Source organism: Myotis myotis, unplaced genomic scaffold (genome assembly GCF_014108235.1).
Source record: "Myotis myotis isolate mMyoMyo1 unplaced genomic scaffold, mMyoMyo1.p scaffold_m19_p_12, whole genome shotgun sequence".
Lineage (NCBI taxonomy): Eukaryota > Metazoa > Chordata > Mammalia > Chiroptera > Vespertilionidae > Myotis > Myotis myotis.
In genome coordinates, this window is record NW_023416316.1 from 14,853,901 (window position 1) to 14,913,794 (window position 59,894).

Consider the following 59,894-nt stretch of genomic DNA (forward strand, 5'->3'; position numbering starts at 1 on the left):
TATGGTACATCTACAGGTGTTTACTTTTTCTCCTCATCATGGGGTTCCAAAGACATAATTGCTTCAGTCATGTATACAATAGTTACCCCCATGCTGAACCCCTTCATCTACAGCCTGAGGAACAGAGATATCAAACAGGCCTTAGAGATGTGTGTCAATAGGGTTAAGTTCTTTAAGATGCAATCACTAAATCCTCCTGTTGAAATCAGGAGCACAGTGAGATATATCTCATAAAATTATCGTATTTTTGACACCTCTATATCACTTTCTTTCTTTTTTTTTTTTTAACAGAGAGGAAAGGAGAGGGATAGAGACTTAGAAACATCGATGTGATAGAAACATCGATCAGCTGCCTCCTGCACCCCACCCCCTGCGGATGTGCCCACAACCAAGGTACATGCCCTTGACTGGAATCAAACTTGGGACCATTCAGTCCGCAGGCCGATGCTCTATCCACTGTGCCAAATCGGTTAGGGCTACTTTCATAGTATATCGATCATCTTGTCATGTGTAAGTTGTTACATGGCCATGTTTGCTTCTAGGATTGTTAATAATTTTTTATTCATAATTGATAGTTTTTGGTTGTCCATACTCACTTATAATATATATGAAAAATCCCATGCAAACCTATTACACAATCATAATTGTGGTTTGTCTCGTTCTGTTTTGAGATATCTGATTTTTTGCTTATGCAGTTTTAAAAATTTTACGCTATTGAAGACTCACTTATTTAGCCTCATGATCTGCTCCTGGTGATCTTTCTTTCTTGTTTTTTTTTTCCCAACTGATTTTTCTATGCTGGCTTAAAGCTGATTGTGCACATCTCTTTCTAATTCACAATCAATGACAGCATGTTGTCTGACTGCAACAGCCATGGTAAGAATAATTACACTATAAAATTATGTGCTGCAAAGCCTAGTTGTTAGAAAAGAAGAGGAATGGAGTTTTTAAAAATGCATTTAAGATCAAACCACGTTGTTTATAATTAGGAAAAGTCTCTAGTAGTGGGTCCTACCTTAACACCTCATCTTCTTCTGTTAACTGTATAGATATTTATATCCATAGCTATAGACGCAGATATATAGATACAGATAGAGATATAGATACCAGTATAGTGTAGCTGGTCAAGATTCAACTTTCTTATGGTTAGTGTTTAAATGGTATTTCTTTTTCGTCACTTTAAACTTTTCTTTGTCCTTATGTCTGTCAGGTGCGCATTGTTAAAAATGTAACGCTGGTTTTTGCTCATTTTATGTACGGCAACAATTACTATATTTCTGGAGAATATTGTATATAAACATCTAATCATAATATATTTGAATTTATATTTTCCGTACTATTCTGTTTTTTATTTGATACATCTGTTTCACAGATATCCTCTCTCATATTCCTCCATTTTAATTAAATACATACTTTAAAACTCAATTTTCCCTCAATTAACTTATTAATCATACATTATTTTTTTATTGTTTTATTATTAGTTTCTGTGCTGTATGCAGATATCACTTCCTACTTTCTTTTTAGCCATTTGAGGTATACAATTCAGTGGCATTTAGGGCACTCATCAACAATATCTCATTTTATGACCACTAAAGAACACTCTAGAGAACATCAATTGAGTATTTTGCAACTGTGAATCAAATAAAAGTACAAGTATCTATGAAGCAATGTGGAGAAATATGCAGATATATTGCTAAATGAAAAACAGCCATGTGTAAAAGAGCACGATAGCATGTTCCTCTTTACTTAACAATGATGGGGAATAAAATACACATGCGTCTGCCCAGTTGAGCAGAAAGAAGCACGGGAAGAATAAATCAGAAACTGAGATTGTTTACCCACAGGAGGTGGGCAGAAGGGATGGCAAGATGAGTCGGGTTTTTTATGTAGTTTTGAATATGCTGTATTTTTCCACTAAAAAAGAAGTAGGAGAGGTGGTGAATAAAGCAAAATAGATTAAAACAATACAAATGAACTGAAATTATATTTCAAATTAGCTCCAAAATTAGATTAGAGGGGAAAATAACATAAATAACCTAAGCAATTCTTAAACCCCAAATTTTGTCTGTATATTCCCACAATTAAAAATAGTCTAAACAATGTTATAAGCTGTTGAGCATCATTAACAGTGGTGTGAGTTCAAGATTCTGAAACAAGTCACCATATATCCAAAGACTCAGCAACTAAATGAACACGGAGGAAAAGGGTTTCACTCTCACTCTTGGGAAAAGGAGCTCTGTACATGGAAAAGGAGAGGCTGGAAAGAACTCTATGGTGTCAAACCAGAATTGGAGCTATCAATCAGAAATCATGGGTTTTAAAATGTATAAATAGATTGCAATTTATAGGTTTATATGAACATCTATACTGTCCCCTTTCCCCATTCTTTCTGTGCCACTCCTGACCCATCTCCCGTGGTAAAAATTTACTTTAGTTTCTTAACTTCTGATTTTTTCTTCTGGTGTCTCTTTTATACATATTTAGAATCTTTGTAAGTAATGAAGACAACGAAAGTTTCAAAATAAATAACACTGGTAATGTATTATAAGTCAGAGAATAATAATCCATGTATCCATAATGGTATAAATGAATAAATAAAGAAATGACTGCAGAATAAGGATAAGTTCATTCTTATAAAGGAATATCAACTTACACCTGCCAGAATGGTTCCTATCAATAAATCAACAGACAACAACTGCTGGCAAGGGTGTGGAGACAAGGACACCCTAGGGCACTGTTGCTGGGAATGCAAACTGGTGCAGCCACGGTGGAGAACAGCATGGAGTTTCCTCAAAAAATTAAAAATGGAACTGCCTTTCAACCCAGTAATCGTTCTTTTGGAAATATATCCTAAGAATCCCAAAATACCAATCAGAAAGAATATATGCACCTCTTTGTTCATAGCAACACTATTCACATTTGTTAAGATCTGAAAACAGCCCATGTGCCCATCAGCAGTTGAGTGGATAAAAAATCTGTGGTGCATTTACACAATGGAATACTACACGGCTGTATAAAAGAAGGAACTCTTACCCTTTGCAACAGCATAGATGGACCTGGAGAGTATTATGCTAACAAAATAAGCAAGTCAGAGAAAGACAAATACCATACATGGTGTCTAATGAACAAATTAACGGATGAACAAGATGGAATCAGAAGCATGGATACATAGAACAGAAAGGCAGAAACCAGAGGGGAGAAGGCTTGGGGTGACCAGATAAAGAAGCTGAAAGTATTAGCTGAAGAACATATTTGCGTACCTCATAGACATAAACAATAGTGTAAGGAAGGCAAAAAAGAGGGAGGAGAGGGTAGTGGATGTGACAAGGGGAAAATCTGCAATAATGTCAACATTAATTTTTTTTTCCATAAAAAGAAAAGAATACAACTAAAAAGGAAGAAGAAATGATAGAATTAGAAAACTCGCCGTTAGACCACCTTATTTGCCATGTAGGCATCAGCAATGGATGTGAAACATAGTGGGTGAGATTTTAATAAGAAAAATGTTAATGTTATAGAATCAAAATAACTACCCAAATGATACCTATTAATTACAAATTTAAAGGAGTAACATTTAATAAATGTTAACATTATAGTATAGACACCACCTTAACCAATTGATCAAGGATAAAAACACAAGTATTTGGAAAAATTAAAATCAGAAGCTTAATTATATGCACTGCGGTATATGCTGAAAACAAAGCCTGAAACATGTATGTATAAATGCACACATACATAGAACGTAAACATCATAAAATGTTAACCATTAGGGAATCTGGCTGAAGCCTGTCCAGGAATTCTTGATACCATTTTCACAACTTTTCTATATCTTTGAAATCATTTCAAAATAAAAAGTTGAAAAAACTTTGTCCCAGCTGGAGCAATGCCCAAGAACAAAGCAGTCCAGGGCATGACTGGAATCGGGGACACTGTCTCCCAGGACTAAAGTCACTCATCAGAAATCAGCAGTCAGAAATCAGCCACAAGTTTGGGGACTTGTTTGCAAGTCTCATTAGCAGTTAAGTGTCATCTGTGGACTCATTTCTCTGGAGCTGGTTAAGGACAATGAAAGTCAGTAGAAGTGCCAAGGCCCCAGATATTGCTTCTGTGTGTCTGGACATTAGGTCTCCTGAAGAAAAGCTGAGGAGATGGGCGATAATCTGGAGCAGAAGGTGTCTGAACTCACCAATGATGACCCCAAGTGAGAGGAGCTGGAAATCTGCCCTTGGCTATGGACCTGCCTGTGTGCTAGTGGGTTCATGTATGAGACTCTGTGTCCATGACCCTGTGTGTGTGCACGTATTGTATATGCCTGTATATGTGCTGTTTGATAGTTGTGTGTGTTTGTGCTATGAATCTGACACACAGTCTTGTTTTAGCATATGTAGACCAAGTTCTCAGCCTCCTGGTGTGTGCATGGGTTCAGGTCTGATTCATGTCTGTGACTGTAAACACTGGCATCACAGCTGAGCATCAGGAGTGAGACTGGTTTCTGCTGTTGGACAAGAAGATGCCGACCTCATAAGGAACCAAGGTCAGCTCAGAGGGAGCTCAGACCTCTGCTCAGCAGTGTGTGGTGCACATGTGAGCTGTGCCCGTGGGTGGCACCTCGTGTATGAGAGCAGGAAGTTATGTTATTGGATTTTATCTGTGTGTATGTGACCATGTTTGTGTGACCATATGCATGGGTGTTGGTGATGGTTTAATGAATGTGCCTGTGACTGAATAGGCTTAACCGCCTAATGCTGACTGCCGTCCCCCAGCAAGGGGAAGGTCAGAAGTACGGAAGCTCGTTAATACACTCGCATTAATAGGAGAGTGGCCCTAACTGGTTTGGCTCAGTGGATAGAGCGTCGGCCTGTGGACTGAAGGGTCGCGGGTTTGATTCCGGTCAAGGGCATATACCTTGGTTGTGGGCACATCCCCAGTAGGGAGTGTGCAGGAGGCAGCTGAATTGATGTTTCTCTCTCATCAATGTTTCTAACTCTCTATCCCTCTCCCTTTCTCTCTGTAAATAATCAATAAAATATATAGTAAAAATATAGGAGAGTGTACACTGTTTGTTGTAGCGAGTGCGGCTGGGTGTGCATATGTGTTGGGTATGTCTTGTAAGATTTTTGAATTGTTTGTGGTCTTGTGTGTTTTTGGTGAAGTGTGTGTAGTGTTTGAGGTATGTATATGTGGTGAGTTGAGTGTTCACCAGGTGCATCATGAAGCAGGTGTGTTGATGTGCACTGTGAGTATGTTTTGGGATGAGAGATGTATTATTATACTAGAGGCCTGATGCACGAAAATTTGTGCAAAAGTAGGCCTTCCTTCCCCTGGCTGCCGGTACTGAATTCCCTCAGGCAAATGGGACCCAGGCTTCCCTTTGGCCACTAGCAGGCATCAGGACCCAGACTGCTTTCCTCCGGCTGCTGGCAGGCACCTGGGACTCGGGCTGCCTCCGTCCTGCCCTGGCTTCATCCAAAAATGATGCCTGGAAGGACGTCGGTCTAATTAACATATTACCCTTCTATTATTATAGATGTTGTGTATGTCCAACTTTGTGTTAATTATGACTTGTATGTATACATATGAGTGTTTATGAGATGAACCACATATTGCCTATTCTTCCTTCAAGATGAAAATTTGGTCAGGGGTGACTTACATTCCCAAATCAGCAGAGTGTGTGTTGTGTGTGTGTGTGTGTGTGTGTGTGTGTGTGTGTGTGCGCGCGCACGTGTGATCTGTATCCATGACTCCAGTATTTCCTAAAGTGTCCTCCTTCTGGGGCACCATTACCTACGATACTCAAATTCTAAGCAACACCCTGTTTCTTGAAATGGATCTGCTATCATTTTTATGTACCTGAGTGTGACTGAGGTGCTCAGAATTTTCCAACCTTTTCTTTATTTTTAATAAACATCCCAGGGAAACAAACAAACAAACAAACAAACCATAAACTCCAGGCATCATGATGTGTGAAAGTATTGGGCAGAATTACCATTAAATAGTGATGAGAACTTGGGGAAGTTATATAAAATATGGTCTTACTCTCACGTCTATAAAATGGAAAGAATGACACAAGTTTTATGAATCTTGCAGACACTCTTAGTAAGTAGTTATTGCATAAATATACCTAATGTATTTGAGAATTTTTTTCTGTTGGAAAGTAAATAAATATGAAGGACTATAATTATCTAGTAAAGGGAATAAATTTTTTTTGATAACTCTGGGTCTTCACAGCTCTAAAATAATATATTGTGCTTGGCTCCTAAGCAAGAAAAGTGAAGTTTCCCTGTGTAACAGTTACGAGCATGGGTTATGATCACACAGACATAATTAGACTGAGCCCCATGAAGTAGCTAACAGTGGCGATTTTTAATTTATAGAAAACGGTAATACATATGTGTCAAGTTATAAACAGTACATATCACATATATAATAGATACTAATATATACACGCATATTTGTGCACCATTCTGTCCCTGCTGTACTGCTGTGTGCCCACAGAATTTGTGTCATTTGTGTTTCTATTTCTTAAAAACTAAAATAGGTCAAAGAATACAAATCCTTAGAGCAGCTGTGAAGAGGTTTTAAAATCTGGGAATGTAAGGCTGATGTGTGAATGAAATTGGGAAATGTAGGTAAAGTCCTTAGCCTGGTACCCAAATATTCATCTAAGTGTTCAGCATTATTATGAAAGACCAGAGGGTTAGTGCAAAAATTTGTGCACATTGAAAGGAAATTAATTAGAAAAATATTTTAATATCACTATTCGCCCTTTCTCTATAACAGAAGTGCCACGATAGGCAATGACAGATGGAAACACACGCATGTGATAGGCGCCAGCGAGAACTTTATATATATAGATAAACTTGCTTAATTAGACATGCTTTCTGATTTAGCTAAACTTTTTCCAGCCCCGTGAAGCACCCCAACTTCTCTTTCAGGTAATTGTCAGCAACACAGCAGTAAATATTAACACAAAGGAGATTATTATTATAGATCACACAAGGAGAACAAAGGGTAAAATATATTTTTTTAAAAATTTTTTTTTAAATATATTTTTTTATTGATTAAGATATTACATATGTGTCCTTGTCCCCACGTTACCCTCTAACCCCCCCTCCCCCCGCTCATGCCCTCACCCCCCCGTTGTCCATGTCCATTGATTAGGCCTATATGCTTGCATATAAGTCCTTTGGTTGATCTTTCCCCCTTACCCCCACCCTCCCCTACCTTCCCTCCAAGTCCCGACAGTCATCAGCTTATGTTGTTCATTATATTCCACAAATGAGTGAGATCATGTGGTATTTACCTGCTCTCCAGTTCCATCCATGCTGTGGCAAATGGTCAGAGTTCCTTTTTCTTCTTCCTCTTCTTAAAGAATACCTTTCAGCATTTCATATAATGCTGGTTTGGTGGTGATGAACTCCTTTAGCTTTTTCTTATCCGTGAAGCTCTTTATCTGACCTTCTATTCTGAATGATAGCTTTGCTGGATAAAGTAATCTTGGTTGCAGGTTCTTGCTATTCATCACTTTGAATATTTCTTGCCACTCTCTTCTGGCCTGCATGGTTTCTGTTGAGAAATCAGCTGACAGTCGTATGGGTACGCCCTTGTAGGTAACTGACTGTCTTTCTCTTGCTGCTTTTAAGATTCTCTCTTTATCTTTTGCTCTTGGCATTTTAATTATGATGTGTCTTGGTGTGGTCCTCTTTGGATTCCTTTTGTTTGGGGTTCTCTGCGCTTCCTGGACTTGTAAGTTCATTTCTTTCACCAGGTATGGGAAGTTTTCTGTCATTATTTCTTCAAAAAGGTTTTCAATATCTTGCCCTCTCTCTCCTTCTGGTACCCCTATAATTCTGATGTTGGTACCCTTGAAGTTGTCCCAGAGGTTCCTTACACTATCTTCATATTTTTGGAATCTCTTTTCTTTTTTCTTTTTCGGTTGGGTATTTTTTGTTTCTTTGAATTTCAAATCTTTGACTTGATTCTTGGGATCCTCTTGTCTGCTGCTGGATCTCTGTAAATTATTCTTTATTTCAGTCAGTGTATGCTTAATTTCTAGTTGGTCCTTTTTCATGTCCTCCATGGTCTCACTATACTTATTGAGGGATTCATTAAATTTATCGGCGGTTTCCATAAAATTCTTGAAAAACCTTATAAACGTGGCCTTGAACTCTATATCCAATCGTTTGCTTTCCTCCATTTCTGCCATTTGTGACCTGTTTCTTTGTCTCCGCATTTTGGCAGCTTCCCTGTGTTGATAGAGTGGCCCTGCGCGCCAGGTGTCCTGTAGGGCCCAGTAGCTCAGCCTCCCCAGTTACCTGGGGTGGACACTCTTGGTGCACTCTTGGTGCCTTGGTTGTTGTAGAATCACTGGGAGGAATTGACCTCCAGGCCAATTGGCTGTGAGAATCAGCTGTGTCTAAAGAGGGAGAACTTCTGTACTGAAGACACCCTTCTGGGGCAAGACTTGCTTCAGTGGGGCTTTGGTGCTCACTGAGTCTGCTCCCTGAGTGTGTCCCTTATGGATCTGAGGAGTTGCAATCTGGATGGTCCCCCTCTGACCACTGGGTACAGTGGCTCCTGGATCTAAGGAGGTGCTAATTCAGCCTCTGCCTGAGGCCACACAGCAGGAGCCACGAAGAGGCTCAGCTGTGAAGCAATGCAAGCCGCTGCGGGGCCTTGGGCCTTCTCTTAGAAGTTCCGGGTCTGCCTGGCTGGGCTGCAGTTAGGTACATTCACATGCAAAAGCCTCTGCAGCCTGGGTGGGGCGGGGTCTCAGGGAATCAAAGGGCGGATCAGGGAGCTATGGCTGATTCTCCGCCCGGAGTCGCGCGTCTCAGTGTCCCGGTAACGGCTGCAAGCACCTCTGAGGGAAAGCCGCCTTCAAGTTCGCCCGCTGCCGGACAGACCAGCTTCTCCCCGTATGAGACCTGGGTCCCCAGAGACTTCCTGGAACCGGAGTTCAGAGCAGTCGGGAGTTTGTGATTTAAAAAGACAGCCGCGTCCTCAGGTGCCACCCCCTTTCCTAGCGCGCGCGAGCCGCCGTACCTCTGCACTTCACCTCCGCAGCGCCTCTGGCTCTCAGCGTGCTTCTCTTTCCTTCTAGTTGTAGAATTTACACTCAGCCAGCCTTTCTGTTGTTCTGGATGATGTTTGCTCAGTCCTTTGCGATAATTTTCAATTGTTGTAGGAGGCGACAATTTCCCGGTGTTTACCTATGCCGCCATCTTAGTTTCTCCAAAGGGTAAAATATTTAACTGCCTCAGTGTTTGACTATATTCTAAGCAGCGAGAAAACCTAAAGTCACTTTCAAGTTCCACCATTTCTTCTTTTCAGTCAGGTCTAGTTTAGAAAGTTTCTAAACTTTCTAAATCTCCATTTTCTGGCTAATGAAAAGAATATAGGATTCTACTGAGTCTCCTATCTACCTACTCCAAGACTACTGTGCAGATCAAATGAGATGAGGTATGTGAAAATGCTTCACAGACATTTGGTTAAAGTGTAAAATGTATTCACCTGGCTATAAAGCAAGTCGTGTTCCTGGGCTGAAGAAACTCCAAGGAGGCTAGTCGATGGGGAGAGGAAGCTGGGCGGTGCTAAGTGACATAATTACCCTGTGCCACAGCCACTGTTTCTGGGTTGGGCTGGGCTCTGGGCCACATTTTGCACCATGGGGTTTCAGCAGCATTGGCTGTAATTTGGTGGGCTGTCACCCTGGAATGGTGGCAGAGCCCAATTCCCTCTTGGGGGAAGCTGAGTGTTGCTTTGTCAGCGCCAGGTCCACGGTGCCGTTTCTTTGTAAATGGCCAGTGCACATCACAGTAGTTCCTCTGTTGAGCATCTTCCCTCTGGTGGTCAGTGCGCATCAAAGTGATCAGTCGGATCAAAGCGACGAGTCAGATGGTCAGAAGGACACTTAGCATATTAGCCTTTTACATATATAGATACTTTGTGAACTATTCTGGTTTTGGAGATATTCTGGCATCCAGTGGCTATCAATGGCCACCCATTCCCAGAATGTTCCTGAGTTTACAGCTGAGGATCAATGGGAGCCGGCAGGTTCACAGGAGGTCTGACAATGCTCCAACAACACCCGCTCAGCATTGGAGTCTCACATTACTTTCAGGCAGAAACAACCAACACCACTTTGCAGGGACTCACCTTCCATTCCTGCCACAGTGGATCATTATGGTTAGGCTCTGGCCTGGTGTAGAAATGATCCCTCCATGCTTATCAAGATATAAACTCACAGAGGTGGGCACCTGGCTTTTCTTGCTCACTGCTGCAGTGCAGTCCTCAGTAGAGGTCCCGACTCAGTCGTGATGTTAAAAGTAATATTTGAATCAACAGTGAATCCTCTTATTTCTATGTGATGAGGTCTGTGACTACGTTGGAGGTTCAATGTTTTCCTTGAGCCAGACTGGGAGAGAGGAAAGAGGCATACATCCACAGGTGTGAGAAATTAATATGAAACTATTTAAAATTTAATGGTTTTCCCAATAATAACAGTATGAGATGAAATGTCCTGTTCATCCTTTCTAGGTTCCTGAGACTCCCAACCCTTCTTCATCCCCAGCAGACAGAAGAGCAGCATGAGGCCCAAGAACCAGAGCAGTGTGTCCCAGTTCCTCCTCCTGGGACTCCTTGTCCCGCCAGGGCAGCAGGGCATGTTCTGCTCCCTGTTCCTGGGATGTACCTGACCACGGTGCTGGGAAACCTGCTCATCATCCTGCTCATCCGGCTGAAAGCAGGTATCTGGGGTTTATTTACCTTCTATAATTGTAACTTTGTTGCCTTCAGTGTTGCTCAGAGCCGGCCGGGAAGCTTGGCTTCCTCCATCACTGGAGCAACCAAGCCTCCTTCTCACTTCAACTCCATGGCTTCCAGCTGCCATCTTGGTTGGGTTAATTTGCATATAGTCGCTCTGATGGGCTGGTGAGTGTGGCTTAAGGCATCATGAAGGTATGGTCAATTTGCATGTTTGTCTTTTATTAGTGTAGATTAATATTTTTATATGTCCATCATCTCATATAATAGATATGCATAATCTTATGCAAAACATGTCTCACAATTATAACTGTGGTTTTGTATCTTTCTGTTTTGAGATATGTTATTTTTTGGTTATGTATTTTAAAAAATTTTATGTTATCAAATATCCACTTACTAAGCATCATGATCTGCTCCTGGTAATCTTCCCTTTTTATTACCTGATTTTTTATGCTGCTTTTTGTTGGTTTCTGGCTGATTGTGCACAGCTCTTCCTAATGTTAGCTGATTGCCATCAGGCATTATAAGAATAATTACATAATAAAGAATTGGTATGTGTTACAAAACAAGGATGTTGTAGAAAGAGACTTTTTAGGAATGCATTTAAGAGCACACCACTAGTTTCATAATTAGGAAGAGTTTCTAGTAATGGGTCCTACCTTAATACCTCATCTACTTCTGCTATTAATATGAATACATTATATCTATATAGATGTAGATACATATACAGATAGAGATACAGCTAGATATATAAATACTACTATAGCATAGTATAGTAAAGTATGGAATGGTATGGCATGTTACAGTATGGTATGGTATGGTATGGTATATTATAGTATGGTAGGATATGTTATAGCATGGCATGGCATGTCCTGGCATGGCACAGCATAGTATAGTATAGTATAGCATGGTATGGTATGGTATGGTAGCGTATGGTATGGTATGGTATGGCATGGCATGGCATGGCGCGGTATGGTATGGTATGGTATAATATAACATAGCATAGCATAGCATGGCATAGCATAGCACAGCATAGCGTAGTGTAGTGTAGTATAGTAAATAATGCTATAGTATAGTCAGGATGCAGCTTTCTCCTGGTTGGTGTTTAAATGGTATTTCTTTTCCATCAATTTAAACGTTTCTTTATTCTTATATCTGTGAGGTGTGCATTGTTCAATATATAATGCTGGATATTGTTCATTTTATGTAAAGAAACAATTATTTTATTTCTGGATATACTGTCTATAGACATCTAATATAATTATAATACACTTGAATTTATATTTTCCTTATTACTATAATTGCCATTTGATTCATCTGTTTCACATATACTCCTCTTGTCTTCCTCTGTTTTAAGTAAATACATATATTCAGTTCCATTTTCCCACTATTAACGTATTATATATATATATATATATATATATATATATATATATATATATATATTTTTTATTGATTTTTTTACAGAGAGGAAGGGAGAGGGATAGAGAGTTAGAAACATCGATGAGAGAGAAACATCGATCAACTGCCTCCTGCACACCCCCTACTGGGGATGTGCCCGCAACCAAGGTACATGCCCTTGACTGGAATCGAACCTGGGACCCTTCAGTCCACAGGCCGATGCTCTATCCACTGAGCCAAACTGGCTAGGGCCATACATTATTATTATTGTTTTATAAGTCTTTTCTGTGCTGTATGCAGGCATCACTTTTTACTTTCTACTTAGCTATTTGAGGTATACAATGCAGTGGCATTTAGGACACATATCAACAATATCTCATTTCATGACCATTAAAGAAAACTCTATAAAACATCAACTGAGTATTTTTCAACTGTGAGTAAAATAAGAACAAAGATATCTATAAGTCAATGTGGAGAAATATTAGAATATATTGCTGGATGAAAAAAGCAATGTGTAGTAGAGTATTTATAGCATGTTTCTTCTTATGCAAAAACAAAGGGGAATAAAATATACATGTGTCTGCCAATTTGAGCAGAAGGAAGCACAGGAAGAATAAATTAGAAACTAATGAAATTGTTTACCAATAGGAGTTGGCAGAAAAGATGAGCAGATGAGGATAATTATTCATGTAGTTTTGACTATGTTACTTTTGCAAGTAAAACATAAATATTAAAGGTGTTTAATAACGCAAAGTAGAATAAAACAAATCAAATGTACTTAAGTATTTTTCAAACTCCAAAATTAGAGTAACAGGGAAAATTAAATAAGTACCCTAAGATATTTTTGAAACCAGAATTTATATTTATCTTTCAATTAAAAATAAAACACTGAAAACAATGTCTTAAGTTGTACATTGAATGGCATTAACAGTTCAAGGTTCTGAATCAAGTCACCATGTATCCAACAATTCAGTGCATAAGCAACCATTGAGGAAAAGGAAGTGACCCTCACTCTGGGAAAGGAGCTCTGTACATGGAAAAGGAGAGGCTGAAAAGGACTCTATGGTGTCAAACTAGAATGGGAGCTATCAATTCAAACTCCTGGGTTTTAAATGTAGAAATAGATTGCAATTTACATGTTATATATCAAGGTCTAAACTGTTCCCATCCTCATTCTTTCTGTCCTGCTCCTGTCCCACCTCCTATGGGCAAACATGCTTTTAGTTTCTTAGTTTTTCCTTCCTGTGTTTCTTTTATATATATTTCCCAGTTGGCTTCTCTGAGACCATTTAGAATCCTTGAAAGCAATGAAATCACCCAAAGCTTTAAAATGAATAACAACAGTAATAGATTATAACTTAGAGAATAAGAATCCATGAATACATAATAATATAAATGAATAAATAAAAAACTAACAGGTGTTGGATAAGGATAATTTCCTTCCTTTAGGATACCACAACTAATAAAGAAGAAATTATAGAATTTAAAAATCACCATTTGGCCTTCACATGTGCAATAATTTTCTCACATAAGAAGCACCAATGACGGCGTCACAGGGGAGTTTTACCAAACATTCCAAGAAGAACTAACACTTTGTCTTTGAACTACTCCAAAACATTCAAGAGGAAGGAACACTTCCAACCTCTTTTTATGAGGACAGCATTATTCCAATTCCAAAACCAGATAAAGACACTACAAAGAAAGAAAGTTACAGGCCAGTATTCCTGGTGAACATAGATGCTAAAAATCACAATAAAATATTAGCAAATCGGGTCCAGCAATATATTAGAAAGATCATACACCATGACCAAGTAGGATTTATCCCCGTGGTGCAAGGATGGTACAGTATTTGCAAATTAGTAAAACCGATACATCACATAAAGAAACTGAAAGACAAAAATCACATGACCATATCAATAGAGGCAGAAAAAGCCCTCGACAAAATTCAACACCCATTTTTGACAAAAACTCTCAGCAGAGTAGGATAGAGGGATCATACCTGAACATAATAAAGGCCATATATGACCAACCTACAGCCAAAATTGTACTCAATGGGCAAAAACTAAAACCATTTCCAGTAAGAACAGGAGCAAGAGGGCATTTACACTTTTACCACTCTTATTCAACACTAGAGGCCCAATGCATGAAATCGTGCAAGAATAGGTCTTCCTTCCCCTGACTGCCAGCACTGGCTTCCCTCCGACACACACGACCCAGGCTTCACTCACAGCGCCAGCTTCATTTGGAAGGTTGTCCAAAAGGACATCGGTCTAATTTGCATATTATATGTTTATTATTATAGATAGCACTGAAAATGCTAGGAAAGTGACCAAACAAGAAGAAAATAAAAAAGTCATCCAAATTGGAAAGGAGGAAGTAAAAGTCTCATTATTCACAGATGACACACTGTTGTACATAGAAAACCGTAAACACTCCACCAAAAAACTACTAGATTTAATAAATTAATTCGGCAATGTAGCAGGATAAAAAATCAACACCCAGAAATCCATGGCATTTTTATACACCAATAATGATCTATCAGAAAAAGAAGCTAAAAAACAAACTCATTACCATTGCAAGAAAAAAGGTAAGAATTTATTAATAAAACTTAACCAAGGAGGTAAAAGACTTGTCCTTGGGAAACTACAAAGCAATGCAAAAAGAAAAAGACAAAGATATAAACCAAGTGGAAGAATATATTGTATACATAGATTCATAGAATTAACATCATTAAAATGTCCAACCTACCCAAAGCAATCTACAAATTCAATGCAATACTTATTAAAACACCAACGGCATGTTTCGCAGACCTAGAACAACCACTCCAAAAAGACCATGAATAACCGCAGCGAACTTGAGAAAGAAGAACAAAGTTGGAGAGATCACAATACCAAATACCAAGTTATATTACAAACACACTAATCAAATCAGCCTGGTACTGGCACAAGTACAGATATAGAACAGAACAGAAACTTACTCAAGTCGTTATACTCAATTAAAATTTGGCAATGGAGAAAAGAGCATTCAATGGAGTCAAGACAATCTCTTCAATAAATAGTGTTGGGAAAATTGGAGAGATACATGCAAAAAAGAAAGAAAGGAAGGAAGAAAGGAAGGAAGGAAAGAAGGAAGGAAGGAAGGAAGGAAGGAAGGAAGGAAGGAAGGAAGGAAGGAAGGAAGGAACAAAACTAGATCACCCACTTACACTCTACATAAAAATAAACTCAAATTGGATAAAAGACTTAAATGTGAGTAATGAAACCATAAAAATCCTAAAAAAACACATAGGCAGCAAAATCTCATACATTTCTTATAGCAGAAATTTCACAGGTATATAGCCTAGGGCAAAAGAAATAAGGAAAAAAACACAAATGGGACAACATGAAAATAAAAAGCTTCTGCACAACAAAGGAAACTAGCATCAAAATGAAAAGGGACCCCACTGTATGGGAGAACATATTTGCCAATGATACATCTGATAGGGGATTCATTTCCAAAATATATAAAGTACTCATACAACTCAACAAAAGGAAGACAAACAATCCAATTGAAAAATGGGCAGAAGACCCTAATAGACAATTCTCCAAAGAGGATATGCAAATGTACAAGAAACATGTGAAAAAAGGCTCAATGTTACTGATCACCAGAGAGATGCAAATTAAAATGACAATGAGGTACTACGTCTGTCACACCTGCCAGTATGACTATCATCACTAAATCAACAAACAGCAAGTTCTAGTGAAAATGTGGAGAAAAGAAAAACCCTAGTGGGAATGTAGACTGGTATAACCACTATGGAAAACAGTGTGGAGTTTCCTAAAAAAATTAAAAATGGAACTGTCTTTTTTTTTCTTTCTTTTTTTAAAAATCGTTTTATTGCTTAAAGTATTACAAAGAGTATTATATATGTTTCCTTTTTTTTCCCCCTTGACCTTACCCTAGTCTCCCCTACCCCCCAGTGTCTTGTGTCCATTGGTTATGTTTATATGCATGCATACAAGTCCTTTGGTTGATCTCTTACCCACCCCCCCAACCCTCCCCGGCCTTCCTGCTATAGTTTGACAGTCTGTTCCATGTTGCTCTGCCTCTGTATCTATTTTTGTTCATCAGTTTATATAGGTCTTACTTATCCATAAATGAGTGAGATCATGTGGTATTTTTCCTTCATTGACTGGCTTATTTCACTTAGCATAATGCTCTCCAGTTCCATCCATGCTGTTGTAAATGGTAAGAATTCCTTCCTTTTTAGAGCAGCATAGTATTCCATTGTGTAGATGTACCACAGTTTTCTAATCCATACATCTGCTGATGGGCACCTAGGCTGTTTCCAGATCTTAGCTATGGTGGATTGTGCTGCTATGAACATAGGGGTGCATATATCCTTTCTGATTGGTGTTTCTGGTTTCTTGGGATATATTCCCAGAAGTGGGATCACAGGGTCAAATGGGAGTTCCATTTTTAACTTTTTGAGGAAACTCCATACTGTTCTGCACAGTGGCTACATGATCTCACTTCTAGGAATATATCTGAAGAAGCCTGAAACACCAATCAGAAACAGTATGTGCACCCCCATGTTCATAGCAGCTTTGCTTACAATAGCTAAGATCTGGAAACAGCCCAAGTGCCCATCAGTAGATGGATGGATTAAAAACAGACAAACAGTGGCATATTTCACAATGGAATACTATGTAGCTATAAAAAAGAAGGATCTCTTAATCGCTGAGACAGGATGGAGAGACCTGGAGAGTATTATGCTAAGTAAAATAAGCCAGTCAGAGAAAGATAAGTAATACATGATCTAACTTATATGTGGAATCTAATGAACTCAATAAGCTGACGAGCAAAAGAGATCCAGAGACATTGAAGCATGCAGCAGATTGATGTATTTCGGAGGGAATGGGGGACAGGGAGAGATTAACCAAAGAAGTAATATGCATATGTGTATAACCATGGACACAGACAATAGTGCAGTGAAGGCATGGGGAGGGGGTGGCAGTGGGGTGGAGGGGATCAATTGGGGAAAAGGAGACATCTGTAATACTTTCAACAATAAAGATAAATTTAAAAAATAAAATAAAAAAGAACTTACAAAATAGTCATGAAGATATAAATTACAGCATAGGGAATACAGTCAATAATAATTGTAATAACTGTGTATTGCCTGTTGAGTACCAGAAATATCAGGATGAACACTTTATAAAGTACATGATTATCTAACTACTATGCTGTACATGTGAAACTAATACAAAATAATATTGAATATTAACTGTAATTTTAAATTTTAATTAAAAATGAGTAAAATAAAGATAGGCATCACATGATTTCACTCCTATATGGTATCTAATGAACAAGATAAACTAATGAACAAAATAGATCCGTAGTCATAGAAGCATGGAATAGACTGATATATCTTAGAGGGAAGGTGGGGGTGGGGTAGGTGGGAGGTATGAATCAGGGACCTTATATGCATACTAGAGGTCCAGTGCACAGATTCATGCACTGGTGGGGTCCCTCAGCCTGGCCTGTGCCCTCTTACAATCTGGGACCACTTGGGGGATGTTGGACCGCTGGTTTCAGCCAGATTCCCTACAAGGATATAGCAGTGTGTGAAGTGGCAGGTGGCTGCGGAGGAGCCCAAGCCCCGGCTGGGTGTTGCATCGCTCCCACTCAATCCAGCCCCCTGCGTCTGCTGCTGCCACTGTCATGGTAGTGCTGCCATGGAGGTGGGAGAGGCTCCCCCAGCTGCAGCTGTGCTCGCCACCTGTGAGCCCGGCATCTGGCTGAGAGGTGCTCCTGCTGTGGGGGCACACTGACCATCAGGGGGCAGCTCCTGCATTGAGCATCTGCCCCCTGGTGGCCAGTGCACATCATAGCGACCAGTTTATGGGTCAAGCAGTTGTAATGGTTGCTTAGGCATTTATATATATAGATATGCATAGCCCATGGACACAGACAATAGAGTGGTGAAGGCCTGGGAGGGGCGAGTGTGGGGTGGAGGGGGCCAATGGGGGAAAAAAAGGTAACAACTGTAATACTTTCTAAAATAAGGATACATTTAAAAAACTAAAGAGATTTTTTGAGGTTTAAGTGAATACAAAAAACTTCATATATTTAAAGTATACAATTTGAATACTTTTGACATATGTATACACCCATTAAGCCATCACTACAAGCTGTTAGGACCAAGAAGTTTCCCCAAGCCTACCTCCTGCTCCTTCTTTGCTCCTCACCTCTGTCCCCCAGGGGAACTACTGATATGTTTCTGTCACATCAATTAGTTTGCACCTTCTAGAAGTTTATCTAAGTGGGATCATACAGAATATATTCTTTCATTGCTGCCATCTTTCACTCAGCATAAGCATTTTGAGATTCTTTTATGTTTAAGGATGAATACGTATCAAGACATTTTTATATTCTTTTTGCCCTTTAGATGATTCTTTTATTGGCAAGTCCTATTCCACTGTACAGATATACTACAGCTTTTTTGTTCACTCACCTGTTGAAGGGGCTTTGTGTTCTAACAGAGGTCTGTATAGGTTTTGGGGAGCCTGCTGAATGACATCATTGGAATTGTGATGCAGAGGCCACGGGCAACTGGGAGCTTTCTGCTTGCCACCTGGAGACTTGGGCAGAGGCCCTAGGTATCAATGACATTACGGACACTGTCGGCTGGGACTGCAGTTGCAGTTCGGTCTCTGGCCCCTAACCATGTTCCTTCCAAGGGGCCTGGAGGAACTTGGACAATTATCCCAACTGACTGCTGCTCTAGTCGGAGGCTTGGGGCTGTCTCCCTCTGGGGTCTCTTTCTGAAGCTAAAAGGAGATCAACTGCCCACTGTTTTGAAGCTGCTGATCAGACATGAGAATCAGTAAAGGTCCTCAGACCATGATGGTTTGTTCCCTTCCCTTTAATCCTGGGTCTCCTGCACAGAAACTGAAGATTTGGGAAACAGCACAAAGCACAAGGTATCAGAACTCACAGCTCTGGTTTAGATTAGAAGGGACTCAGAAATCTCCATAATTGTGTGTGTGTGTGTGTGTGTGTGTGTGTGTGTGTGTGTGTTGTATGACTTTGTGTGTGTGTCACTGACTCACACACTGAATGTCTCCACTGAGGATAAGTATAAGTCAGGGAAGCCTGGAGTTTCCTCAGCGATGTCTGCCTTATTTCTCTTGTGTTTGCTGCCTGTGTGCTGCATGGAAGACCTTGTGCATCACTTGTGATTTGAATCTGTGACTGCCTATGACTGCAATGTGTGTGGTGGAGGATGCTTGAGAGTGAGTTTTGTGTGAGTTTTGCATAGATTTGTGTGACATTGACTCACACTCTGGCTGTATTTACTTAGCTTGAGTGTAAGCCAGGGAAGTCTGTAAGTCTCCCTTTGGCAAGGCTGTGACTGTGATAGTGTGTGAGTGTTCTTGTGTGTAACAAACTTACACCTTGACTTCCTTCACACAGAAGATATGTAGGATGGAGACTTAAAACCAAGATACTGAAACAGGCCAACAAATATCTTGCTTTCATATGTTTGGATTCACCATAGCTACAGACCAGAATCCACTCAGGCAGCTCCAAAGAAAGCCCATTTTGAAGATCTGATGGGGCCATTTTTTACTGATTTGAATACAGGAGCATCCCTGGAAGCCCAGTGTTTTTGAACTTCTTCTTAAACTTTGTTACATGGTTTAGAAACTAAATGCTCATATCTGAGGTCATATATGTCTACACTCAACTTAATAGCTCTGTGGTCATAGATGCTCAGCAGCCTCCACTGTCAAATGGGAATAACGACAATCACTGGAATTTTGTCTGTAAGGTGCTTAAGTTCTAGCACATTGTAAGCACTTAGTAATTTGTAGCCTGTAGAGGCCATGACACCTGACTCTCCATTTCCTGAATGCTAGGAGACAATACCTGGTACACTGACAAGAAAGTCAGTCTATACAAAGACTCCCCTGGACCTCCAGGCAGCCGCTTCTCCTCTCTGTTACTGAGTGTCTCCCAGCCACCTCTTTCACTCATGGTGCTGACAAAATCAAGGTACTATTTCTGTATTGTTCCCATCCCTCCAAATGGGTCTCTTCCAGGAGATGTTTGAGATCCTAGTTACTTACTGGCATTACTTAATCTTAAGTAATGCCAGTAAGTAACTAGCATTAGACACACATACACAACAAGATCAATGCCAAATTCCTCTCCCAAGCTTATGGGTATTTTGACATTCAACTTTAGCTTAACCTTTCTACCTCCCACAGGAAGAAATGGGTGAAATCTCTTCCCAGTGAAAAGATGATGAGAAAATTTACCTTTGAGATCAGGTTCCGCTGGGTAATGTCTATGTGAAATTGTGTAAGCCATCTCACTACTGTTAGTAAATGAAGGAACAAAAATCACCGTCACCCTACTTCCCAGATACAGAATAAACAATGGTAGATTGAGTGAAATTGAAGGTACATAAAAGCCATTTGCAAAATACTGGGCTTTAGGACTATGAGTGGTGACCCTGTCTGAGCAGAAGGACTCCCACTAATGCTGAGACTATATTTCTTAAGGTCCTGGCTCTTTTGTCTAATTAAAAAGAGGGAGAAACAGCAGGGTTATAGGAGCAGAGATTCTAATAAATTTAAGAAACATGAGACAATTGAGACTACAGCAGTTACTAACTGTGTGGTCATGTGGGTTCTCACAACTTCTGAATATGTATATAATGAAGTTTTACAACACCTACCTCCTAGGACAATTGAAATTTAATGTGTCAATAAATGCAAAAATGTATTGGTTTGACAGAGTGTTTACTAAATGTCAATTATTATAAACTAGGGGCCCACTGCATGAATTCGTGCACCTTGAAAGGAACTGGAGGCCGTAAGGTTGCAGTGGGCACAGGGGCGGGTCTTGGCCCATCCTTGGAGCCCCTGCCAGGTCCATCCTACTGAGGGCCCCCAGGTCCCCTGTCTGTCAGCAGCCCTTCTCCCACCACCACTGATAGCGCTAAGCGATTTGAGCCAGTGCCAGCTTCAGGTGCGAGCAGCAGCAGTGCCGGCAGCAGATGAGAGCAAAGAATTTTCAATAACTACGAGAGGCTCGCCCCAATCACAGTGACTGGTGCTGAGCCTTGGACTAGCATCCCCGCTCACCTACTCCACCATCCCACCATGGCCGATGCCCACCATGTTCTGCACTCTGCCACCTGGTGGTCAGCACACATCATAGCTACTGGTTGTTTGGTTGTTCCACCATTCAGTCTATTTGCATCGTAGCCTTTTATTATATAGAATGTGAAGATTGGAACTAGAAATAGTGATGGTCAGTCAGATAACTATGAATCCTAATAGGCACTTCCCATCCTTCAGGGACCCTAGTTCTCACATGCCAGATCTCAGATCTCAGGTGTTTCCTGCCAATGAATCCTCATTTCTGAGCCAGCATGAAGCACCAGATACAGATGGAGATAGATGCACTGAGGTAAGTTTACTTCTTGGCAAAAAGATGGATGTGCATTTAGACTTGTTTCACCAGAAGATTTACCCTATGACCGGATATGAGCTCCGCAATGCCTCTTGAGAGGGTGAGAGCTCCGATAAGGTAGCACAAGGAGCTAGGCCAAATCTTTGGCCCTTTGCGCTGATCTTCTCAAGATACTGTTTGATTAAATTCCTACATTTGATCTTGGCTTTTTGGGGGTAGTTAGCACATCATAAAAATAATGACTAAAATTTTGTGTATTCATTTTACACAGGCACTGTTCTTAGATATTCATGTGTCTTGAATTAGAACCCTCTTATTGACTCTAGGAATGTGTGATATTGGTATCTTCACATACTGTGGCATAACATGTGGCCATGATAGAATCAGCTCCTTAAGTCAGCCGCCCAGAGAGCGATGTCACCAGACTCACAGCACAAGGAATCTGGCTGCAGAGCCTTACCTTTACTCAGTCCTCTGTCAGGTGTGCCCAGAGGGTCATGGAGCAGAGGAAAGAGTTCCTGTGTTTCCCACATATTCTTGTATGTATTCCACGGTACCAGGAACCTGGGGGATTAAATAATAAGGATGAATTTGTTCTGTTTTCATTTGAAAGAAGCCATATTGGGCATTGAAGGTGCGTTGCTTGCAATGAAAACTATAGCAGATTATATGAATGCAAGGAGATGTTGTTTTTCTCCAGGAGAAAGTAGGAAACCCTACAGTGGTGACCATAAACACACTTTCAAAGTCTCTAGCCTTCTTCACTGTCCTTTCATCCCCAGCAGACAGAAGAGCAGCATGAGGCCTGAGAACCAGAGCAGCGTGTCCCAGTTCCTCCTCCTGGGGCTCCCCATCCCGCCAGGGCAGCAGGGCGTGTTCTTCACCCTGTTCCTGGGCATGTACCTGACCACGGTGCTGGGCAACCTGCTCATCATCCTGCTCATCAGGCTGGATTCTCGCCTGCACACGCCCATGTACTTCTTCCTCAGTCACTTGGCCTTCTCTGACATTTCTCTTTCATCTGTCACTGTCCCTAAGATGCTCATGAACATGCAGACTGAGCGTCAATCCATCCCCAATGTGGGATGTATTACTCAGTTGTATTTTTTCATTCATTTTGCTAGTCTTGATAATTTTCTTCTGACTGTGATGGCATACGACAGGTACGTGGCCATCTGTCATCCTCTGTACTACACCACCATCATGAAGGAGGGGCTGCTTGCATTGCTGGTGGCTGGCTCTTGGATAGTTGCCTGTGTCCATGCTCTTTTTCATACCCTCCTCTTGGTCCGACTGTCTTTCTGTGCTGACAATACCATCATCCACTTCTTCTGTGACCTCGCTGCACTCCTAAAGCTGAGCTGTTCAGATACCTCCCTCAATGAGCTGGTCATATTCACTGAGGGAGGAATGATTTTCTTTTTGTGTTTTGGTGTTATTTCATGCTCCTATATCCGTATAGGGACCATCATTCTGAGGGTCCCCTCCACTAAGAGACTCTATAAAGCCTTTTCTACCTGTGGCTCCCATCTCTCTGTGGTGTCTTTATACTACGGGACAGTGGCAGGTGTTTACTTTTCCTCCTCATCATGGGGTTCCAAAGACATAATTGCTTCAGTCATGTATACAGTAGTTACCCCCATGCTGAACCCCTTCATCTACAGCCTGAGGAACAGAGATATCAAACAGGCCTTAGAGATGTGTGTCAATAGGGTTAAGTTCTTTAAGCAGCAATCACTAGATCCTCCTGTTGTAGTCAGGAGCACAGTGAGATAGATCTAAAATTATTGTATGGTCGAACTTCCATATAACTTTCATAGAATATGCGTTTTGTCATCATGTACATGTGTTGTTAATATGTTAACTAGGTCATATTTGCTACTTGGATTGTTAATAATTCTTTATTACTAATTGATATTTTTTGCTTGTTCATCATCTCTTACAAGATGTATGCAAAATCTCATGCAAAACATTTTGCACCATTATAATTGTGGATTTTTGTTTTTTTCCTTTGAGATATATCAGATTTTGTTTGTGTATTGTTTATACTGTGTTAATGAGGATGCCCTAATTTAGCATCATAGTCTGCTTCTGGTGAACTTTCCATTTATTTTTTCCCCTGATATTTTAATGTTGGATTTTCTTGGATTCAAGCTGATTATGCACATTTCTTCCCAGCTCACATTCAATGTCATCATGTTGGTAGATTGCAATCATTCAAAATAAGAAAAATTACACTTTGGAAATTCCTAGCTACTACCAAAAATAGCTTTGTAAAAAGAGAGAGACTTTAAAAAATGCACTTGACAGCACACAATTGTGTTTATAATTAGAAGATATTTCTAGTACTGGGTCCTACCTTAAGACCTCATCTACTTCTGATACTTTCTATCTATATGTACAGATGCAGATAGAGATATAGATACTAGGGTAGTGTAGATGGTAATGATGCAGCTTTCTTGCGGTTAGTGTTTACATGGTTTTTCTCTTCTATCACTTGAAACATTTCTTTGTCCTTATATCTGTGAGGTGTCCACTGTTAACAGTGTAATGTTAGATTTTGATCTTTTATGTAGAGTAACAATTATTATATTTCTGGAAAAATGTATCTACTAACATCTAATGTAATCTATATTATAAAAGGCTAATATGCAAATTGACCAAACGGCAGAACGACCGGTCGCTATGATGCACACTTACCACCAGGGGGCAGACTCTCAACGCAGAAGCTGCCTCCTGGTGGTCAGTTTGCTCCCACAGGGGGAGGGCAGATCAGCCAGAAGCCGGGCTCACGGCTGGCGAGCACTTAGGCGCACTCCCCATGTCAGTTCAACATCCTCCAAGGGCTCACAGACAGTGAGAGGGTGCAGGCCAGGCTAAAGAACCCCCCCAAGTGCATGAATTTCTTGCACTGGTCCTCTAGTCTACATATATATATATATATATATATATATATATGCCTAATATGCAAAATGTCTCTTTGGGAATTCGACCAACCAGAAGTTCGATCGCTCACTATGACGTGCACTGACCAGCAGGGGGCATCGTGGAACGAAGGAAGGCCCTGGTGGCATCCAGCAGCCAGGAAAGGGAGGCCATGGCCGGCTGCCTGCAGCCACTAGGGACCCTACCCGTGCACGAATTTCGTGCACTGGGCCTCTAGTTATAATATATTTGCATTATATTTTTTCTTTTTGTATTTATATTTTCAATATTACTATGTTTTTTATTGTTTTCTTAAAGCTCTGTACTTCCTTTTTTTAAAATATATTTTTATTGATTTCAGAGAGGAAGGGAGAGAGAGAGACAGAGATAGAAACATCAATGATGCAAGAGAATCATTGATTGGTTGCCTCCTGCATGCCCTCTACTGCGGATTGAGCCCGCAACACGAGACTGTGCCCTTGAATGGAATGAACCCTGGACCCTTCAAGCCTGTGGACTTCTAAGCCAAACTGGCTATGGCCCATGTTACTATGTTTTTTATTTGATACATCTGTTTCACATTTATTCTCTCTTGTCTTTATCCTTTTTGATTAATTAAATATATTTTTGGTATATAATTCCCCCTCTATTTACTTCTTGTTCATATATTCTTATTATTTTACTAGAGGCCCAGTGCATGATTAAATTGGGCGTGTGTAGGGTCCTCTAGGCCTAGCCTGTCATCAGAGCCATGTCTGCCACCCCGTGATGCCTCGCACACTCCCTGGATGCTGCCGGTGCCCTGCGATGCTCCGCCAATGCTGCCGGTGCTCTAGGGTGGGGTTGGGGGAGGGCTCAAGAGGTGCTCCATGCACCTTCTGGGACTGGTCATTTGGTCGGCCTGGTGTTACCATGTTACAGCCACAGGCTTTTATAATATAGATAATCATTTTATGTATTGTATGTAGAGATTATTTTACTTTCTCTTAATTTTTAATTGTAATTTAAATACAAAATATGAAATTTATTATTTTAGCTCTTGCAGTGGCATTTAGAACACTCATCACCTAGATCAGGGGTAGGCAACCTTTTTGTGAGTGCGTGCCAAAACCAGCAAAATGTCTGACTCAAAATTCTTCTGCGTGCCAACCCTAATTTTTTGAGAACATGTTACGCCTACTTGATATCTCTTAAGGTGTACGTATGTGAAGAACCTTGAAGAAATAATAAAATTCATTTGAGCAACAACAACAGTATATGATGATGAAAAATACATTGATTTTTTAATGTATACATGTACACTGATAGTACAACAGAAAACTTTATGACTTCACTTGATATTATCAGTGGGACTTTTGCTGCTGCATCACTGATGACAGAGATTTTACATCAGGTTTATATTTCATGACCTTCAGAGATATGCATGAGCTACTACTTTCATCCATCAGGCTACTCCTATTACGAGACTTAACAAAATTCATCACAAGAGAACAAAGATTCACAAGCGTATGTGGATGAAAACATGGAGAGTAACGCTGTTGCAAAGTTTTTTAAACAGAAATAATTTTCTGGATTGGCATTCCAAGTCCTCAATAGTTCGTTTTCGACACTTCTCTCTGGTACTCCTGTCTCTAGTCGCTTTTTTTCAATGTTTTCCAAGTCAACTCTGAGGTCAATAAATTTCTGCTTCCAAATAAAAAAGTTGATATTAAGAACAAAATTATAAATGGAAGATTGTAAGAGAGGGTTTCGCGTGCCAGCAAAAGTTACTGGCATGCCATGTTTGGCACACATGCCAGGGGTTGCCCACCCCTGACCTAGATCTCATTCTAGGACACCTAAAAAGAACTTTATAGAATATCAGGGTAATCAAGTGTTTGGCAATTGTGAAAAAATTAGCACGAAGATATCTATGAATCAGTATGAAGAAACATCAGGATAAGTGGGGAAAAAAACAATGTGTAAAAGAGCATTTACTAGATTCTAATTTTAAGTGAAAATAAAGGGGAGATAGAACACACATATGTCTGCCTATTTGAGCAAAAAGAAACACAGGAAGAATAAAACAGATCTGGAAACAGCCCAGGTGTCCATCTATATATATAAAAAGCCAGCATCCATAAGGACTGGAACGACCAATGCCTGGTCGCTATGATGCCCACTGTGGCCAGGAAACTGACCTGATCAAAAGGTGGGGCCAGCTGGCCAACCTCCTGCAGACCCTCCCCCTGGCCAGCCCACCCCTGATTGGCCCACCTCTCCACGATCGGCCTGCAGCCCCTCCCCCAGGCCAGCCCTGCCCTTGATTGACCCCCAACCCCAATAGGGAAGGGGTCTGGCTGGCCAACCTCCTGCAGCCCCTCCCCTACAGATGGCCCCACCCCTAATGGGACCCTACCACCAATTGGCCTGCAGCTCTTCCCCCTGGCCAGCCCCGCTCCTGATCACCTCTCACCCCAATAGGGGGTGGGGCCAGCCAGCCAACCTCCAGTAGCCGCTCCCCCCACCTGGCCACACCCCAGGTCAGCCCCCCCACCCCGATCAGGGGCAGGGCCGGCTGGCCAACCATCCATGGCCCCTCCCCCAAGGTGCTGGCCCCCAGTGGGCATCCCCCACCCAATTAGGGGGTGGGGTCAGCTGGCCCATGCTCCATAGTCCCTCTCTTTGGCCAGCCCCGCCCCCAATCGGTCCCCCAACCCAATAAGGGGTGGGGCTGGCCGGCCAACCTCCTGTAGCCCCTCCCCCTGGCCGGCCCTATCCCTGATGGGCCCTCACCACTCTGATTGGCCTGCAGCCCCTCCTTGCCGGGAGCCGGTCCATGCTTGCTGTTTCAAGGTACCTGGCATATATGGCATACTGTTCTTAATATGTTTGCTCACCTTCTTGGCACTATGTGTTTTAACCAAGGTCTCTGAGAAAGGTTGTTTCCCCAGGTAGGGATTTTCCCCTGAAGTTAGGGAGGGAATAAAACCTCTTAACTAGTGCCAGGTGGGTAATTAATCACTTTAACTACGAACAATCATGCTTAAGCTACATAATCTTTACTCCCTGGAATGGAGATAAGAAACGCCCTAACCTTTGTAATAGAGATTGATAGGATTGAATCAACTGGTATAAATACAGATGTAATAAGACAGTAAGACACAGAACTTAGAATACGGAACCAAGAGAGACAGAACCTAGGCACAGAACCTACACAGAACGTTCTCTAGAGACAGAAGAACTTCGCTGGAGAGAACATGGCAAAAGATACTGGACAGAAACTGGCCTCAGAACCTAGAGACAGAACCTAGCGAGAGAACATGGCAAAAGATCCTGGACTGAACCTGACTACAGAAATTGGCAAGAGAACCTGACTAGAACCTGGTGACTGAACCTGGCTGGATAACCTGGACAGAACCTGGCTGGAGAACCTAGCGAGGGAACATGGCTACAGAACCTGGCTGGAGGACCTGGAGAACCTAGCAAGAGAACATGGACATATATCCTGGCTGGAGATCCTAACCAGAACCTCACTGGAGATCCTGACCAGAACGTGGCTAGAGAACCTTGCTATGATGATCATCTGAACGTCCTCTCCATGTCATTCCTTCTTCACCGACTCCGTCTACACCTTTGGGGACCCCTGGACCTGCTGGGGTTGGACCCCGGCACCTCCTCCTGTCTGGCCCCACCCGTGATTGTCCTTCCATCCCAATAGGCAGTGGGGTTGGCTGGCCAAGCTCCTGTAGCCCCTCCCCCTGGCTGGCCCCACCCCTGATAGGCCCCCCTCACCATCTCTATCAGGGGTGGAGCCCACTGGCCAATTGCCCACTGCCCCTACCCTAGCTGGCCTAGCCCTGATTGAGCCCCGATCAGGGCAGGCTGGCTGGTCAACCTCCCGCTATCTCCTTCTCCCAACAGGCCCAGCCTTGGTCTGTCCTGATTGGGGCCAAGCTGGCTGGACCCCACCTGTGCACGAATTCATGCACTGGGCCTCTAGTCAATAGATAAGTGAATAAAACAATGGTGGTACATTCATACAATGGAATACTACTCGGCTATAAAAAGGAAGAAAATCTTATCTTTTGAAACAGCATGGATGGGTTTGAAAATTATTACACTAAGTGAAATAAGCCAGTTACAGAAAGGCAAATAAAATATGATAGCACTTATATGTAGAATCTAATGGACAAATAATATTTTTCAAAAAATAGAAACAGAAGCATAGACACACAGAACAGACTGCAAATTATCAGAGGGAAGTTGGTTAATGGGGCTGGATGAACAGGTGAGGGGATAAAGCAAAAATACATATATTTACAAATATATATATATATATATATATGACAGATAGACACAAACAGATGACAATATGTGATAGAGGGAAAAGGTTAGCAGAAGGTGGAAGTGAACACAGGGGTAAAAATAGGGATGAAATGAGACATGATTTTGGGTGGTGAACTCACCATGCAGTATACAGATGGTGTTTTACTGAATTGTATGCTTGAAACCTATTTGGTTTTATTAACCAATGTCACCCCAATAAATTCAATAAAACAGAAACTAATGAGCTTTTTTACCTACCGGAGGTGAGGCAGAGAAATGGGAAGATGACAGTTATTTGTAAACTTTTGACTATGTTATCTTTTGCCATTGAAAAATAAACAGAAGAGGTGGTGAATAAAGCAAAATAGAATAAAACAAAACAGGCCTAGCCAGCTTGGCTTAGTGAAGAGAGTGTCAGCCTTCAGACTGAAGGATCCCAGGTTCAATTCCAGTCAAGGGCACATACCTCAGTTGCAGGTTTGATCCAAAGCCCTGGTTGGGGCACATACAGGAGGCAACCAATTGATGAGTCATTCTCATATTGAAGTTTCTCTCTGTCTCTCTCTCTGTCTCTCTCTCTCTCTCTCTCTCCCTTCCACTCTCTCAAAAAAATCAATGGAAAAATATCTTTAGGTGAGGATCAACAAAACGAAAAAGAATAAAATAAAACAGAAACAAAGAATAAAACAAAACAAATGGACCTAACTATATTTCAAATGAATACCATAATTAGACTAAAGGGGAAAATAAAATAAGTAACTAAATTAATTTTTGAACCCCAAATTTTGACTATATACTCTCACAAGTGAAAAACAACAACACTTGAAATAAAGTTTTAAGCTGTATTTAGTGTCATTGACAGTGGTATGAGTTCAAGATTCTGAAACAACTCACCATGTATCCAAAGATTCAGCAAATAAGTAAACATTGAGGAAAAAGTAGTCCCTCTCACTCTGAGGGAAAGGAGTTCTGTACATGGAAAAGGAGATGCTGCAAAGAACTCTATGGTGCCAAACTAGAATTAGAGATATCAATTCAAACTTATGGGTTTTAAAATGTATAAACAGATTGCAACTTATAGCTTATATGTCAACATCCACACTGTTCGCATCCCCCATTCTTTCTGTACCACTCCAGACCCATGTCCTGTGGGTAAACTTTCTTTCAGTTTCTTAGTTTCTAGTTTCTATTCCTTGTGTTTCTTATATATATATACTAGAGGCCCGGTGCACAAAACTTTGTGCACTCGGGGGGGGGGGGTGGAGGGGGGTCCCTCAGCCCGGCCTGTGCCCTCTCGCAGTCTGGGACCCCTCGGGAGATAACGACCTGCTGGCTTAGGCCAGCTCCCGGGTGGCAGAGGGCAGGCCCAATCCCTAGGTTCAGCCCCTGGTCGGGCTCAGAGCAGGGCCGACTGGGGAGTTGGGGCGCCGCCCCCTGTCATGCACAGAGCAGGGCGATCGGGAGGTTGTGATGCCACCCCCAGTCACGCTCAGGGTAGGGCTGATTGGGGGGTTGGGGCACCGTTCCCTGTCACACTCAAGGCAGGGTCGATGGGGAGGTTGCGGCGCCACCCCCTGTCATGCACAGAGCAGGGCCAATCAGGGGGTTGGGGCACTGCCCCCTGTCACTCACAGAGCAGGGCCGTTATATAAAATAGTATGGAGTTTCCTTAAAAATCAAATATGGAACTACCATTTGACCCCACAATTCCACTTCTAGGAATATATCCTAAGAAACCCAAAACACCAATCAGAAAGAATATATGCACCCCTATGTTCATAGCAGTGCAATTCACAATAACTAAGATCTAGAAACATCCCACCTGTAGATGAGTGGATAAAAAAGCTGTGGTACATTTACACCATGGAATACTATGCAGCTGTTAAAAAAAGAAGGATCTTTTACCCTTTGAGACAGCATGAAGGGACCTGCAGACTATTATACTAAGCAAAAAGCCAGTCAGAGAAAGGCAAATATCACATGATCTCACTTAAATGTGGAACCTAATGAACAAAATAAACTGATGAACAAAATAGATCTAGTGACATAGAAGCATGGAACATACTGTCCAATCTCAGAGGGAAGACAGGAATGGGTGGGTGGGTGGGAAGAGATCCACCGAACGACTTGTATTCATGTATGCATTATCAATGGATCCAGAAAATAGTGTGGTGAAGGTCTGGGGTAGGGAGTGGGGGCAGGCTAGAAGGGTTGATGGGGGAAAAAAGGGACATATGTAATACTTCCAACAATAAAATTTTTTTGAAAATTTGTTAAAAAAGAATAAAAACACTAGATATTGGAAACATTATCATATGCCTTCTGATAATATGCACTGTGGTATATCAGCTATAAATATAAGCCTGAAATAGATATATAAACACACATACATATATACATATAGACACAGAGAAGGTAAACATAGTAGAATGTTACCATTGGGGAATTGGCTGAAGATTGACCAGGAATTCTTAATATCATTATTATAACTTTTTATATCTTTAAAATCATTTCAAAATAGAAAGTTGAAAAATTTTTCATCCCAGCTGGAGCAATGCCCAAGAGCAAAGCAGTCTAGGGCATGGCTGGAATCAGGGACACTGTCCCCTAGGACCCCAGTCCCTCTGGCTCTTGGACACTCAGCTCCCCAAAGGGCAGTTGGAAATCAGCCACAAGCTTGGGGACTTGGTTGCAGTCTCTCATTAGTAGTTAAGTGTTATTTTTGGACTCATTTCTCTGGAGCTGGTTAAGGAAAAGGAAAGTCAGTAGAAGTGCCAAGTCCCCAGATACTGGTTCTGTGTGTCTGATGTTAGGTCTCCTGAAGAAAACTGAGGAGATGGGCGATAATTTGTAGCAGAAGGTGTCTGAACTCACCAATGACAAGCCCAGGTGAGAGGAGCTGGAAATCTGCCTTTGCCGATGGACCTGCAAGTGTGCTAGTGGGTTCATGTGTGAGACTCTGTGTCCATGACCCTGCGTGTGTGCACATATTGTATATGCTTGTATATGTGCTGTTTGATAGTTGTGTGTGTTTTTGCTGTGGATCTGACTCACAGTCTCGTTTTAGTTTATGTAGACCAAGTTATCAGCCTCCTGGCATGTAGTTGGGACTCCTAGTTTCTCAGGGGCTCTGGATGCAGAGCTCCTCGTGGCTGTTGCTGAGCTGATGATGATAGTTTAGAAGCCTCTTATCCACTGGCTTTAGATACACTACTGTTTAGTGTCTTCTCTTAGCTTTCTCTCTATGTTCCTTTTGTGTGCTTGGCTCACTCTGCTTTTTCATTCTTTCCCTTATGGAGATGCCCAAAGTTATGACTTTGCCCATCTTTTCTCCCTATATGCTGCCATATACAAACTCTGGTCCACTTTCAACACCAACTTGCTGTTTTCTGAACTTTCCCTGTACTTTCCCACTTTACATTTAAGATCTTACACTTCCCTCTACCTAACAAATCCTACCCAATGTCTGTGATCGTAAACACTGGCATCACAGCTGAGCACCAGGAGTGAGACTGTGGTCTCTGCTGCTGGACAAGAAGATGCTGACCTCATAAGGAACCAAGGTCAGCTCAGAGAGAGCCCAAACCTCTGCTCAGCAGTGTGTGGTGCACATGTGAGCTGTGCCTGTGGGTGACGCTCTCATGTATTAGAGCTGGAAGTTATGTTATTGATTTTCTCTGTGTGTATGTGATCATGTGTGTGTGACCATATGCATGGGTGTTGGTGGTGGTTTAATGAATGTGCCTGTGACTGAATAGGCTTAACCACCCCATGCTGACTGCCCTCCCCCAGCAAGGGGAAGGTCAGAAGGAGGGAAGCTCATTAATACACTGGCATTAATAGGAGATTGTATACTGTTTGTTGTAGAGAGTGTAGCTTGGTGTGCATATGTGTTGGGTATGTCTTGTAAGATTTTTGAATTGTTTGGGGTCTTGTGTGTTTTTGGTGAAGTGTGTGTAGTGTTTGAGTTATGTATATGTGGTGAGGTGAGTGTTCATCAGGTGCATCATGAAGCAGGTGTGTTGATGTGCATTGTGAGTATGTTTTGGGATGAGAGGTATATTATTGTACTAGAGGACCGATGCCCGAAAATTTGAGCCAGAGTAGGCCTCCCTTCCCCCGGCTGCTGGCACTGGATTCCCTCTGGCACCCAGGATTCTGGCTTCCCTCCAGCTTCTTCCAGAATGATGCCCAGAAGGACATCTGGTCTAATTAGCATATTACCCTTCTATTATTATAGACTAGAGTACTGGTGCATGAAATTCATGCACGGGAGGGTTGGGTTCCTCAGCTCAACCTGCACCCTCTTGTAATCTGGGACTGCTGGCTCCTAACCATTTGCCTGCCTGAACGCCCCAACCACTCTGCCTGCCTGCCTGCCTGACACCCCTAATTGCCTCTGCCTACCTGCCTAATCATCCCTAACTTCCCACCTGCCTGCCTGATCACCCCTAACTGCCTCTGACTCAGCCCCTGCACCTGGGACCCAGGCTTCCCTCCTTCCTCCAGCCACAGGCAACCGGACCCGAGCTTCCCTTCCTCTGCAGGATCCTGGGACCTGGGCCAGCTTCGCCCAGGCTGGCTTCTGGAACCCAGGACCCTGGGTGGCTTCCCCCCGGGCCAGCCACAGGCACTCAGGACCTCAGGCGGTTTTGCCCGGGCCCAGCTTTGCCAGGAAGGATGTCCAGAATGACATCCAGAAGACTTCTGGTCTATCCAGTCTAATTAGCATATTACTCTTTTATTAGTATAGATGTTGTATATGTCCAACTTTGTGTTAATTCTGACTTGCATGTATGCAAATGAGTGTTTATGAGATGAACCACATATTGGCTATTCTTCCTTTAGGATGGAAATTTGATCAGGTGTGACTTACATTCCCAAATCAGCTCTGTGTGTGTGTCTCTGTGTGTGGGTGTGTGTGTACCCATGACTCAAGTATTTCCTAAAGTGCCCTCCTTCTGGGGCACCATTACTTAAGGTACTCAAATTCTAAGCAACACCCTGTTTCTTGAAATGGATCTGCTCTCATTTTTATGTACCTGAGTGTGACTGAGTTGCTCAAAATTTTCCAATCTTTTCTTTATTTTTACTAAACATCCCAGTGAAACAAACAAACTAACCATATCTCCAGGCATCATGATATGTGGAAGGTGTTGGGTAGAATTAGCTTTAAATAGTGATGAGACCCGGGAAGGTATATAAAACATTGGTCTCACTTTCACCTCTATACAATGGAAAGAATGACACAAGTTTTGTGAATCTCGCAGAGGTCCTCAGTAAATAGTTATTGCATAAATAGACCTAATGTATTTGAGAATTTTTGTCAGTTGGATAGTAAATAAATATGAAGGAATAAAATTATCTATTAAAGGGAATAAAAATTTTTTGGACAACTCTGGGTTCTCACAGCTCTAAAATAATATATTGTGCTTGGCTCCTAAGCAAAACAAGAGAAATTTCCCTGTGTAACAGTTAAGAGCATGGGTTCTGATCACACAGATATATTAGACTGAACCCCATGAAGTAGATAACACTTGGCAATTTTTAATTTATAGAAAACGGTAATACAAATATATCAAGTTATACAGTACATATCACATATGTAATGGATACTGATATACACATGTGTATTTGTGTGCCTATCTGTCCCTGCAGTACTGCTGTGTGCCTACAGAACTTGTGTCATTTATGTTTCTATTTCTTTAAAACTAAAATTGGTCAAAGAATACAAATGCTTAGAGCAGCTGTGAAGAGGTTTTAAAATCTGGGAATATAAGGCTGATGTGTGGATTTAATTGGGAAATGTAGGTAAAGTCCTTAGCCTGGTACCCAAATGTTCATCTAAATGTTCAGCAGTATTATGAAAGATACTTTGTGGACCATTCTGGTTTTGGAGATATTCTGGCATCAAGTGGGTTACAATGACCACCCAATTCCAGAGTGTCCCTGAGTTTACAACTGAGGGTCAATGGGAGCCGGGAGGTTCACAGAAGGTCTGACAATGCTCCAACAAAGCCCGCTCAGCACTGGAGTCTCACGTGACTTTCAGGCAGAAACAACCGACACCACTTTGCAGGGGCTCACCTTCTATTCCTGCCACAGTGAGTTATTATGGTTTGGCTCTGGCCTGGTGTAGAAATGGTCCCTCCATGCGCATCAAGATGTAAACTCATAGAAGTTTACAGCTATGTGATGAGGTCTTGTGACTACTTTGGAGGTTCAATGTTTTCCTGGAGCCAGACTGAGAGAAAGGGAAAAGGCATAGATCCACAGATGTGAGAAATTAATATGAAAGTATTTAAAAATAAATGGTTTTCCCAATAATGACAGTATGAGATGAGATGTCCTGTTCATTCTTTCTAGGTGCTGAGAGTCCCAAGCCTTCTTCATCCCCAGCAGACAGAAGAGCAGCATGAGGCCTGAGAACCAGAGCAGCGTGTCCCAGTTCCTCCTCCTGGGGCTCCCCATCCCGCCAGGGCAGCAGGGCGCGTTCTTCACCCTGTTCCTGGGCATGTACCTGACCACGGTGCTGGGCAACCTGCTCATCATCCTGCTCACCAGGCTGGACTCTCGCCTGCACACACCCATGTACATCTTCCTCAGCCACTTGGCCTTCTCTGACATTTCTCTTTCTTCTGTTATTGTTCCAAAGATGCTCATGAACATGCAGACTCGGCAACAATCCATCTCCTATGTGAGATGCATAATTCAGTCATATTTCTTCATGCTTTTTGGTACTCTTGACAATTTTCTTCTGGCTGTGATGGCATATGACAGGTATGTGGCCATCTGTCACCCTCTACACTACACCACCATCATGAAGGAAGTTCTGTGTGTGCTGCTGGTGGCTGGCTCTTGGATTCTCTCCTGTATCATTGCCCTTTTGCACACCCTCCTCTTGGTCTGACTGTCTTTCTGTGCTGACAATGCCATCATCCACTACTTCTGTGACCTCGCTGCACTCCTGAAGCTGAGCTGCTCAGACACCTTCCTCAATGAGCTGGTCATATTCACCGAGGGAGGAATGATTTTATTTTTATGTTTTGGTGTTATTTTGGGCTCCTATATCCTTATAGGGACCATCATCCTGAGGGTGCCCTCCACTAAGAGAATCCTTAAAGCCTTTTCTTCCTGTGGCTCCCATCTCTCTGTGGTGTTTTTATACTATGGGACAGCTACAGGTGTTTACTTTTTCTCCTCATCATGGGGTTCCAAAGACATAATTGCTTCGGTCATGTATACAATAGTTACCCCCATGCTGAACCTCTTCATCTACAGCCTGAGGAACAGAGATATCAAACAGGCCTTAGAGATGTGTGTCAATAGGGTTAAGTTCTTTAAGGAGCAAATTCTAAATCCTCTGGTTGCAGTCAGGAGCACAGTGAGATATATCTCCTAAAATTATTGTATCGTTGACACCTCCATATTTCTTTCATAGTATATACATTGTCTTGTCATGTATAAATGTTGTTTATATGGTCACATTTGCTTCTAGGATTATTAATAATTTTTTATGCATAATTGATAGTTTTTGCTTGTCCATCATCTCTTATTATATGCAAAATCCCATGCAAACCTGTTACACAATCATAATTGTGGTTTTTCTCATTCTGTTTTGAGATATCTGATTTTTTGTTTATGCAGTTTTAAAAATTTTATGCTATAGAAGACTCACTTATTTAGCATCATGATCTGCTTCTGGTGATCTTTCTTTTTTTTGAACAGGTTTTTCTATGCTGGCTTAAAGCTGATTGTGCACATCTCTTCCTAATTCACAATCAATGACATAATGTTGTCTGACTGCAATCAGCCACGGTGAGAATAATTACACTATGAAAATTATGTGCTACAAAGCCTACTTGTTAGAAAAAGAGAGGAATGGACTTTTAATAATGTATTTAAGATCAAACCACTTTGTTTATTATTAGGAAAAGTTTCTAGTAGTGGGTCCTAACTTCACATCATCTACTTCTGATAACTGTATAGATATTTATACCCATAGATATAGACGCAGATATAGAGATATAGATACCAGTATGTGTAGCTGGTCAAGATTTAGCTTTCTCATGGTTAGTGTTTAAATAGTATTTCTTTTTCATCACTTTAAACTTTCTTTGTCCTTATGTCTCTCAGTTGTGCATGGTTTAAAATGTAATGCTAGTTATTACTCATTTTATGTAAGGCAACAATTATATTTTTGGATAATATTGTCTATAAACATCTAATCATAATATATTTGAATTTATATTTTCCATACTACTCTGTTTTTTATTTGATACATCTGTTTCACAGATATCCTCTCTTGTATTCCTCCATTTTAATTAAATACTTTAAAATTCAATTTTCCCTCAATTAACTTATTAAATATACATTATTATTTTTATAGTTTTATAATTATTTTCTGTGCTATATGCAGATATCACTTCTTACTTTCTTTTTAGCCATTTGAGGTATACAATTCAGTGGCATTTAGGGCACTCATCACCAATATCTCATTTTGTGACCACTAAAGAACACTTTAGAGAACATCAATTGAATATTTTGCAACTGTGAATCAAATAAAAGCAAAGGTATCTATGAAGCAATGTGGAGAAATATGCAGACATATTGCTAAATGAAAAACAGCCTTGTGTAAAAGAGCACGATAGCACGTTCCTCTTTATGTAACAATGAAGGGGAATGAAATACACATGAGTCTGCCCATTTGAGCAGAAAGAAGCACAGGGAGAATAAATCAGAAACTGAGATTGTTTACCCACAGGAGGTGGGCAGAAGGGATGGCGAGATGAGTCAGGTTTTTTATGTACTTTTGAATATGCTGTATTTTCCCACAAAAAATAAATAGGAGAGGTGGTGAATAAAGCAAAATAGATTAAAACAATACAAATGAACTGAAATTATATTTGAAATTAACTCCAAAATTAGATTAAAGGGGAAAATAAAATAAATAACCTAAGCAATTCTTGAACTGAGAATTTAATTAATATACTCCCACAATTAAAAATAGTCTAAACCATGTTATTGGCTTTTGAGCATCATTAACAGTGGTGCGAGTTCAAGATTCTGAAACAAGTCACCATATATCCAAAGACTTAGCAACTAAATAAACACGGAGGAAAAGGGTTTCACTCTCACTCTTGGGAAAGGAGCTCTGTACATGAAAAGGAGAGGCTGGGAAGAACTCTATGGTGTCAAACCAGAATTGGAGCTATCAATCAGAAATCATGGGTTTTAAAATGTATGAATAGGTTGCAATTTATAGGTTTATATGAACATCTATACTGTTCCCTTTCCCCATTCTTTCTGTGCCACTCCTGACTCATGTCTCGTGATAAAAACTTCCTTTAGTTTCTTAATTTCTGATTTTTCCTTCTGGTGTCTCTTTTATACATATTTTCCAATTGGCTTCTCTGTGATCATTTAGAATCTTTGTAAGTAATGAAGACACCAAAAGTTTCAAAATAAATAACACTGGTAATGTATTATAACTCAGAGAATAATAATCCATGTATCCATAATGATATAAGTGAATAAATAAAGAAATGACTGCACAATAAGGATAAGTTCTGTCTTATAAAGGAAGATCAACTTACAACTACCAGAATGGTTCCTATCAATAAATCAACAAACAACAACTGCTAGCAAGGTTGTGAAGACAAGAAAACCCTAGGGCACTGTTGCTGGGAATGCAATCTTGTGTAGCCATAGTGGATAACAGCATGGAGTTTCCTCAAAAAATTAAAAATGGAACTGCCTTTAGACCCAGTGATCCCTCTTCTGGGAGTATATCCTAAGAATCCCAAAACACCAAAAAAAGAATACATGCACCCCTATGTTCATAGCAAAACTATTCACATTTGTTAAGATCTGAAAACAGCCCACATGCCCATCAGCAGTTGAGTGGATAAAAAAGCTGTGGTACATTTACACAATGGAACACTACATGGCTGGATAAAAGAAGGAACTCTTACCTTTTGCAACAGCATAGATGGACCTGGAGAGTATTATGCTAAACAAAATAAGCAAGTCAGAGAAAGACAAATACCACATGATCTCACTAATATGTGGAGTCTAATGAACAAATAAAGTGATGAACAAGATGGAATCAGAAGCATGGATACATAGAACAGAAAGGCAGAAATCAGAGGGAAGAAGGCTTGGGGTGACTACATAAAGAAGCTGGAAGTAATAGCTAAAGAACATATTTGCATACCTCATGGACACAAACAATATTATAATGAAGGCCAAAAAAGGGGGAGGAGAGGTGGCAAGGGACAAGTCTGCAATAATATCAACATTAAAATTTTTTTCATAAAAAGAAAAGAATACAACTAAAAAGGAAGAAGAAGTGATAGAATCAGAAAGCTCACCATTAGACCTCCATATTTGCCATATGTTCACAGACATGAATCAGGAGTCCCTCACCACAAGCAGAAGGTAACTTGTCTATTTGTCTGCACACCGTAAAACAAGACTGTGGATCAGATACCTAGCAAACACTCACTCACATTCACACACACACACACACGTATAAAACAACATGTGCCCAAGCATACACAATCCATGCACACACACACAGAGTCATGGACACAGAGCCTCACACATGAACCCACTAGCACACAGGCATCAGCAATGGATGTGAAATATAGTTGATGAGATTTTAATAAGAAAAATGTTAATGTTATAGTATCAAATTAACTACCCAAATGATACCTATTAATTACAAATTTAAAAGAGTAACATTAAAAAAAATGGTAACATTATAGTACAGATACCAACTTAACCAAATGATCAAGGATAAAAACTCTAGTAATTGGAAAAATTAACATCACAAGCTTAATTATATGCACTGTGGTATGTGCTGAAAACAAAGCCTGAAACATATATGCATACTAGAGGCCCGTTGCAGGAAGATTCCAGCAAGAATAGGGATTCCTCCGGCCTATTCCTGCAAGAATACGGCTTCCTGAGGCCTGAGCGAAGCAGAGAAGGAAGCGAAGCCCACTGAAGCGGGTTTCACTCCCTTCTCCGCTGCCTCGCTCCCTCCCTTCGCTGCTTAGCCCTCAGCTCCCTCCCTTCTCTGCCACCTGGGGTCTCTCCCTTCTCCGCTGCTTTGCTTCCTCGCCAGGTCACAGACCCAAGGCCTGGATCCCCCGGGCAGCTTCGGGCGCTACCAGCCCCGCCACACCGGGTCAGAGATCCAGGGCCCGTGAACCGCGGGCAGTGTCCCGCGCTGCCAGCCCTGCCTCGCCGGGTCAGGGGTCCGGGGCCCAGGTCGTGCGCTGCTGGCCCCACCTGCAGTATGCAAAATAGATGCCATTTTTGTTGGCGGTTAATTTGCATTTCGAGCTGATTAGCCAATGGGAGGTGTAGCAAAGGTACGGTCAATTACCATGTTTGTCTATTATTAGATAGGATATGTAGACACACATAGAAGGTAAACATCATAAAATGTTAACCATTAAGGAATCTATCTGAAGCCTGTCCAGGTTTTCTTGATACCATTTTCACAACCTTTCTAAATCTTTGAAACCATTTCAAAATAAAAAGTTGAAAAAACTTTGTCCCAGCTAGAGCAATGCCCAAGAACAAAGCAGTCCAGGGCATGACTGGAATCCCCTAAGACTCCAGTCCCTCTGGTTCTTGGACACACAGCTCCCAAAAGGCAGTCAGAAATTAGCCACAAGCTTGGGGACTTGGCTGCAGTTTCTCATTAGTAGTTAAGTGTCATTTTTGGACTCATTTCTCTGGAGCTGGTTAAGGAAAAGGAAAGTCTGTAGAAGTGCCAAGGCCACAGCTGTGTGTCTGATGTTAGGTCTCCTCAAGAAAACCTGAGGAGATGAGCGATAATCTGGAGCAGAAGGTGTTTGAACTCACCAATGAGCCCAGGTGAGAGGAGCTGGAAATATGCACTTGGTGATGGACCTGCCTGTGTGCTAGTGGGTTCATGTGTGAGACTCTGTGTGTGTGTGTATGGATTGTGTATGCTTGGGTACATGTTGTTTTATGTGTGTGTGTGTGTGTGTGTGTGTGTGTGTGTGTGTGTGTGTGTGTGTTTGCTAGGTATCTGATCCACAGTCTTGTTTTAGGGAGAGCAGACAAACAGACAAGTTACCTCCTGGCTTGTGGTGAGGGACTCCTGATTCATGTCTGTGATCGTAAACACTGGCATCACAGCTGAGCATCGGGAGTGAGACTGTGGTCTCTGCTGCTGGACAGGAAGATGCTGACCTCACAAGGAACCAAGGTCAGGTCAGAGAGGGCTCACACCTCTGCTCAGCTGCATGTGCTGGTAAATGTGCGAGTCTGTTTGTGGGGGACACACTCGTGTGTGAGAACAGGAAGGTGTGTTGTTGGGTTTTCTCTGTTATCATGTGTGTGACCACGTGCATGGGGTGTGGCTTCTGGGTTAATGATGTGCCTATGACTGAATAGGCTTAACTGCCCCAGGCTGACTGTTTCCCCAGGAAAGAGATGGTAAGAAAGACGGTGTGTGCTGCTTGTTGTACTGAGTGTGGCTGGGTGTGCATGTGTGTTGTTGGTGTGTGTTCCTTGTGAGAAATTTGAATTGTTTGTTGCCTTGTGAGTTTTGGTGACGTAGGTGTATAGTGCAGAGTTATGTATATGTGGTGAGTTGAGTGTTTTCCAGGTGTGTCATGAGTCACCTGTGTTGATGTGCATTGAGAGTGTGTTTGTGGGTGAGTGGTGCATCATTGTGTGTTGTGAACGTCTTACTTTGTGTTTTACTTGTGACTTGTGTGTATGTATATGAGTATTTATTAGCTGAACCCACATTGACCATCCTTCCATTAGCATGGGAAAGTGGTCACACGTGACTGGAATCCTCAAATCAGCTGTGTGTGTGTGTGCGTTTGTGTGTGTGTGTGTGTGTGTGTGTGCACGTGACTTGTATGTGTGTCTGGGGCTTCCAACTTGCCCGCATAACCTCAAATATTTCTTTCAGAACCCTTCTCCTGGGGCACCATTGGCTGAAATAAAATTCAAAGAACCCCTGTTTCTGACATGGATCTGCTGATCTCACATAACTGAGTGTGACTGCATCACTCAGAGATTTTTAACACTTTCAGGCAAAGAAACATTAGGTGTCCCGGTGCATGATGTCAGAGTGCAGGACTGCTACCAAATGGTGGTGACCTTGAGACAGTTACTTAACTTGGTGGCCTCTGTTTTCAATCTACAAAGTGGAAGGAATGACACTTGCCTCAAAACACAGGCCCTCAACTAACATGTATTTGTAAGCAAATGATAATGAATGTAAGGGTCATTTGTCAATTGAGAAACATCATATAATTGATGAGAATTCTCTAGGTACGGATCTAAGAAAATTTTGAAGTACTGGCAAAGGGTGGTCCCAATGAAGGGGGAAATTTCTGTGGGGAGTGGGCAAGAGCACGGAATTTGATCATGCAGGCATATTAGACTGAACTGCATGATATAGTCAATATTTGTTCATTTTTCTCCTTTACATTTATTGTTAGTTAAAGTAGACATACAAGATTATATTAGATTTTTGTGTGTACAACGTGGTGATTAAACACTTATATACCTATCACCATGATAAATCTAGTAACAGCCAGTCACATACAAAGTTATTATAATACTATTGACTCTATTAAAGAGTATTTGATACTTTTAACCTACAGAATATGGAAATACCTATAATATATATATATATATATATATATATATATATATATATATATATATATATATATATATATATGGAATTTACATCCCTTATATTTCTATTTCCAAACAACTGAAATAGGAAAATGACCATTCATTCTTAGTGCAGCTGGAAAGATTTTTAGTCTGGGAATGTACGGCTGATGTTGGATTTAGTTAAGAAAGCTCAATAAAGCCCTCAACATCGTGTTCGGCACAGTGTTTATGCCCCAAATGCTCAGCATTGTTTGAAAGACAGTTTTTGAAATGTTCTGTTTTGGGGTTTTTCTGGCATCAAGTGGGTTTCAATGGCCACCCATTTCTAGAGTGTCTCTGAGTTTACAGCTGAGGGTCAATGGGAGCCGGCAGGTTCACAGGAGGTCTGGCAATGCTCCAAAACACCCGCTCAGCACTGGAGTCTCACATTAATTTCAGGCAGAAACAACTTTCACCGGTTTGCAGGGGCTCACCTTCTATTTCTGCCACAGAGAATCATTATGGTTTGGCTCTGGCCTGATGTAGAAATGATCCCTCCATGCTCATCAAGCTGTAAAGTCAGAGGAGTAGGGATCTTGCTTTCTTTGTTCACTGCTGCATCTCTGTCCTTACTAGAGATGTTAAAAGTAACCCTATATAATAAAAGCCTAATATGCAAATTGCTCGATCTGGAGTTTGACTGCTCTCTATGACGTGTGCTGACCACCAAGGGGCAGCATAGAACATGGCAGGCATTGGTGACACGACGCTGGCAGCGGGCGGCAATGGAGGCGCTGCTGGCCCTGATGGTCCCAAGGAGAGCGGGACCACAGCGGGATGGTGGAGCAGGTTAGTGGGCAGCGCCAGTCCAAGGTGGGTGCGATCAATCACCCTGCAGATGGTGACCAGCAGCAGTGGTGGGGGGTGGGGTCACTGTCTGGCTTCCAGGAGCTGAGAGAGCCGAGCGGGCAGGGGGCCTGGGCCCAATTGATTGCGTCGCAGGCAGGATGGTGGAGGAGGTGAGGGGGTGGCACCAAGGCACAGCAGGGTGCCAGGTGGGACTGTGGGGGTGCACGCTGGGGCTGCGAGCTGGGGCCCAATCCCTGCAGGCCACCCCAAGGGACCCCACCCATGCATGAATTCCTGCACTGGGCCTCTATATAGATGCCTAAGCAACCATTACGACTGAACGACTGGAATGACTGGAATGACTGGTCGACCAGTTGCTGTGATGCACACTGACCACCAGGGAGCAGACACACAATGCAGGAGCTGCCTCCTGGTGGTCAGTGCGCTCCCATAGCCAACCTCCCAAAGCTCCTCCCCCAAGCTGGCTGACCTCCCATGACTCCTCCCCCTGGCCAGCATGCCCCCCTGATAAGCCCCAATTGCTGGTCAGGCCGAGGGACCCCACCTGTGCATGAATTCCTGCACCAGGCCTCTAGTGTTTGAATAAAATAGTGAACCCTCTCTTGCTTCTGTGTGATGATGTCTGTTTACTACTTTGGGGTTCAATGTTTTCCTGGAGCCAGCTTACAATGAAGGGAAGTTTTATACATTCACAGATATGAGAAATTAATATGAACGTATTTAAAAATGGTTTTCCCACAGAATGAGAGTACGAGATGTGATGATCCTGGTCATCATGTTTAATTTCCTGAGATTCCCACACCTTCTTCCTCCCCAGCAGACAGAAGAGCAGCATGAGGCCTGAGAACCAGAGCAGTGTGTCCCAGTTCCTCCTCCTGGGGCTCCCCATCCCGCCAGGGCAGCAGGGCGTGTTCTTCACTCTGTTCCTGGGCATGTACCTGACCACGGTGCTGGGAAACCTGCTCATCATCCTGCTCATCAGGCTGGACTCTCGCCTGCACACGCCCATGTACTTCTTCCTCAGCCACTTGGCCTTCTCTGACATTTCTCTTTCCTCTGTCATTGTCCCAAAGATGCTCATGAACATGCAGACTCGGCAACAATCCATCTCCTATGTGGGATGCATTACTCAGTTGTATTTTTTCATACTTTTTGCTGGTCTTGACAATTTTCTTCTGGCTGTGATGGCATATGACAGGTACGTGGCCATCTGTCACCCCCTGCACTACACCACCATCATGAGGGAGGGGCTATGCATGCTACTGGTGATGGGCTCCTGGATTACTGCCTGTGGCAATTCCGTGTTGAACACCCTCCTCTTGGGTCCACTGTCCTTCTCTGCCAGCAATACCATCCCCCACTTCTACTGTGATCTCGCTGCACTCCTGAAGCTGAGCTCCTCTGATGTCTCCCTCAATAAGCTGATGATTTTTACTGAGGCAGGAATGCTTTTCTTTTTGTGTTTTGGGGTTATTTTGGGCTCCTATATCCGTATAGGGACTATCATGCTGAAGGTCCCATCCACTAAGAGACTCTTTAAAACATTTTCTACCTGCGGCTCCCATCTCTTTGTGGTGTCTTTATACTATGGTACATCTGCAGGTGTTTACTTTTCCTCCTCATCATGGGATTCCAAAGATATAATTGCTTCGGTCATGTATACAGTAGTTACCCCCATGCTGAACCCCTTCATCTATAGCCTGAGGAACAGAGATATCAAACAGGCCTTAGAGATGTGTGTCAATAGGGTTAAGTTCTTTTAGCAGCAATCACTAAATCCTCTTGTTGCAGTCAGGAGCATAGAGAGATAGATCTCCTAAAATTATTGTATGGTCAACACCTCCATATAACTTTCCTAGAATATGCATTCTCTTGTCATGTATACCCATTGTTATATGTGTACTAGCTCATGTTTGCTAATTGTGTTAATAATTTTTTATTCGCAATTGATAATTTTTGCTTGTTCATCATCTCTTATAAGATAATGCAAAATCCTATGCAAAACACGTTACACAATCATAATTGCAGGTTTGTCTCTTTCTGTTTTGAGATATGTCATTCATTTTGCTTATGCATTTTTAACATTTTTTATTACTAATTGTGTATTGAAAGCAGTAAGAGGTTCCACGACACCAGATAAACCAGTTCTGAGGTTTTACCCGAGATAAATTTTAACAGATCTAGGTTCTTCAGTGTTTATCAAAATACAAAAGAAAAATGTAGAGGTTTTTGTTTTTGATGTCAATCTGACCCTTGCAGGTGAGGAAGTGAAAGAACAAAGTGGACAGGGGCTCTGAGGAGCTAGGCTCTAAGATGACTGGTCACCTGTCTGCATTCCTACTCGTGAGACCCAGACAACCTGGCACAAGTGAGTGTGTGAAGGGACCATGGAGGCCTCCTGTTCTGGCCTGAGTGGTCCCACCAAAGCACCTACACTGATCCACACTGACCGAAGGGAAGGCTGTGGTCCCTCAAACGTGTCTGAGTGGTGGCCGCACCCCCCAGCCAACCCCCATAGGCAGTGGTATAAGCACAAGTACAGCACGAATGTTATGGGATGCAGATGACCCAGTGAGAAAAAGCCAATCAGAGACCGTAAGTGACCATGCAGAATGTATTGTGGCTGGTTCTGCCCACTGCATGCTCCAGATGGCAGACAGACCACAGGCAGACTGGACTCAAACCATTACTGCAGAACCCATACTAAGCACATTTCTCCCTTCTCTCTGTTAAAGTGTCTCCTTACCTTGTATTTATACTATAAAAAATGCACTGAGATTGTGTTAAAAACCAACCACCAAAATGGATCTCAACACAGATTTAAAGCCCAGAGGAGGAGCAATGCTGATCTCACAGCAAGTCCTAGAGGCCCTGCCCCAGGTGCCTAAAATCCCTTCTCAGTACTAAACAGTGGGTTGATTCTGTTATTTTTATTTTATTTTTTTTATAATAAGAAAAACTGAGTAATATTGCTTAGGAGTACAGAAACTGCCTCATTGGAAACAAGAACTATTTACATTAAATAAAAACCCGGTTGCAGGCTGTGCCTGCACAAGTACAGCATGATGAAGCACACTGGGACCAACCATGGAGACAGCTTCTGGCACTCACACCACAGGGGCACGTCTGCCACATGAGAGGAAAGCAGGGTGAAGGAGGGAGTGAGGGGGAAGAGAGGAGTTCGGTTCACTTCCGGTTTCGGAGCTGATTGGATAGCCAGTCCAGTCCCTCATAGAGCCTGTTTCCACTGGTGGCACAGGTAGCCTCAATGGACCAGTTCTTGTAGCACAGAGAGTGGAGGCCCAGCTTGTCCATGATCTCAGCTGCATTCATGGCATTGGGGAGGTCCTGCTTGTTGAGCAGGACAGCAGCCCTGAGCTCATCCTCCGCCAGCATCCACATAAGCTTCTCTCGAGCCTCGTACACATGCTCTTGGTCATTGCTGTCAACCACAAAGATGAGACCTTGTGTGTTCTGGAGGTAGTGGCGACACAGAGGCCGAATCTTGTCCTGGTCACCCATGTCCCACACAGTGAAGCTGATGTTCTTTTTTTTAAAAGGGGAGAATGATGACTTTTTTATTTCTTTAAATATATTTTATTGATTTTTTACAGAGAGGAAGGGAGAGAGATAGAGAGTTAGAAACATCGATGAGAGAAACATCCATCAGCTGCCTACTGCACACTCCTTACTGGGGATGTGCCCACAACCAAGGTACATGCCCTTGACCGGAATCCAACCTGAAACCCTTGATTCCTCAGGCTGACGCTCTATCCACTGAGCCAAACTGGTTAGGATGAAGCTGGCGTTCTTATACTCCACAGTCTCCATGTTGAATCCAATGATAAGGATGGTAGTCACGATCTCACCCAGCTTCAGTTTGTACAGGGTGGTAGTCTGCCCCGCAGAGTCCAGCACACCATGAGAAGGCACATTTCTTTTTTGCCAAAAAGGCCCTTAAAGAGGTTCACAAAGATATTCCTCACGCTGTAGACTGGAGGGAGAGACACTGGCCAGAGAAACCCTCGGCAGCCGTGGTGACGCTGCTACTCCAAGCCAGTCGTTGGTTTCGCTCCCACCCATTTTTAATGTTTTTATGTTATAGAATACTCACTTATTTAGCATTATGATCTGTGCCTGGCGAGCTTTCTTTTTTTTGAACTGATTGTTTTTATGCTGGCTTTTGTTGGCTTCTGGCTAATTATGTTGGCCAACCTTAATCAGCCAAGATAAGAATTATTACACTATGAAAACTGGTATGTGCTACAAAGCAAGGATGATAGATAAAGAGACTTTTTAGGAATGCATTTAAGAGCACACCACTAGTTTTATAATTAGTATGAGTTTGTTGTAATGGGTCCCTACCTGAACACCTTATCTACTTCTGATATTAATATAAATACTTTATATCAATATTAGAGGCCCGGTGCATGAAATTCCTGCATGGGTAAGGTCCCTAGGCCTGGCCAGCAATCAGGGTTGATCAGGGCCTACTGGATGCTGGCCGGGGCCTTCCTTAATTCCGCGCCACCCCCTAGTGGTCAGTGCACATCATAGAGAGTGATCAAACTCCAGGTCACCCGGTTGAATTCCCGAGGGGACACTTTGTAGAGTAGCCATTTATATATATAGATACATATACAGATATAGATAAGATAGAGATATAGATACTAGTATAGTATAGTACAGTACAGTATAGTATAGTCAAGATGCAGCTTTCTTGTGGTTGTTTAAATGCTAATTCTTTTTCATCGCTTTAAACTTTTCTTTGTCCTTATGGCTGTCAGGTGTGCATTGTTAAAAATGTAATGCTGGATATTGTTCATTTATGTAAAGCAATAATTATTATATTTCTGGATAATATTGTCTATGTACATCTGATTTAATCATAATACATTTACATTTATTGTTTCCTTATTACTATATTTGCTATTTGATTCATCTGTTTGACATATATTCCTCTTGTCTTTCTCTGTTTTAAGTAAATATATATATTCAATTCCACTTTCCCTCTATTAACTTAGTAATCATACATTATTATTATTTTATAATTCTTTTCTCAGCTATATGTAGGCATCACTTCTTACTTTCTATTTAGCCATTTGAGGTATACAATTTAGTGGCATTTAGGACACATATCACCAATATCTCATTTTATGACCATTAAAGAAAACTCTATAAAACATCAACTGATTATTTTCAATTGGAAAACTGAACAAAGATATCTATGAATAAATGTGGAGAAATATTAGAACACTAGAGGCCCAGTGCATGAATTTATGCACAGATGGGGTCCCTTGGCCTGACCGGGTATCAGGGCCCATTGGGGTTATCACACCCAGTCCAGATTGGGGCCAGTGGGGGCAGGGGCGAGGGACCGTGGGAGGTTAGCAGGCCAGCCTAATTGGGGCTGATCAGGGCTGGCTGGCTTGGGGGAGGGACCATGGGATGTTGGCTGGAAACTGGAGGTTGGCTGTGAAAGCGCACTGACCACAAGGGGGCAGCTCCTGCATTGAGCATCTGCCCCCCTGGTGGTCAGTGCATGTCATAGCGACTGGTTGACTCGTTCCAGTCATAACGGTCACTTAGGCTTTTATATATATAGATATTGCTAAATGAAAAACAACAACAGTGTGTAAGAGTATTTATAGCATGTTACTTCTTATATAAAAATGAAGGGGAATAAAATATACATGTGCTTTCCATTTGAGCAGAAAGATGCACAGGAATAATAAATTAGAAGCCCGAACCTGTTTGGCTCAGTGAATAGAGTGTTGGCCTCAAGACTGAAGGGTCCCAGGTTCGATTCTGGTCAAGGGCACATGCCTGCATTGGGGGCTCAAACCCCAGTAGGAGGCGTGCAGGAGGCAGCCAATCGGTAATGCCCTCTCATCATTGATGTTTCTATCTCTCTCTCTCCCTCTCCCTTCCTCTCGAAAATCAAGCCAAGAAGTAATTCAAATCCAGAGGAAGGAATATGAAACACTAAAATGTGAACATATAGGTATAGGAATATGTGGTATGTATGTAATTATACGTGTGTATGTATATACAAATACTTATATTTCTACTCTTACACAATTTAATTTTTCCGTTCTGAAGTTCCTTAAAATCCATATAACTTCTTAAAGCAAAATAAAAAATTGTATCATTGGCTTTAAAATAAATAAATAAATAAATAAGTAGAAACTAATGAAATCGTTAGCCTACAGGAGATGGGGGAGAAGAGATGAGAAGATGAGTAGAATTATTTGTGTAGTTTTGACTATGTTGTCTTTTGCAAGTAAAACATAAATATTAAAAGTGGTTAATAAAGCAAAATTGAATAAAACAAATCAAATGAACCTAACTACATTTCAAAGTAACTCCAAAATTTGACTAAAATGGAAAATAAAGTAGGTACCCGAAGTCAGTATTGAGCCCAGTATTTTGTCTATATGTCTCAATTAAAAATAAAATACTGAAGCCTATGGGTGTGGCTTAGTGGTTGAGCATTGACCTATGAACCTGGAAGTCAAAGTTTAATTCACAGTCAGGGCACATACCTGGGTGGCAGGTTCAATCCCCAGTGTGGGGTGTGCAGGAGGTAGCTGGTTAATGATTCTCTCTCATCATTAATATTCCTATCTCTCTCTCACTCTTGCTTTCTCTCTGAAATCAATAATAGATGTAAATATGTGTGTATATAAAAGAAATAAGTTATCTTCATATAATATCAAATTATTTACAAATGATAACTCTTAATTACAAGGTTAACATGGAGGCTTTTCTGTAGAGAACCTGGCAGACCACCTTAGATCACCGATCAAGAATGAAAACACTAGAGATTTCATGATGGCTGCTGAGAAGTTGGAATCTGTGCTCACTTGCTACCAGCCCCCAACCAGATTTGAAGTTAAATTGCAGGGAAATCAACTTGAAAGACCAATTGAAGGATACTTGATGTGAAAAATTGTAACTAAGGAGTATAGAAGAGGCCACATAGAGACTTGTAAGAAGGGTAAAGACCTCGAAAGAGAGAACCCCTCACACAGGTGGGACTGTGGCAGAGAAGGTGAGGGATATGGCAGTTGTGAAGCTCATTCCCTCTAGGAGCAAGGGGGGAGGGTCAACCCCATACAGAGATCCCCAACCCTGGGCAACAGAGTCAGGAAGAGGAGCTCAAGTAGCATCTGGTGTGGGGTATTCTGTCCACCTGGGAGATTTGGACCATATCACCCCAGGGAAATTGCACTCTTATTGTTATCAGACGGGAGTTCACACCAAATTCTGACTGCTAGAGAGGCCACACAGCCATACTCAGGCCATGTGGAGGGGTCTGCTCGCTACACCCAGAAGACAAAGGAGCCATTTATTTTCTTGAAAGCCTTTGGGTGAAGACCCAGACAGTGACTAAACTGTGGAGTGGGAAAGAGGAACAGGCTCCTCTACCTCCAGCAGGCAGTCTATGCCCCTCCGTCTACCTGTTGAGCTGATTGGCCTGCCTTATCTTGTTGCATTCAGCAGGACAGAGGAGTGGCCCCCTGGAATTTTCATCCTGTCCTGCTAGGTTTGAAGCTCAGTGGAGCTGGATTTTGGCCTAATTTGCAGGGTTTGGAGCCTAAATGGAGCTGAGAACGGCAATGTGGAGAGCTCAGACAGCCACACAGGGCTGCTTTTCAGCTTTGTCCTGATTGGTTGGGCAGCATGGTGGTGCCAGGCATATGTTCAGACATGGAATTTTCGACTGTGTCTCTTGGGGAGGCTTCTGTTTGGGAGACAGGCAAGCAAATGCTGGGCTCTGTGGCTACATTGTGGGCAGGCAAATCCAAACTCCCCTGCAAGTTTAGCCTGCTTTTCCCTGAGAAGGAGAAGTGCCCATCACCCTCCTAAAGGTTGCAGGCACCACTCCCAACAGGACAGTGTTTGGATCATCCCTGCCCAGTCACAGACATTCCCGCTGGGAGGGGTTGGGGATGGGGGACTGGTTCACAGTAAGGATATTCAAAGTGTGAGACCCTTGGAGACTCTTGTCTGGAATGGGGAGAAAGTGTTTAGCCTCCTTCTGATGGCTGGGCCACCATCATCCTCAAGAAGAGACTCTTGATCTATCCCCCTGAGCCTAAGTTTCATGGCTAAGCTCCTGTAGAGGGGTTGGCTGTCTGTATGCAACCTGAACCTGCATTGAGTCCCTCTAGAGCAGCGGTTCTCAACCTGTGGGTCATGACCCCTTTGGCGGTCGAATGACCGTTTCACAGGGTTCGCCTAATACCATCCTGCATATCAGATATTAATGTTATGATTCATAACAGTAGCAACATTACAGTTATGAAGTAGCAACGAAAATAATTTTATGGTTGGGTCACAGCATGAGTAACTGTATTTAAAGGGCCAGAAGGTTGAGAAGCACTGTGCTAGAGGGAGCTAGAGTTGAAGTCTCAGGGTTTGAAGTAGAGAATACAGTACTTTCCCCTCACATGCATCATCCCAAAGTAGGGTCCACGCAAGCCCTATCTTGGCTAACCTGAGTATACCCCATAGTCCCTCTTGAAAGGGCTCTGGAGGAAGACCAGGCAACCTCAGGGGCTAGTTGGAGTAGCTGACAGGTGGAGGCAGATTATAGGGAGCCTTGGTTCTATCACAGAATGGTCCCCAGCTCTAACCAGAAAGAAGCTCGCCCTTTACACAGATTGGCCACCCACCCACACAGGTCCAGTATATGCAGATACAAACAGTGATCAGTTTGGTAGCTACAGAACATTAGCCCAAGACTTGTTACACGCAATGTCTGACAGTGATCTGCACCTGAATGGCTCCCAAGTGGACCCTGAACTAACACAACCAGGGGTGGGCCTCAGACTACACAGAAGCTCGACCCTACTAGCAATACAAGCTGCACACCCAAAGGGGGATCCCAATGCAACAGACCTTGCTGGGAACACACCACCTCTGGGGTTAGTCCCTGCACAGTGTCTCATACAAGGTGATGGAGGTTAATCCTTATAGTCACTGAGCCTGAAGGGTTAACTGTACTAAGCAACAGCAAACAAACCTCACCTACAACAGGGTGTACACATAACCAACAAGAGCCATTTCTTAGAGCACTCAGCTCAGGAAATCAAGCAATTGCACCACTGGTTCTCAAGAAACACCTACTACATAAGGCGACACCATGAAGAGGGCATCATCACAGCTCTATCTAATACACAGAAACAAGCACAAATAAACAACCAAAAAGGGGAGACAAAGAAACAGGGCCCAAATGAAAAAACAAAAACAAACAAACAAACAAACAAACAAAAACATACACACACAGGAGGAATCTCCAGAAAAAGAGCTAAATGAAATGGAGGCAAGCAATTTATCAGATATAGAGTTCATAGTAAGGTTTCAAGGGTTCTCAACTTAAAGAATTAAAAAGAGAACAAGAAGAGCCTACAGTAAGTAGAAGGAAGGAAATAATAAACACCAGAGTAGAAATAAATGGCACAGCGACAGAAACAACAACAACACAAAAACAAACAATACAAAAGATCGATAAAATAAGAGCTAGTTCTTTGAAAGGATATAGAAGACTGGTAAACCTTTACCCAGACTCACCAAGAAACAAAGAGAGAGGACTCAAATAAACATAATCAGAAATGAAACAGGTGAAATAATAACTGAACCCACAGAAATATAAAGGATTGCCAAAAAAAAATACTATGAATAATTCTATTCCAACAAACTGGGCAACCTTGATGAAATGGACATATTGCTAGGTTTTATTCCTTGAGTTTCTTTTATATATAATCCCAGTTGCCTTCTCTGAGATAATTTGGAATCCTTGAAGGCAATAAACACACCCAAGGCTTCAAAATGAATAACTACAGTAATGGATTTGAACTTAAAGAATAAGAATACACAAAAACATAATGATAGAAAGAAAGAAAGAAAGAAAGAAAGAAAGAAAGAAAGAAAGAAAGAAAGAAAGAAAGAAAGAAAGAAAGAATATGAGCAAGTTCCTTCTGATAGGAGAATACAACTAATCTACACTAATAAAAGAGAAACATGGTAATTGGCGTATGACCGCTACCCTTCCCATTGGCTAATCAGCGAGATATGCAAATTAACTGGCAGCCAAGATGGTGGCCGGCAGCCAGGCAGCTGATGCGAACAGGGAGGCTTGCTTGCTTCAGTGACAGAGGACTCGAACGTTCCCCGCCTGACTTGCCGGCCTCTCAGCTGCAACTCTAAGTAACTATGTTGCAAATATAGAAGCTAAAAAACCCCAGAAACCTGCTTTACTCAGCGGGGCTTCATCCAGCTGGACCGCAACATTGTATCAAATACAGACGGTAAATAAAGGCCAGAAACCTGTTTTCAGCAGCTGAGGCCTCAGAGCTAAAGCTGGCCCAGAATAAAAAAAGACAAAAAAAGAAAAGAAAAAGAGGAGCGGTTGGGAACTTCAGTCGCAGCCTGAAAACAGCCCTCAGCCCCTCACCCAGACTGGCCAGGCACCCCAGTGGGGACTCCCACCCTGAAGGGTGTGTGACCAGCTGCAAAGAGCGATCATCCCCTCACCCAGGCTGGCCAGGCAACCCAGTGGGGACCCCCACCCTGAAGGGTGTGTGACCAGCTGCAAACAGCCATCATCCCCTCACCCAGGCTGGCCAGGCACCCCAGTGGGGACCCCCACCCAGATCCAGGACACCCTTCAGGGCAAAGCAGCCAGCCCCACCCATGCACCAGGCCTCTGTCCTATATAGTAAAAGGGTAATATGCCTCCCGGCACCGGGATCAGTGTGACAGGGGCAGCGCCCAAACCCCCTGATCGCCCTGCAGCTCTGTGTGTGACAGGGGGCTGGGCCCCCACCCCCCTGCCCCCCACGGGCCCTGCTCTGTGTGTGACGGGGTAGAGCCATAACCTCACCATTGGCCCTGCCCTGAGTATGAGAGTGGCAGTGCCCCAGCCACCTGATCAGCCCTGCTCTGTGGGTGTTAGAGGGCGGCGCCCCAACCCCGCCCCCCACGGGCCCTGCTCTGTGTGTGATGGGGTAGAGTCATAACCTCCCCATCTGCCCTGCCCTGAGTGTGACAGTGGCGGCGCCCCAACCCCCTGATCGGCTCTGCTCTGTGGGTGATAGAGGGCGGCACCCCTACCCCCTGATCTGCCCTGCCCTGAGTGTGACAGGGGGCGGTGCCCCAACTCCCCTATTGGCCCTACTCTGTGAGTGACAGGGGGGAGCTCCTCAACCCCCTGATCGGCCCTGCTCTGTGCATGACAGGGGGGAGCTCCCCAACCCCCTGATTGACCCTGCTCTGTGCATGACAGGGTACGGAGCCCCAACCCCCCTGATGGGCCCTGCTCTGTGCGTGATAGGGGGTGGCGCCGCAACCTCCCCATCGACCCTGCCTTGAGTGTGACAGGGGGCGGTGCCCCAACCCCTCAATCGGCCCTACCCTGAGCGTGACTGAGGGTGGCATCGCAACCTCCCAATCTGCCCTGCTCTGTGCATGACAGGGGAAGGTGCCCCAACTCCCCAATCGGCCCTACCCTGAGCCCGACCAGGGGCTGCACCTAGGGATTGGGCCTGCCCTCTGCCACCCGGGAGCAGGCCTAAGCCAGCAGGTCATTATCTCCCGAGGGGTCCCAGACTGCAAGAGGGCACAGGCCGGTCTGAGGGACCCTCCCTCCCCTCACGTGCACAAATTTTTGTGCACCGGGCCTCTAGTAAATATATAAAAAATGATAGAATTGGAACAATCACTATTTGGCCACCACATTTGTAATAATTTCCTCATATGAAAATCACTAATGGATGTTAAGTATAACAGCTGAAATTTTAATAAGCAAAAATTTCATGGTTATATAGTATCAAAATATGTACCTAAATGATACCTATTAATTATAAGGTTAAAATAGTAACTAAAAATGTCAACTTTACAGTAGAGAATCTGGCACATACTACCTTAGCTAACTATTCAAGGATAACTTTTTATGAGGCCAGCATTATCCTAATTTCAAAATCAGATAAAGACACAACAAAAAAACAAATTACAGGCCAATATCCCTGGTGAACATAGATGCTAAAATCCTCAACAAAATACTAGCAAATTGGATCCAGCAACATATTAAAAAATCATACACCATGATCAAGTGGGATTTAATCCAGGGATGCAAGGCTGGTATAATATTCACAAATCAATAAATATCAGCACATAAACAAATTGAAAGACAAAAACCACATGATCATATCAATAGAGGCAGAAATAGATCTGCATTTGACAAACTCCAACACCCATTTTTTAATAAAAACTTAGCATGGTGAAGCCCTGGGGTGGAGGGCAGGGGCAATCTAGAAGGGGTCCTTGGGGAAAAAAGAGGATACCTGTAATACTTTCAACAACAAGGATTAAAAAGAACTCAGCAAAGTGTGAAGAGAGGGATCCATACCTCAACATAATAAAGGACATATATGACCAACTTATAGCCAAAATTATACTCCATGGGCAAAAACTAAAACCATTTCCCCTAAGAACACGAGCCAGACAGGGATGTCTGCTTTCACCACTCTTATTCAACATAGTATTGGTATTTTAATAGCCACAGCAATCAGACAAGAAAAAAAAAAGGCATGCAACTTGGAAAGGACGAAGTAATAAAAGGAGGCAAGAGCATACAATGGAGTAAAGACAGTCATTTACATAAATGGTGCTGGAAAAATAGACAGATACATGCAAAATAAAAAATAAAAAAGAAAGAACCACTAACTTACACCATACACAAGTAAACTCAAAATGGATAGAATACTTAAATATAAGTCATGAAACCATAAAAAAACTAGAAGAAACCGTAGGCAGCAAAATCTCAGATATCACTTGTAGCATTACGTTTGTAGAGATATCGACTAGGGCAAGAGAAACAAAAGAGTTTAAAAACAAATTAGACTACATCAAAATGAAAAGCTTCTAAACAGCAAAAGAAACCATAAACATAATGAAAAGGGAGCCTACTGTATGGGAAAACATATTTGCCAATGATGCATTTGATAAAGGATTAATATCCAAAAAATATAAGGAACTCATACAATTAAACAAAAGGAAGACAAACAATCCAATTAAAAATGGGCGAAAGACCTAAATAGACACTTTTCCAAAGAGTGCACACAGATAGCCTAGAGACATATGAAGAAATGCTCAAAGTCACTGACCATCAGAGAGATGAGATTTAAATTCAAACTACAATGAGGTATCACCTTATACCTATCAGAATGGCTACCATCAACATATCAACAAATGACAAGTGCTGGTGAGGCTGTGAAGAATAGGAAACCCTAATACACTGCTGGTGGAATGCTGCTTGGTGTAGCCGTTATGGAAAACAACATGAAGTTTGCTCAAAAAAATTAAATATGGAACTGCCATTTGGCCCTGTGATTCCACTTCTAGGAATATATCCAAAAAATCCCAAAGCACCAATCAGAAAGAATATATGCACCCCTATGTTCACAGCAGCACATTTCACAATAGCTAAGATCCAGAAATAGCCCAAGTGCCCACCAGTAGATGGATGGATAAAAAAGCGGTGATACATTTACACCATGGAATACTGCACAGCAGTAAAAAAAAAAAAAAAAAGGATCTTTTACCCTCTGAGACAGCATGAAGGGACCTGCAGAGTATTATACTAAGCAAAAAGCCAGTCAGAGAAAGACAAGCATCACATGATCTCACTTAAATGTCGAATCTAATGAACAAAATAAGCTGATGAACAAAACAGATCCAGCGACAAAGTAGCATGGAACATACTGTTGAATCTCAGATGGAAGGTAGGCATGGGAGGGTGGGTGGGAAGAGATCAATCAAAGAACTTGTATGCATATACGCATAATCAGTGGACCAGATATTAGAATGGTGATGTCTTGAGTAGGGAGTGGGGGCAGGCAAGAAGGGTTGATCTGGCCCTACACGGTTTGGCTCAGTGGATAAAGGCTCCCGGGTTCGATTCCGGTCAAGGGTACATGCCCGATGCAGGCTCAATACCTAGTTGGGGGCATGCAGGAGGCAGCCAATCAGTGATTCTCTCTCATCAATGATGCTTCTATTTCTCTCACCTTCTCCCTTCATCTCTGAAATCAATAAAAATATATATTAAAAAAGAGAAGTGTTAATCGGGGGAAAAGGGGGACATATGTAATACTTTCAACAATAACATTTTTATGAAAATTTGTTTAAAAAGGATAAAAACACTAGCCTTGGAATCTTTATCATATGCCTTCTGATAATATGCACTGTGGTATATCAGCTAAAAATATAAGCCTGAAATATACACACAAACATACATACATATAAATATATACACACAGAGAAGGTAAACATAGTAGAATGTTAAACATTGGGGAATTGGCTAAAGATTGACCAGGAATTCTTAATATCATTATTACAACTTTTCTATATCTTTAAAATCATTTCAAAATAGAAAGTTGAAAAATCTTTTTTCCCAGCTGGATCAATGCCCAAGAACAAAGCAGTCCAGGGCATGACTGGAATCAGGGACACTGTCCCCTAGGACTCCAGTCCCTCTGTCTCTTGGACACACAGCTCCCAAAGGGCACTTAGAAATCAGCCACAAGCTTGGGAACTTGGCTGTAGTCTCTCATTAGCAGTTAAGTGTCATCTGTGGACTCATTTCTCTGGAGCGGGATAAGGAAAATGAAAGTCTGTAGAAGTTCCAAGACCCCAGAAATTGCTTCTATGTGTGTAGATGTTAGGTCTCCTGAAGAAAACCTGAGGAGATGGGCAACAATATGCAGCAGAAGGTCTCTGAACCCACCAATGAGCCCAGGTGAGAGGAGCTGGAAATTTGCCTTTGCCGATGGACCTGCCTGTGTGCTAGTGTGTTCATGTGTGAGACTCTGAGTCCATGGCCCTGTGTGTGTGCACGTATTGTATATACTTGTATATGTGCTGTTTGATAGTTGTCTGTATATGTGCTATGGATCTGACTCACAGTCTCATTTTAGTGTATGTAGACCAAGTTCTCAGCCTCCTGGTGTGTGGTTAGGGACTCCTGATTCATGTCTGTGATAGGAAACCCTGGCATCACAGGTGAGCATCTGGAGTGATACTGTGGTCTCTGCTGCTGGACAAGAAGATGCCGACCTCATAAGGAACCAAGGTCAGTTCAGAGGGAGCTGAGACCTCTGCTCAGTAATGTGTGGTGCATAGTGAGCTGTGCCTGTGGGTGACACTTTTGTGTATGAGAGCTGGAAGTTATGTTATTGGATTTTCTCTGTGTGGATGTGACCATGTGTGTGTGACCATATGCATGGGTGTTGGTGTTGGTTTAATGACTGTGCCTGTGACTGAATAGGCCTAATTGCCCCATGCTGACTGCCCTCCCCCAGCAAGGGGAAGGTCAGATGGAGGGAAGCTCGTTAATACACTCTCATTAATAGGAGAGTGTATACTGTTTGTTGTAGCAAGTGTGTCTGGTTGTGCATATGTATTTTGGTGTGTTTCTTGTAAGATTTTTGAATTGTTTGTGGTATTGTGTGATTTTGCTGAGCCAGTGTAGTGTTTGAGTTATGTATATGTTGTGAGATGAGTGTTCACCAAGTGCATCATGAAACAGGTGTGTTGATGTGTATTGTGAGTGTGTTTTGTGGTAAGAGGTGTGTTATTGTATGTTGTGTATGTTTAACTTTGAGTTATTTATGACTTGTATGTATGCATATGAGTATATATGAGATGAACCACATGTTGGCTATTCTTTCTTTAGGATGGAAATTTGGTCAGGGTGACTTACAATCTCAAATCACAAGAGTGTGTGTGTGTGTGTGTGTGTGTGTGTGTGTGTGTGTGTGTGTGTGTGTGTGATCTGCATCCATGACTCAAGTACTTCCTAAAGAGTCCACCTTCTGGGGCACTATTACCTGAGATACTCAAAGTCTAAGCAACACCCTGTTTCTTGAAATAGTTATGTTATCATTTTTATGTGCCTGAGTGTGACTGAGTTGCTCAGACGTTTCCAACCTCTTTTTGTTTTTACTCAATATCCCGGGGAAACAAACAAACAAACAAACAAACCATAAACTCCAGGCATCATGATGTGTGAAGGAATTGGGAAGAATTACCATTAAATAGTGACGAGACCTTGGGGAAGTTATATAAAACATTGGTCTCACTTTCACGTCTATAAAATGGAGAATGATACAAGTTTTGTGAATCTCACAGAGGCCCTCAGTAAATAGTTATTGCATAAATAGACCTTAATGTATTTGAGAATTATTTGTCAGTTGGAAAGTACATAAATATGAAGGACTATAATTATCTAGCAATGGGAAGAAAAAGTTTTTCAACAACTCTGGGTACTGTCAGCTCTAAAATAATATATTGTGCTTGGCTCCTAAGCAAGAAAAGGGAAGTTTCCCTGTGTAAGGGTTAAGAGCATGGTTTCTGATCACACAGACATATTAGACTGAATCCCATGAAAGTCTGTAGAAGCTCCAAGACCCCAGATATTGCTTCTA

General features: G+C 42.1%; 3 protein-coding genes and 1 pseudogene across 3 annotated transcripts in view; 3 read left to right on the forward strand and 1 right to left on the reverse strand.

Moving 5' to 3' along the window:
• Positions 1-234, forward strand: part of LOC118667147 (olfactory receptor 1J4-like) — a 10,855-nt gene extending 10,621 nt beyond the window's left edge. Inside the window, exon 2 of the mRNA XM_036329937.1 lies at positions 17-234. Coding sequence (XP_036185830.1) covers positions 17-234 — 218 coding nt within the window. The remainder of the gene's footprint in view (positions 1-16) is intronic.
• Positions 235-22,414: 22,180 nt separating this feature from the next.
• LOC118667682 (olfactory receptor 1J4-like) lies at positions 22,415-23,409 on the forward strand. Its single transcript, XM_036331470.1, has one exon. The coding sequence runs from the start codon at positions 22,432-22,434 to the stop codon at positions 23,407-23,409; it is 978 nt and encodes a 325-aa protein (XP_036187363.1). The 5' UTR covers positions 22,415-22,431.
• Positions 23,410-35,281: 11,872 nt separating this feature from the next.
• LOC118667146 (olfactory receptor 1J4-like) lies at positions 35,282-36,268 on the forward strand. Its single transcript, XM_036329936.1, is given in 1 exon segment — positions 35,282-36,268. A coding segment is annotated over 1 exon segment (987 nt).
• Positions 36,269-46,587: 10,319 nt separating this feature from the next.
• Positions 46,588-47,484, reverse strand: LOC118667683 (annotated as a pseudogene).
• Between the last annotated feature and the right edge of the window lie 12,410 nt (positions 47,485-59,894).

Bases quoted from the DNA above. Each gene is read 5' to 3' on its own strand.
- LOC118667682 (XM_036331470.1), top strand. From the start codon at position 22,432: ATGAGGCCTGAGAACCAGAGCAGCGTGTCCCAGTTCCTCCTCCTGGGG.